This window comes from Cryptomeria japonica, chromosome 4, assembly GCF_030272615.1.
Source record: "Cryptomeria japonica chromosome 4, Sugi_1.0, whole genome shotgun sequence".
In the NCBI taxonomy this organism is placed as follows: domain Eukaryota; kingdom Viridiplantae; phylum Streptophyta; class Pinopsida; order Cupressales; family Cupressaceae; genus Cryptomeria; species Cryptomeria japonica.
The window spans coordinates 571,443,975-571,516,063 of record NC_081408.1 but is presented as its reverse complement, the minus strand read 5'-3'; positions in this window follow the sequence as shown (position 1 = coordinate 571,516,063).

Below are 72,089 nucleotides of genomic sequence, written 5' to 3'. Positions count from 1 at the left end.
CCTAGACCTCACTGCTCAATCACAAAATGAGAGGCACACTGACTACAATTGGATGGTTAAATCCAATGATAATGTACTACACAAAATAACATCTTTATATGCTAGATTCAGTACCGATGTAGTTCTAATTGCCTTCACAAAACCCTCCTTCAACCTTCAAATGATGTCTGTGTGTATAGATCTGCTTATTTTCACATATACTCTATTATAATTATTCTTCCCAATCACATATCGATCTTACAAATAAGATCTTACATATATACCATAACCTAAGACCAATTGAATAGGTCATCTCACTAAAAGATATTACAATAAAATCAATTAAAAAAAATCAATATCCGATGCATGATGTCGGCTCAATGCATCTACAATAATAATAAATCATCTCCATAACTTGTCGTGCTGATCTAGAGTAGATAAGTCTATCGATACTTATCCTGGACCTATTTGCCAGTAATAGCAAATATGCAAACCCGAATAAACAGTTAACCAAATCGCCAAAACAAAGTGATAGAATAATTTCTTTGACATAACCAAGTAGTTTCCAAGTCATTTCAAGTACCGGTGAACAATATAATCTGTCGGTGAACCAAATACCGGTGACTTGCATAAGTCTCTGACTTGCCGGTTAACATAGCCAAAATCTCCAAGTGTTGATAAGTGTTGACAAGTAATGACAGGTGTTGACATAAATGACAAAACCATATCAACATATCCAAAATACCAACATATAATAGTATCATCCATAAATAATGATTTAATCTAAGCTTAAGTATTTAATTCTATTTTTGCTAGAGTTTTATTTATGTATTGCATTGTAAATGAAAAGAGTGTATGCTTCATCATTTTTCCTTTATTTTGTGCTTATTTTGGTCTTGTTCTAAAATATGTCATCCTAGTAAGTAACCACACTACTTTTTGTGCATAACTTAATAAAATACTAAAATCATGCTTTATTTGTTTTATTTTTTTCTCCATTGAGTTGTTCAATGTGTCATCTCACACATTTCATCCTCTATTAAATCATAGGGATATATTATTCTTTTGAAATAATCATGAATTTGATTACATCTCATAAATTTATATATTTGTCCTACTTGTCCTAAGCCAACTCTTCCACCTAATTGAACCACTATTCATTGAGTTGTGAACCAAAGTATGAAAAATAAACATTTTTTTTTTTTATTATTGGTAATGGGCCGAAGCCGAAGCCGTTAAGTTGTACATACCCTACCCCCTTGTGGTATTCAAACTTGTGACCTCTCTTTAAAGAGAACAAGTTCTCCACCACTAGGCTAACTCGGGTTGTACATGAAAAATGAACATTTAGGATGATATATTTAAACGAAATAAATAGGTCATTAATAGAGGAACCATGCAGAAATGAAGATGAATCTCATTTTTTTTATTTAATAATAGAATCATTTAACTTTCAATATTATTCTCTTATCTATTTTTAATAGATATTTAATTTATGCAAATAAATCTTAATTTTACGCCCATATTTTATATTCACAAAATTAGAGAAATACCCATTTATTGAACTTTTAGCGAATAAAACTACACGCGATCCCAATGAAACATTTGGAAAGAACAATAAAATGAAAGAATATAAATAAGTTATTATATTACTAATACCAAATATTTCCACATAATTTACAACCTTTAGAAAATTTAATACATTAAAAAAACTAGCATTACAAAGTTACTACAAATAGTTGTTATTAGTTTTTAGCATTACAAAACCAAAAAATATTGTCCCACCTTATTAGCATAACAAAATATGAGAAAAAATAGAATTGAACTCCTAGTTTTGATTGCCAATCAAGAAATCCATTCAAGAATGAAAAATTAAACTTGAGATTATTTTCATGAGATAAAATACATGAAAAAAATAATAACTTGATAGTACTCATATAGAACTTCATTGTAGTTCTACAGTGATTAGTAAATATTCTAAGGATTTAGGGTTTAAAAAAAATCAGAAAGAATTTTGAAGGACAAGGTTGAAGAGAGTTGTTGGGGAAGATTTTGACACCTCATATTAGCATGTTATATCATTTCATTCAGAATAAGAATGGAAATACACAAAGAGTTATAAGTCTAGCAAGTCTTTCTTAATGAAAAAGTTGATGCATTCAACCCTATGCACGGTTCTTTGGAATAGAGAACCAAAAGAAACCCAATCAACTTTCATATTTTCAATGGCCAACATTGCAAGATACAAGATCAATTCCACAATAGCATAGGTTTTCCAAATCACTTCATTATCAAAAGAGGGCTCATTATTCTTTCCCACTATATCCTCAAAGCCACTATATTAGTGAAGAAATAGAGGAACAAATCCTTCCCTTGGGAACCAATAAACTAAGGGATGGGTGGAAGAAGGATTTATAGCTAAGGACCTAGAATAAATCAATTCGAAATGAAAAAAATCATAAAAGGGGCTTCTTGAGATCTAGATTATTTTCCTCAAGAGGAAGGCCCCATGTAGTGTTTTTTCCTACACCCATAGTGGATCTTTTAGAAGCACATCCATTTATCAAAGTTGAAGTTAAGAAAAATAGAGATATTATCCATAAGTTATGGAATACCAAAATCAACCTCTCTCATCTACAAGCTTGGGTTGGGGAAATTTGGTAATTTTTTTAATCCTTTCTTATCTCAAAAGGTTATTTCTTTGTAATATTTTCAAATAATATGGCTAGATATAGGAACCTATAATATCATATATTTTGGTGGATTAGCAACAATAAATTCATTCTTCAACCTTGGACTCCTCATTTTGATCCTTCTTTTGCCATTTTACCTAAAACCTTTAATTGGGTATCATTCCCAAATTTTTCATTTATGGTTTGGTACTTTACCATTCTAAATAAGATTGACAATATTAATGGCATCTTCTTAAAACTTGATCATGAGTCCTTTTTTATGACAAAGACACTCAAGTGAAAATGGAAATCATGATGAAGGCCTCTACCTGACCCCACTAGTTAATAAACATTATCACTCAAGTTGTGTTTTGGCACCATTCTATAGAGATTAGTGTTTCTCTACCAAAAGAAAATTTCATTATTACCAAATCCCTACAAGGGGGTGGAGGGGTTCCTCTAAAGTTGACCCACTAATTTTAGGGTTTGGTCATAAACAATATCTAACCCTAGCAAAGTTCCCCTTCCACAACATCTTGACTCTTTGGTAATTGATTCTTTTATGCGTAATTATTATTTTCCTTCGAGGCTCATTTCAATGATATTGACATGAAGCTAGTAAACAATGGTGTTGTAATTTTAGAGACCAGAAGATTGTGGAACTAGAAAACATAGAAACTATGATCTCAGAGTTAGAGTAGAGTAGAAAACATAGAAACCGGTATGTCTATGATAGGATGGGATTTAAGGTAGTGGATACCTTAGTAGTAGAAGAGTTGGTGAATAATTTAGGAAGGCTAATTCACATATCAAAAGGATAAATCCTAAAACTTGTAGAACATGTCCATCATACTATGAGTAATAATTTGGCTAATGATATTGTAGATTAGATTCAATCAAAGAGTGAAGAGTTTCCCCCCTCAACGCTCTTACCACATCAAAATTATAGATTGTTGTAAAGTACAATGACCCTATAAAGGGTAAGAGAGTTAGAAAACCAAATAGTGCTAAACCAAAATAGGAGATTATGACTGCCATATAGTCTACAATTGAGAAAAAATTGAGGTTAAGGAGAGTCTTCTCTTATCCTCAAGCATAATGAGATTCCTATCATAAAATGTTAGGGGATTAAATTCCCCTAACAAAATATACTTGATAAAGAATATCATAGCTAACTATAATTATGATATCATTCTTCTACATGAAACTATGCTCTTAAAGGAACAAAGTTCAATTTTTTTTTTTAAGCTGACCAAAATTGAAGTTTTCCATATGTGCCGACTAGAAGTACCTCGAGGGACCTTGTCACCATTTTGAATCATAATTTTTTCTTGGTGAAAATTATTTTTTGAATGTCATCTTGGATGCATTCATTTGTTTATGGGTCCTCTTCATTCCCTCTATTTTTGGTTTTTAATGCTTATGGCTCCACAATTGCAATTTCAGATAGAGCAGTTGTGAAAAAATTGAAGTAAATTTTTTTATCCAATTAATCAATAATTCGTTATCTTTGGGGTATTTTAATTCTCTCTCAAATACTTTATAAAAATAATTAGGAATAAATCCTCCTCAAAATTAATAGAGGAATTTGAGGAGTACATTATAGAAAATATTTTATTTGATTGTATACCTCATAATTGTACTTTCACATGGATAAACAAGCACAAATAGTTTCATCAAATAGATGAGAAACAAGATATATATATAGTCTTGAAGCTAAATGGATTACTCATTCACAAGGTTTTTTCCTCCATTCTTATTGAAGCTATGTCTAAGCTTTTTATAATTTCTCTAAAAATTTAGGAAACTAGATGTTAGACTAAATCACCTTTTATATTAGAATATATGTTGTTTAGGGATCCTTCATTTCTTCCTCTTATCAAAAAATAATCATGTGACCCCTTTATGGTAGGATCAAAATGTTTCAACTTTGTATTAAACAAAAATGAATAAAAAGAATTATCAAGAAATAGAATAGGGTTTTATTTAAAAATATTTTCACTAAGAAAGATTTAGTAGAAGACTAACTAGGAACCCTAAATAAAAAGTAATCAAATTTGGAATGGAGAAAGTTGCATTTAATGAGGAAAAAACTAAAAATATCATTGGAGGATCCTATGCATTGAGAACAGATCTACTAAAAACAATAATATGAAGAAGTTTGTATAAGAGAGATAGATATAAACACAAATTTATTCCTTGCATCTACCAAGAAAAATGAAGAATAAAAAAACCTATTAACATCATCTCCTTGGATGGAGAAAGATAAGATATAAGGGAAAGTTGTGCAATCCTTTATGGATGTTTTAACTAACAAGATTGATAATAATCAACCTCTAAATGATATCATATCCAATATGTACCACACTTGGTAACAAATTCAAACCACCATAGTAATGAGAAAAATTCACTATAGATGAGCTAAGAAAAGTAGTCTTCACTATGTGATGTAGGAGCATCCCCGGTCAATGAGAAATCTTGCATCAACCTGAAATCCTTTATGGATATTTTAACTAACAAGATTGATAATAATCAACCTCTAAATGATATCATATCCAATATGTACCACACTTGGTAACAAATTCAAACCACCATAGTAATGAAAAAAATTCACTATAGATGAGCTAAGAAAAGTAGTCTTCACTATGTGATGCAGGAGCATCCCCGGTCAATGAGAAATCTTGCATCAACCAAAAACATTTCCTTTCTTGTTTAGTTCTTTCAGTATTCTTACCGATATGTACTATGTTGGCATTATGGATGAATTGATTATGTGTTGTATTGATGTTTTGTCATTGATGTCAACACTAGTTGTTATGGTTGTTTACTGGCAGATAGGTTTTCGTTGCCGACAGATAGGTTTTCGTTACCTGTAGAAGATCTAGTGTTACCAGCAGAATACACTATCTGTTGGACACTTCTGGCATGTTTGGATCAATGGAGTATGTTTGATTTTATGGGCTACATGTTTTGGTCAGTTTGTACTGACTTGGTAATCGGATGCTATCACACACTCTTGTAAACCCATACCGGCATTAGTTTAAGGTTTAACAGGAAGAGCTTTCACTGAGGAATTTTTGATAGAATGCATAAGTTGTATTGGTGCAGCTTCTAGATGGATTTCAAGATGCTGAAGATGTTCTTTGATCATACCTCAACTGAGTGAAGGAATTGCTTTGGCATGGTGGACCCAGATTAGGTCCAGTGCCTATCTAGGTTATGGACCAGTATCATGTTAATGTGTTCTCTACATATTACTTGGATGATTTATGGATTGGTTATTGTTGTTTTGGTCTTAAGCCAACATGGCATATCATTGTAATATGAATGTATGTAATGATCTTATTGTAATATCTTTTAGGTGGCCGACCTAATTGGTTTAGGCCTTAGGGTTGGTATAAAATGATGCAAGATCTCATTATAGAAAATGAGTCCTGGTCTTGGAATGCAATATCATATGCAAAGGAGATTTGGTCAATCAAAGGTGATTGCATTGGGATTAAGGAAGAGGTCAAAGGCCTTGGGTATTGAGCTTAACCAGGACTGTAATCAGGCATGGTAGATGCTATCTCTGGAAGATCATTATTTTGGACTGTTGTCCATTTGTCTTGAGATGGTTATTACCTCTCTATAGTTAGTGAGACTCTTTTGTAATGAGAAGTATGCTCTAGGCAATGTATCTTAATCCTGCATGTGCAAGCCCCTCATTATATCACATACTTTCTGTAGAAGTATCATCTGACTATGGGTAGGCTTCCCACCGTGGTTTTTCCCTTTTTAGGTTTTCCACGTACAAATCATGGTGTTATGTGTTATGGATGCATTGTGTTGATTATCTATTTCATTGTTAAGTTTTATTGCTTACAGGTATCTGTTTTTGCTATTCCAGTACTTAATGTTTATGTGATCTAGTTAAAGGTTACTAAGTGGATTAATTGATATAATCTATTAAGAACTTATTCACTCCCCCTCCTCTTAGTTCTTCACTGGTTATCCTAACAATTGGTATCAAAGATTTGGTCCTCTTTTGCTAAAGCTTAACTGCTTGAGGTAGATCCTATGGCAGCTAACACTTTAAATCCAATGGCAACTATTTTCAAAAAAGAAATCCCTAAGCTTGATGGAACAAATTATGGGATATGAAAAATCTGAATGGAGACTCATCTTAGATGTCTTGGCAAGGATATTTGGGAGAACACTAAGAAAGGATACACACCTTATGATCTGGCATCTAGCAATCCTGCTCCTACAGACCTGGACAAGAATATTGAAAATGATTGCAGAGCTAGAGAAGCCCTCTTGTGTGCACTTACTGATAAGGAAATCATGGGATTGAATGATAAATCATCAGCAAAGGTTATGTGGGATAAATTGAAAAATCTGAATGAAGGTGATCCTACCATCAAAATTGCTAAACTTGATGGTTACCGAGTAAGGTATGAAAACTTAACGATGGAAGATAATGAAAGAATTGTTGTGTTTATGGAAAGAGTAAATGAGATTGTTATGGGAATTCAATGTAGTGGAGGATCTCTGATCAAAGATGAAATAGTTTCCAAAGTCTTGAGAGCCCTTGCATTGGCTTACAAGATGAAGGCAACTACAATTAATGAGTTGAGAACAATGGCAAACACTTCAGTTAACAGAGACATTCTGATTGGGAAATTATCTGCTTTTGAGCTTGAAGAATTTGGATCTTCTGGAGTTGTAAAGTCTGAACCTGCTTTTGATGCATCATCATCTACTAGCAAAAATGATTGGAAAGCCTTATATGCAAAAGAATTGGAAGATATGAGGAAAAAACATGAAGAATTTGAGCAACTTGAAGCCTTATTTGCTAGAAGAGTACCTAAAAGACTGATAGGAACCAAAGATGGAGCATGGTACTTGCAAGCAAACAACATATATAAAGAATAAAGACATGTTTGATTTCTCATATTGATGAGATTTGGTTATGGCATAAGAGGTTGTGTCATGTTAATTTGGATTGCATTGTTAAAATCAGTTCATATAAGGCAGTTAGAGATATACCTAAGATTATGAAGCCTCATAGTCTGGTATGTAAGGAATGTTAATTGGGAAAACAAGTTAGAACTTATTTTAAGAGCATACATGATAAATCTAATGATGTGCTTGATTTGATTCACACTGACTTATGTGTTCCTATAAGGACTAGAAACTTTCAAGGTGATAGGCATTTCATGCTGATAATTGGTGACTGATGCTCTGCAAAATGGGGCAAAGGTTAGACTAAAGCCTGTGGTCGTATAACACACAAAAACACAAAAAAATCATTCATGTTAATCAACCAAAAACTATTCTAAGCAGACATATCAAAATAGACATTAAAAACATGATATGATATTTAACTATGGAAGCAAATACAACAAAGCATCTCCAAATGCCTTCTACCATTCTCTTAGCTCCTTCTCCCTTGTTCCTCTCCTCTCCAAGTTCCAAATTAGTGTACCTCTCAACATCTTTTTGCACTATGGATGCTTATGGAGGTTCAAGATTAAAAAATGCTTATAAGTTATGTTATGCAAGTGTGAATAAAAGCTGAAATAAGAGATTTATCTAATTAACTAATTGATTTTAAACCAAAAGAGTGAATATGATGCTAAATGCTCTCTAGAAATGCTTATATATTAAATGCATACAAGTTTTTAGGATCTGGATTATGAAGAAATGGGCTCTATTTATAGGAAAAATGGAGCAATGGATGGTTGAGATTGAGTAATCTCAACAAGGGTCAGGATTGAATGATATCAAATCCATGTGAAGGATTTCAACCCAATCCGAGGATGACAAGTGTCAATATGATATAGGTTGAGAGGAGAGGGAATAAAAATTAAATGCTTGACATGACCTGAAGGTTAACTTGGGAGTTAAGGTCAAGGTTGGGTTGAGTGAATAAATTCTTTATTTAAAGAATAAAGCCTTTATCCAATGGATAAACTCTTGTGCAAGGGTTAAAGGGATAACCATGGTCAAAGCAATAAATGCTTGAGGAGACACATGAATCACATGAGGGTTGAGTTAGGGGTTAACCATAAATGGTCATGTAAGAGCCATAAGTGGTTCAGAAGACTTTAGAGGTTAAATTGTTGAACACACCAAGCATTTAATGGTTTTCAAAGACTTTGAAGTCTTTGAGAAGTGACTCCAAGTTTCTTAGGAATGTGACAATAATTAGGGGATGGATTAGGCTAATTAGGAAGGGGTTAGAAGAATCTAGAAGGGGGTTATAGGAGTGCAAGTGGATTTGGTGGGTGAGGGAAATAGGATTTTAGTTAAAATAAAATTAATTTATTTCAATTTGTGGTTGCAACTTGCATTTGTAGGAAAATGCAAGTGGGGGCGAATAATGATTTAAATAAATATTTTATTTAATTTATTTAAAAGAGAAAAGAGGATGAAATTGAATAAATAGTATTTATTCATTTAATTGAGTGTGAATTTGGTTAACTGAATTAATTAAAATAATTTGAATAATTTAGTTAATTAATAGGAGAATGTTTGAAGATGAATTAATTAAATATTAATTTAATTAACTGATGGCTAGTTGATATTTAATCAAATAAATGCGAAATATTCATTTAATTAAAATGGATAGATTTATGTGACTACTGTTTATGGTGAAAATGGATAACAATAATAACAATATTGAAAGGCTAAATGAATTCAACCACAAAACCCTAGCCTAACAATCAACAAAGATCCACCATAACATATGAAGATTACCTAAGACAATGCAAATCACATGAAATCACAAAGATTATACCATCACATGTCCAATAGGGTTCCGATCTCCATTCTTCCTATCTCCATTGATCTTGCTTGATATATTTGCTCTCAGATTTTATATGCACAAGAGCTCAACAAAGAACGGAATGTGGTTGCAAGTAGGATCGTAGTGTAGTCAATTGCATAAAAGATGATTAGCATGAATGATTAGGGTTTGATAATGAAGGAAGCATCTCCTTATATAGAAGACACTATATGAAATGGAGGGATAAGATTAAGAGGTGTAAAAGGAAGTCAGCTATGATTAGAGGGTAGGTAAAAGAAATAATAAAAAAATGAGAGGGGTAGGTAGTGTATGAATTAAGAGATGAATGACATGTGTCATGGGTAGAAAAGGCTAATGAATTAATTAAATAAATAAAGATTTATTTAATTAATAGAAGAAGTGGGATCAATTGAATAAATAAGATATTTATTTAATTTAGGAAAAGGATAATTTAAATAAATAAATGTATTTATTTAAATGAGAAATAAGGCTAGAAGAGGATAAACGAATTAATTAAATAAATAAAGATTTCTTTAATTAATAGAAGAATTAGGCTAAGATAAGTAAATAAATAAAATATTTATTTAATTAGACATGACAATTTTAGGTGTCTACATTTTGCCCCTCTTTGAGACAATGCGACTTGTCGCGTTGTTTCAAAGAAGATAAGATGAACTGATACAGAGTTGCCCCAGAATGGGAATGATATGCCCCCTCGAGAGATTGGATGAAAATGTCTAAAAAGATTGCAGACAATCTCTCGATAAGAAAGAAAGGCTAGAATGGATTGACCGGATAAAGTGACAAAGTCACGGGATAATGAAGACTGACTCAGAAAATGAAGGCGAGGGCTAGGGTAGGCTATAAGATAGACCACGGGGGAAAATACATCCTCATTGTCATCTACACATCCACGAGAGATTAGAGTGCAGAGAGAGAAAAGAGCAACAACAGTCAGCAGCAATGGCTTTTGCTCACAGATTCGACCGCGTTCACCGATTTCAGAGGCCAGCAGAGGCAGGAGAGCCAGCAGAGGCAGGAGAGCCGGTAAGTACCACCAAAACTCCTCATACTTTTGATGGATTTAATTTTGTCATTAATGCATGTCAAATAGGGTAATAAATGCACTTAGACTAGGGTGCAAAAAGTGTCAAAAAATGTCCAGGCGCGTCTGTACAGAGCATAGGCACGTCTGTGTCAAGAAGGCACGTCTATGTTTTCCAGGCGCGTCTATGCAGTCTTTGAGCGCGTTTATGTCATGTAAGCGCATTTGCATTTGAAAAGTATGAATTTGCATCTTCTAGGTCAAATCGGCAGTTCTATGATGAACATATGTTGTCGATTGGATAAGCTGCTGAGGGGATATACTCAAGCAGGTCCTTTAGGAAGACTAGGATAGATCAAGGCACTTTGTGATGAACAATGAGTACCAAGATAGAGTACTTTGTGATAAAAAAGGAGTACTGAAATATGAGCAGCACTTTGTGATGAACAGGGAGTGCAAATGTGAGTAACACTTTGTGATGAACAGGGAGTGTCACACACGTAGTACTTTGTGATGAACAGTGAGTACCACTAGGATAAATAGCAACACTTTGTGATGAACAGTGAGTGTCACTAGGGTAGATAGCCATATGCATTTAGATAGCGAGTAGCATTTTGTGATAAATAGTGAATGCCACTATAACTGACATGATTGAGTTGTTTGACTACAGGAGTATTTGTCGATGCTAGAGTCACGGGAGAGATTCCCATCGACGTAGAGGTTGCGACCTGAGTTGTCGCTTGAGGAAAGAGCTGCCATCGAGGAGATGGGTTTGAGACATGTGCTGTATGTGCCTGAGTTTTGGGCAAACATGGGTTTGCTGACTGCGTTGGCTGAGAGATGGCACTTTGAGACATGCACGTTTCATCTGCCGATGGGTGAGATGACAGTCACCCTGGAAGATGTATATAGGATTATGCAGATACCGATTGATGGGGAGCTGATTCCGTATGATCGAGACGGAGACAGGGATGCCCTTAGACGAGTGTTCTAGGATCCAAGACTAGAGATGAGGGTGGGACACGTGGCATGGGATACCATGACATGGATAGGATTAGCACTACCAATAGTGTTGGCAGGAGTGATCAGTGAGTTCCTCTGTATCAGTTTTGTACCATTTTGTATAATGATGTAGACACCTGTGGGTGATTGTAGCCATATGATTTTGACATCATTGTATCATGACACTTTATATATATATATGAGATGATGCATCTCTGTGGCAGCTATATGCATGTGTACCTATGTGATGAGATGTTCTTATGTGATGCTTATGATATGGATGCAAATATGTATATGATGTAATGCAATATTTTATTTTATTTTTGTTCGTTTATGTTTTATATGTGTATGCATGATGCAAATGTGAATGTAAGTAATGCAGATGAATATGATAATGCAAATGTAAATTGTGCTAACAGATGTTGTGTGCAGGACGTGATGCAGTTGTGATATCTATATGTATGTATGAAATGCTTATATGTGGTAATGTAGGTGCAACTACATGAAATGCAAATGTTTTTGGTGTGTCATTATACTCAGTCATGTGATAGCAGGCTATGCGGACTCAAGAAGGATGATGGAAGTCAATCAAGAAAGGGGGATGGAAGACAGAAGATATGAAAGTGAAAGAGCTTCTTGTGCATTATCATCATTGAGCTTTATTATGGCAAGTAGGTTATGACAATCGAGACATATGTTCGACCTAGAAAGTCATTGTACCTGTTTGCATGGAGATAAGACAGTCACAAACAAGGAATGCCCCAGTTCACACTAGACTCACAGTGTCCTCATATCCTTGGACAAGTCATAGCATTACTAAGAGACAATCCACAGACAACAAATACAAATAGGTGACGATACCCCATCCTCGCCTTTCTAGTCAAAGACATCCTGGAGATAGAATCTCTAGTCAAAGACATCCCGGAAAAGCTAAAAGACATGTCACCAAAAAAGATGAAATCAAAAGAAAACCAAGACTCGACACCAACATCCACTGTAGTCCTCAAGTTTAGTGTCTCTTGTCACTTGTATAAGTCTTATTTGATTGTGGTCACAATGTTTACTTTCACAGAAAGGATAGATAGCACTGAACCATAATGTTGTCTGAGTCTGTTGAAAGATTTGATTTGTTGAAGCCCATTGTTGTTGCTGTGTCTCATCTGAAACTGACTGAATCCATGAAACTGATACTTTATTGCGAAGAAGATAGAACTTTATTGCAGATCTGTGATGCAAATGTTTCTTTATTGCGGATTATGCGCGGATAGACTGAAGGAAGCTGGAAGAAACTATACTCCTCGAAACATGTGATGTTCTCAGTTCCACACCCATTACTAGACATAGGATTTTGCCTTAGCCACAGAAAGGATCTGATTTATTATGGATGGAAAGGGAGGTGAAAAGGGATGTTTATTATGAATGGCTAACCAATCTTGGGTAGATCAATTGACAAGCCATGATGGGAATGGGTAAGTTTGTTATGAACGAATAGGTTGTGAGTGTGTGCAAAGTGAAATGATGAAAGAGAATCCTAAAGGAGGGAGGAGCAATGTCTCTACGCATGGCACTGGTGACCCAGTTTTCACCATGGTACTTTCCCAGGGCGCCACCGAAGTGGTTTTCACCATTGGACGAAATTATTTCTCTTTACTTTTTTCGATTTTTCAATGTTTTTTGTGTCACAAGGTGCCTATTTGCCAGGTTTTCACCAAGTAACAATTTTTTTGTTTTATAATTTTTTTTTTGTATTTTTGAAATTTTTGAATTTTTTTTGTATTTTTGAATTAGGATATTCTGAAGAGCTATGTGTAGAACCTGCGAAGGTGCATGCTATTGATAGGATCCTCCAAAGGTTGACCTTCTGTAGTTGAGAGCTGATATGCCCCAGATCCATATGTTGTTTTAATGATGTAAGGACCAAGCCAATTTGGTTCGAACTTGCCCTTCTTCTCTCTGTCTTGTTGACTTTTAGGATTTTCTCTGAGAACCAAGTCACCTACCTCAAATGTACGAGGCTTGACCTTGTGATTGTAGCTGCATTGTTCCTTGATTGAATGATGTGTAGCTCGAGTGAATGTCTTCCTCGATGAAGGAATTGAGATAGAATTACTAGTGTGTGGACTACACAGGCCCGTATGCGTGTCACATGAAGAAGTTTAGGCATCCTTGATAACAAAGTCCTGCGAGGAAGCTCCATTAAAGGTCCATGATGTATCGCTAGAAGGGGATGGATGTGTGGAACAAGTGGAAGAGTTATGAAGGCTTATGATTGTGAAAAGAAGTGAAAGTAGGATAGCATGATGGAGACTTAGGATCAACAAGTATGCTTTTTGACTTGAAATTTTAGAACTTTTGCCCCCAGTTATTTTGATATTAGGGGAGATCATCTCTTGCTCTCTTTGCTTCATAGGATTTTTATCCTTGACCTTGTTTTTTTAAGAGTCCAATAGCTTTTGATTTTGATTTGGACTAAAGGACTTTTCTTTATTTTTGACTTTTAGATTTTTCTTTTCAAAGCTTGATTTTTGATCCCCAATGAGTAAGGGCTTTTGTAATTCTTGTTGATCCAAGTCTGGAAGTGGAGTGGATGAAATAGTAGAGCTATGTGAGTTCGCAAGAGGGCTGGTGATACACTCAATAGATTCTTTGTTGGAACCACTCTTAAGACTATTGATATCAAGAGTTGCTTGCACCACTAGAGGAAATTTGCATTCAGACTTAGTAGCCACAACACTAGGTGGTTCACACCCAATTCCTTGGTCTTGCATATTGCTTGTAGATTGTTCTTGTCTATTGAATGGCTTAGGAGACAGTGGGAGTTGATCAACATGAAAGATATACTCACCACATCCCATGTCTTTAATCTTGAACTTGTCTTTGAGCTCTACTTGTTTGGATGTAGAAGCTTTCAAGGATTGTGGATCCACATATGCCGATGAAGGAATAGCTTCTCGATTGATTGGTATTGTTATTTCTGATCTATGTCGCATATTGTTGCAATATATGAATGGATTTGGGTCAGCATTAACTATTATTTCAACTCCATTGTGAGGAAACTTAATGCATTGGTGATATGTAGACGGGACTGCCCTCATTTCATGAATCCAAGGACGTCCTAGCAATATGTTGTATGTGAGATCCAAATCAAGTACTTGACAAACCACATCCTTTGTAATTGGCCCAACTCTGAGAGGTAAGGTGACTGTGCCCTTGGATGAACGCTCTTCATCGTCATATGCCTTGATGGTGATTTTGTTTGTAGAATTCACAGCTTTATCAGAATATCCCAATTGTGTGATAGTGCTTAATGTGCAAATGTTTAGACCTGCTCCTCCATCTATCAGGACTCTTTTTATTCGATGCTTGTGTATGAAGGCTTCAATGTGTAATGGTGCATTATGTGGCTGACTTACGAAGGCATCGTCAGCTTCTATGAATGTAAGGGAGTGTGGAATGGAAAGGTATCCCACCATGGCTTGAAACTGGTCCACATTCAAATCAGTAGGAACAACAGTATCTCTCAAGATTTTGTCAAGAATAGCTTTATGTGCGGGAGATATGCATAATAGCTCAAGGATTGAAATGAGCGCGAGTGTCTTTCCTAACTGTTCTACAAGGTCATACTCAGGTTTGGTTGATGAAGAAGCGGTGTTTTTAGTTGGAGCACCTTGCAAAGTGAATTTACTTTGGTGAGTTGTAACATGACATTCATAGGTAGGTTCAGAAGAAGATCCAATACCTTTTAGGACAATCTTGGGTCTCTGAGTAGAATTCTCGGACGCTTTGTCCTTGATGATAATAGTAGAGATGTAATTGTCCATCAATATGTGATTGATAGTTGAATCATAGTTATAGGATGCTCTGGTATAGTTGGTTTGATCCTCTGTGGCTTTAGCTTTTCCCTTGTCATCTTTTGGGAATGGTTCCTTAAACATCTCATGTTCTTGATTGGATGAATGTCCCTCAATCTCAATATCACCTCTATCAATGAGATCTTGTATGATGTTCTTCAATCGATGACAATTTCCTGTCTTATGACCCTTGCTCTTATGAAATTCACAATACTCATCATCATTCCACCAATTTGGTTTGACCTTTGGTTCATATGGCGGGAAATCTAAAATTGTGATCACCTTGTTTGCCACTAACTTCTTGAAAACTGACTCAAGTGGTTCTCCCAATAGGGTATACTTCCTTCGTGATCTAGAAGTTGTTTGAGTATTCACTTGATTGTTTGTAGAACTTGATCCAGAAAAAATGAATTTGGGTCGCACTGTGTTGGCATCAATAACACCATCATTGACTGTGTTCTTATTTTTATTCCAAAATTTTGGCTTGTCTTTTCCTTTAAAGTCATCTTTGTTTTCCTTGAATATTTTAATGACTCCTTGTTCAATTAGGACCTTTTTTGTCGCTAAGCCTTTTTCAATGACGTCCTTGAAGGTGGACAAACAAGCTTTCCTTAAGTCATAACCAATCTCTTTGTTAACATTTTGGGTGAACATTTCTACCATTTGTTTTTGTGGAATTTCACAAGAGCATCTGCTGGCTAGATTTCTCCATCTTTGTAAAAATGATGCAAAAGATTCTCCCTCTTTTTGCTTAGTATTGCACAAAGTAGTGACTGATATGTCTGTCTCTATGTTGTAGGAGAAATGTTGAATAAATGCCTCTGCTAAGTCACCCCATGACTTAATTCCAGGTGGAAGTTGGGAGAACCATTCCATAGCTTGATCACCTAAGCTTTGTGGGAATAATCTCATCAAATATGTCTCCTCTGCTGCTACCTCAATGCAAGCTGTGAAAAATTGTCTTATGTGTGCCTTAGGATCCCCTTTTCCTCTATACTTATCAAATTTAGGCGTCACAAAGTGTGTAGGAAAAGGAGGCATTGGAATGCTCTTGTCAAATGGATAAGGACATATGTCTCTCATTGTGTATGTTGGCTTCGGTGTATTTATGTCCTCCATTTTCTTTTGTAAGTCCCTGATTTGTTGCTCCAAATTGCTCTTAGGTGGAGATTGACTTCTTGGACCATACCCCATGCTTGAGGCACCAATTGGAGGAGGAGCATGTTGCATATATGGATGATATTGATCATACACATGTTCATATGGAGGAGGTCTATAGTGATGCTACATATATGGAGCACTTGGTATAGATTCATGTTGAGGAACGAAATATCTATTTTGTCCATGTATACCATACTCTACAGGCATGTCATGTTCTAATGTGTTACCCCCAAATTTGACACGAGGTTTCCTTGTGTCCAAATTTTGAGCATGCCTTTGAATATCCAATTGCTTTGGTGGTTGATCCTTAGCATTGGTATGTGATTGAGAATATCTGTCTGCATAAGACTTCCATAATGGTCTGCGAAGGTGGGTATCATATGTTTGACCATGTGTATGTGGGACCTCTAGTTTTTGAAGCAAAGCTGATGGTGATTCAGGTACCATATGTGGTCCTCTATTTCCTCCACTATTAGGTCTCCTTTGATCCATATTGGAGTGAGGTTGTTGCAAAGGTCTATGTTCCACTATTTGAGACATGTCAAAATCATGAGGTATCTTGGCTCCACTTTGTGCCATCATTTGTAAGAAGTATTGTCTATCCCTCCTCATTATTTCCTCAACCAATCAATTGAAATGGGGATTCATAATGGATTCTTCCACATCTACTGAATGTACTGAAAAGTTGTCCACATTGTCATTGTGTGTAGCATTGTTGTTTATAGTGTCCATGTTCTCAACATTTGGAATGTTTCTATAGACATCTATGTCAGGTAATGTAGTATGATCATAATTGAAAAAGATATCATTGTCATACTCATAAGAACTCCTGTTTGCGGACTCTTGAGCTTCTTTAGTTTCTCTCCTAGATTTTTGAAGACGGGTTTCAACCATGAACTAGGTATTGACCAAGATGTGAGAGACTAGATGAAAAATGGAAAGAGTATGGAAGACCAAGAGTTGAATGGAATGTAAATGAGTCTGAAGTGTACTTGCAATGTCCAAAGTGTAAGACCAAGTATGTATGTAGTAGAGTAGGTGTGACTTCCAAAGAGAGGATAGTTTCTCTTGATGAGGTAAGTTGACCTTGACTCTAAGTAAAACCAAATGAGACCCAAAGGTAAGAAACCTTGATGAGGGACCACTTAGCAAAGTGTTGTTGTATGTAGTGTGTTGACAAAGTATGATGAGGACAAGCAAGTGACCATTTGACTCAATTTTAGACAAATGTGAATGTAATGTAAGGTGTAAAGCAATGATGGATTTTGTGAGACCCAAAGACAAGTTGAATGCTAGATGAAAACCTGGAGAAACAACCTAGGAAGCTCAAGAATTCCGAAACTGATTGCTCTTGTTTGCTGGACTATAAATTTTTTCTAATTTGTGAAGTTGTGACCAAATCTGAATGTTTCACTATTTTTTGTGACAAGAGGACACAATGTTGATGAGGACTCAATGTTTGCAAGTGTTTAGACTCTCCAAGAAAAGTGTGTTGTTTGATGTAAAAATGTTTTGCATACACTTGAAAACACAAAAGACACAATGTTTTGCTGTTTGGTTTTGAATGTTTTGAATGTTTAAAATAAGTCAAGCACAATTCTTATGGCTGGCCAAGACAATAGTTGTTGATCCCACATGAGGTTTTACCCTCGAGGCTACGCTATTCAGAGTGGATACTTAGATGCTTGACCTCACTGGCTCCACCCTCGGCACTCACTTCTAGGGTCAGCCAAGCATCAGTCCCCATGAAAACTCCCTGTGGTGAACTTTGTATCTCTACTAAGAACCGTATGTGTGTGGGCCACTACCAGAGGTCCGACCTCCTGCCCAAACAACTAGAAGGATTTGGGCTTCTAAAACAAAAAGGTGCTAGTAAGGGCATCCGCTCGTGTGGCCATACATGCGGAACTTTCAGCTCTGTAAATACAGAAGGCTCCCAGCCGGTAGGGGTTACGCCCTACAAATGATCAAATAAATTTGATCAAACGGGTTTATGGGGAGACATAGTGTCGGTATGAAGTAATCAACACACGTTATTCATAGTTTTCACCATGAATATAGTTGTTTATAGTGGTTCGGAAGAGGTGGGTTTTCCTCGCTACCACTTGGGTCGTTCTCTTCTCACTAGTAGTCCTAATGACCACACAAGAAGACAGGCCCTCTAAAGATTAAACAAAAAGAGCCTATTGCTCAAGACACAAAAGACAATGATTCAATTTTAGTGCACCAATTGAAGTGTTTGCTAGTCTATGAAAACAAGGCACACAATAAAAATCCAAAAACCCTTGCTAAGGACCTGCAACAAAGATTTATTAGTAGTTTGGATTTTTTGAAATACTCACCCCTTCCTGCAAGCACACAAGTTAGGTAAATTTTAGATCCAAAAGACTTTGTGAAATAGGGGCCTTCAATAATGCGTTTTGTTGACCAATTCAAACATCTGATTCATCATAAAAAAAAACCACTTGTAAAATTTCAAGAGATTTCTAGAAATGTAAGAAAATCCAAAAAAATTGTTAATGTGCTCCAAAAATTAATTTTTTATGAAAAATCATAAAAAATTCATATAAAATGCAAAAACGATCCAAAAAATCTGAAATTTTTATTGGAGAGGCTTGATGGTCTTCCAAACCCGCATAAAAAATTTTCTTCAACAAATCCAAGCAGTTTTTGAGATATGAGTAGAATAATGTAAAACCCTAATTTTCAAAGATCTAATTTTTGAGGAATGATTTTGCATCAAATTTAAAATCACAAATAAAATATCCTATGTATAATTCTAAGAGATTTCCACAAATGTAAAAAAATCCTAAAAATTCACTAATTTACTCTCAAAATTAATTTTGTATGAAAAATCATAAAAAATTCATATAAAATGAAAAATCAATTTAAAAAATCTTAAATTTTTATTGAATCTTTTTGATACGTTTCCTGATCTGCACAAAAAATTTGATGTCAAAAGCCAAATCGGTTTGTGAGATCTGATCAAAATAAGGAAAAACCCTAATTTCTAAAGATTCGATTTTGAGGAAAATATTTTGCATCAAAATTAAAATCAGAAAGAACAGATCTTATGTATAATTATGAGAGATTTCCAAAAATGTAAGAAAATCTGAAAAAGTCTCTCATTTTCTCTCAAAATTAATTTTTTATGAAAAATCATAAAAAATTCATAGAAAATGAAAATCTGCTCCAAAAATTTTGAATTTTGGATTGAGAGCTCTTGATACTTTTTTCAACTTGCAAAAAAAATTTGGTGCAAAATTTATTATCCATTTGTGAGATATGATTGAATCTCTCCAAGATCTTGATTTTGTGTCCAAAACCCTAGCTGCACAAGATTATTCTCCAAATTGTTTTACAAAACAGCAATATAGGGTTAAAAAAATCTGAAAAAAACATAGATCTAACAAAAATCCATGTCCCACCAGGTGTGCCAAAATGTATATGGTGAAAATGGATAACAATAATAATAATATTGAAAGGCTAAATGAATTCAACCACAAAACCCTAGCCTAACAATCAACAAAGATCCACCATAACATATGAAGATTACCTAAGACAATGCAAATCACATGAAATCACAAAGATTATACCATCACATGTCCAATAGGGTTTTGATCTCCATTCTTCCTATCTCCATTGATCTTGCTTGATATATTTGCTCTCAGATTTTATATGCACAAGAGCTCAACAAAGAACGGAATGTGGTTGCAAGTAGGATCGTAGTGTAGTCAATTGCATAAAAGATGATTAGCATGAATGATTAGGGTTTGATAATGAAGGAAGTATCTCCTTATATAGAAGACACTATATGAAATGGAGGGATAAGATTGAGAGGTGTAAAAGGAGGTCGGCTATGATTAGAGGGTAGGTAAAAGAAATAATAAAATAATGAGAGGGGTAGGTAGTGTATGAATTAAGAGATGAATGACATGTGTCATGGGTAGAAAAGGCTAATGAATTAATTAAATAAATAAAGATTTATTTAATTAATAGAAGAAGTGGGATCAATTAAATAAATAAGATATTTATTTAATTTAGGAAAAAGATAATTTAAATAAATAAATGTATTTATTTAAATGAGAAATAAGGCTAGAAGTGGATAAATGAATTAATTAAATAAATAAAGATTTCTTTAATTAATAGAAGAATTAGGCTAAGATAATTAAATAAATAAAATATTTATTTAATTAGACATGACAATTTTAGGTGTCTACAATTTTAAGAGAATGTTTGAAGATGAATTAATTAAATATTAATTTAATTAACTGATGGCTAGTTGATATTTAATCAAATAAATGCAAAATATTCATTTAATTAAAATGGATAGATTTATGTGACTACATTTGCCCCTCTTTGAGACGGTGCAGTTTATCGCGTCGTTTCAAAGAAAGAAACATAGGTGTGAAGAAATATGCCCCATAAAATTTTAATTTATTTGGTTGTATGCCCCCTCGAGAGATGGGCCAATTTGTTTTTTGAAGAATCGAGCGATCTCTCGAAAAAGAATGAGAAGTGGAGGGGAGGTAGAATAAAATAAATTAGCAATAATGGTGAAAGAATGGAAGAAAATAGAGTGAATACAGAGAAATGGCAAGCTAGTGAGTACCCATAGGTTATGCAGGAGATACGGTGCAAATGTGGTGTTGTGCTTTTGATTGATACTATACAATTGATCAAAATTGGTTGGACAATCTGGTGCAATTGGTTTAATTACCTCGGTCGAGTCAAAGCATGACAGTTGATGTCTGTTGTTAACTTGGATAGGATAAAGTATGAGCAAGTGAATCAAAGTGACCTGATGGTGACTTAGACAATTGATGTAATTGCCCAATGAAGTCAAGGTATTTGAAGCAAAATATTTGTTGAGACTTAGACAATTGATGTAATTTTCCATTGGATTGTGTTTGAGTGGTTGATCAATTGATAGTGTGTGCATGTGATGAATGGTTGCGGTTAATCATAGCAACCCCATTGAGACTAGGTCATTATGATAAATGCCTGTAGTAGTCTAGGTTTTCCATAATTGATTACCTATTGAGACCCGTAGATACTTGATCAGAGTATCTGTTGATAGTCTAGGTGTGTGTGAGTCGATCTACCTGTGTAGACAAAGTATCTGGCTTGATTGGGTTGATGGGAGATGATGTAGGGTATGTGATGCTGATTACCAAGATGAGGAGGGTGAGGGTGGGGTTCAATGTAAGATAGAAGAAATGGAGGACCTATAACGCATTCCTATGGAAGAAGAGGAAAATAGAGTATCCATTGTCATTACTATGTATGCATGATATGCATCTATTTATGAATGTATAGATGGATGGAATGCAACGGAATGCAATATATATAGATGAGATGGAATGACGATCCATAGTGCTTTATTTTTCATCATTGAGCTCTTAAAATGTTGTAAGAAAATATAAGAAACTTGACATAATGATTCAAGATGACTTGAGTATTCCTTACATGGATTTTGATATAGCAAGTTAATACAAGCAACTTGATATAATGGATCAAGTTGACCTGAGTATTGCTTGCGGAATAGACAAGGATTATTTCCTTTCATGCATGACTTGGAACGTCCTCCTTGATCTTTTGTCGATCATATCCTGAGACAAGTTCATACCATAGTAAGAGATAAACCAATATCAAGTTTGGATGAGGTAGTAGGAACCAAAGATGGAGCATGGTACCTACAAGCAAACAACATATATAAAGAATAAATAATATGGACCCTTGATAATGGTTCATGTTCATATGGTCGAGGTATACGTTGTAGTCAGCAAGCCGTAGTGATCTATGACTATATTTCGCATAAGATCATGTAGCTTAGTGAACTTCCCACATAGACACCATTAGTACATGTCCCAGAACATCATTGGAATAAATTACAGAAGACACAGAAACAATGTTGTAGGAACCTGATATATATAAATGAATGAATAACCTATAAATCAACCAAGTGCTTGATAGCTTTAAACAAAAAATTTTTGTCAAAGAAAATGTCATCTTGTCTTTGTTTTGGTAAGGAAGGATGCATCCTTGTTTAAGACAGTGGGTGTGTTGATATTGATTGTTTGGTTGATCAGATAAGTGGTCATCGTTGGAGTATTTCACAAGGTTTTGTTTGGTATCTACTTTGAAAAATGTATGTACTGTGCGTTGCCATGCTTTTGATTGATTTTTGATGTTTTATCATGTTTTTGGATTTTGTGATTGTTTTGAATGTTTTTGGATTTTGTGAGACAATTTTCCCATTTTTTTTTGGTATTTTGGGAGATAGTTTTGAATGAAGATCCAATGAATCACAAGTAATGCAGAATCCACTTCCATCAAATAGGTTAAGGGTATTGCCCCTAGGTTAGGCATGACTATGAAAAAGCAGGATGTGAGACACATGAAGTACTATCCTTGATTGCAGATCAATAACAAGCCATGGGGTGGATGGATGGATGTGTGCATGTAATGAATGTGATCGCAACAAGTATGAAAGACAATGGAGCCATAGCTTTTATGAGTGGTGCCTATTTGCTAGGTTTTCACCATCGCACTTACCCAAGGTGCCACCGGAGTGGTTGTTCACCATTTGGATGCATGATTTTTCTTTACTATTTTGAGTTTTTTGTATTTTCTTCAAGACATTTATCTGAATGTTTTTGGTGTTTTTCCCAAAATGCATGGGAGCCTAATGCTCTGTGCAGTTTATTTATAAAACCGTTTGAGGTGCATGCTGTTGATCGGATCTGCTAGTAGTTCTCCTTCGGAAGTAGCCAACTGGTATGCCTCGGACCCAAATACAACAGTGATAACATATGGACCTAGCCAGTTTGATTCAAACTTTCTCTTATGTTCTTTGTTGGGTTGGTTACAAGGATTTTCTTGGAGAACAAGATCACTTACCTCAAATGTGTGAGGTCTAACTCGATGATTATAGCTTCTGCTCATGTGTTGTTGATAGGCTTTGAGATGATTATATGCAGCTTGTCGCTTCTCATCAAGTAGCTCTAAATCTTAGAGATGGGATACTATGTATGCTTCATCATCTATGAGATTGTGCAAGGAAACCTATAGAGATGGTATCTCAACCTCGATAGGTAAGATAGCTTTTGCGCCATAGACTAGTGAGTAGGGAGTTGTGCCTGTAGGGGTTCGAATGCTAGTTTGATATGCCCATAGTGCTGGATTCAATTGAACATGCCAATTATGACCAACATCATTGACTGTCTTCTTAAGGATTCTTAATATGTTCTTGTTTGATGCTTTGGCCTGACCATTGCCTTGTGGGTAATAGGGAGTGGAAAAGCGGTGCTGGATGTGAAATGTCTCATAGAGCTCACGAACATCCTGATTTTTGAATGGAAGTCCATTATCTGTGATGATGGACATGGGTACACCATACTGAAAAATGATGTAATTAAGGATAAATGAGGCCATCTTCTTGCCGATGATTTGGGTAAGTGGAACAACTTCAATCCACTTTGTGAAGTATTCGGTGGCGGTAATAATAAATTTGTGGCCGTTGGATGAAGATGGATGGATTTTACCCACAAGGTCAAGTCCCCATTAGCAAAAGGGCCATGGTGTTGTGATTGGTTGCAATTCCTATGCTGGCGCAGGCATCAAATCTCCATGAACTTGGCATTTCTTGCATTTTCTGACAAAATAGTAGGAGTCTTTTTCCATGGATGGCCAATAGTATCCAGTGCACAGGAGTTTCCTGGCTAGTGATGGACCGCTTGCATGAGTTCCACAAATTCCTTCATGTACCTCTTCCAAGGCCTTTGTTATCTCATCCTATTCAAGACATCGAAGGAGATTACCATCAAGACTGCATCGGTATAGGGTTTCATCAATAATGGTATATCGAGCGGTTTGGCAAATGAAGGTTTTATGTTGGTTATTCAATTGGTCAGAAGGAAGTGTGTGATCGTGGAGGTAGGTGTAGAACTCATCGTACCATGCAGATTCAGAACCGATAAGGTGACATATCATCTCAGATTCAAGGATGTCATAAGTAGGAATTCAAAGCTATTCTACAAAGAACTCATAGCATGTTGAATTATGTGGAAGATCTAGGAGAGATTCAAGGGTACCAATAGCGTCAGCAGCTCGATTTTGATCTCTGGGTATCTCCTCAAAGGTGATAGTAGTAAATGATGCTTTTAATTTGTCCACCATTTGTTTGTATGACATTAGTTTGTCATCCTTGGTCTAATATTCATATGTTGCTTGTTGAATGACCAGTTGGGAGTTGCCATATACTTGTAGTTCTTGTAACTTCCATTGTATGGCTAGCCTGAGTCCTATGATTAAGGCCTCATATTCGGCTATGTTGTTTATACACAAAAATGTGAGCCTATAAGACTTTGGGATGCTATCACCTTGAGGTGTGATAAACAGAATGCCTACCCCCAAGCCATGCCTAGTGTATGAACCATCAAAGTATAGTTTCCATGGCTGTGCTGCTGTGATCATGAATATCTCTTCATCTGGAAAATTGGAAATGAGAGGATGATCACCTATGAGGGGAGCATCAGCCAACTAGTCTGCAATAACTTGAACCTTAATAGCCTTACAGTCCACATACTTGATGTCAAATTCACTTCGAATCATCACCCATTTGGCCAAGCGGCCTGTCAATGCTTCTTTGTTGAGTAAGTACTTGAGTGGATCAATATTTGCAATGAGTTTTACTTTATGTGTCAACAGATAGTGCCTCAGTTTAGTGGCTACCAAGATTACTACTAGGCAAGCTCACTCAATAGGTGTGTACTTGAGTTCATAGCCAACCAGTGTGCAAGAGATGTAGTAAACAACACACTCTTTCCCTTCTGCATTGTTTTGTGCCAATAGTACACCCAATGTTGTACTTGTTTCTGATATATAGAGTAATAAAGGCCTACTTGGATCTGGTGGAATCAACAATGGTGTATTCATGAGATAGTCTTTAAGCATCTAGAATGCTTGCTGGCATTTGGTATCCCATTGAAAACAAATGTTCTTGTGTAACAGGTGTGTAAAGGGGTGACACTTATCTGCCAATTGTGTAATGAATCTTCGAATGGATTGTAGCCGCCCTTGTAGTGTCCTTAGCTGATTGATGTTCTTCAGAGGTGGCATGTCCATGATTGCTTTGATTTTGGTAGGATCAACTTCACTGCCTTTGCTTGAGACAATGTATCCTAGAAGCTTCCCTGAGGTTACTCCAAAGACACATTTCTTTGGGTTGAGTCAAACATGATATTGATCCAGTCTGTTAAAGATTTTCTCTAGTATGTCTAGATGACCTTCTCTTGTTAGTGATTTTTCCCGGAAGTCATCAACATAATCTTCCATTATGGTATGCATCATGTCATGAAAAATGGTGGTCATTGCTCTTTGATAGGTTGCTCCTGCATTCTTTAGACGGAAAGGCATTACATTCCAGCAGTATGTTTCCCATGGACATGTGAAGGCTATCTTGTGTTGATCCTTTGGTGCGATCTTTATCTGATTGTACCCTGAAAAGCCATCCATGAGAGAAAGCATGGCATGTCCTATTGTTAGGTCCACTATTATGTCGATGTTGGGTAGGGGGAAGTCATCTTTAGGACATGCTTTGTTCATATCTCTAAAGCTAGTATAGATACGAATGCCCCCATTTGGTTTGCTGACAGACACAACATTGGATATCCAATCTGCATAATCAATTGGTCTGATAAAACCAACATCTAGGAGTTTCTTAAGCTCTGCTTTGACTAGTACTGCAATGTGAGGATGCATCTTGTGAAGCTTCTGCTTGGTAGGTTTGGCTCCTTCTACTATGGTGAGGTGATGCATGACTAAATCAGGATCAAGCCCAGGGATCTCTGCATATGACCATGTGAAGTTGATCTGACGCTTCTGGAAGAACTCTACAAACTTAGGTTGTTCCTCTGGAGTTAGAAGAGATGCTAGATGTATGTGGTGAGGAGTTTCAGGAGTCCCCACATTGTATTCTTTTGTTTCCTCAATGAGAATTGTCGATCATTCCTGTTGTGTACTAGAAGGGAGAATGTCAAACCCTTCATCCTCCAGCACTTCAGAGAGGTTTACACCATTGGATATGCTCTTTCTTTTTACTTTTGTGGGATCAAACAGTGCCACAATGTGATTTTCACTGGAAGATCTCTGTTTTATTGTTATATTTTTGCAGTTGAAAGGTTTGGCATCCGCCCCAAAGTATGTTGCACTATTAAGTTCAATGGCAAATCCATCTTTGTGATCCCTGCTTGGTATGTTATCCTATAGTTCCAAAAAGACAATGATTGCCTGTTCATTTTGGAAATGGTCAAGACATGGGGGATTAGGTTGGTTCCATTTGATGAGTTTAGGATGGATAATGGGCATTACCTCATCGATTAGGTTTAGTTCAGAGGATGTTTTAGTGAGGGTTAAGATATTGTGGTGAAGGTCGTTGATGGTACTCTCCCTGTCAGAATTGGGCATAGGATGTGACGTAGGGTCTGTGGAAGATGTTTCCAATTCAGGAACCCAAGAGGTCATTATCTATGCTTCTCCGTAAATAGGAATGTCCTTACAAGGTGGAAGTGGTGATGCGTCTTCCTCATCTAAAGTATTAAGCTGTATGGAATCAAATTCCCACTCATGTGAGTTAGTCTCTGAGTCACTTTCTAGTAGCCAATTAATGTACCATACTAGGATGTCCTTTGAGTTAAACACTATAGGTGTGATCGGTTGATGTACCTTTGTAGATGAAATGATTAGTGTTGCAAGAAGGATTATGGGGATCAACGAATCTGATATGGGGAGTATCGGTAGTGTTGACTTTGCTTCTTCTATTGGAACTGTCAGTGTTGTTGATATTGTTGTGGGTTATGATATAGTTGCTGCTGCTAATGGTGCTATTGATGTTATTGTTGCGGTTGATGGGGTTATTGGTTTGATTGGTGGGATGATGGGTGTTATAGATGGTTTTGCTGGGATTTTTAGCCTCAATGGGATAGTTGCTATGGTGCATGGTGTTGCTGATATAATCAAAGGTGACCTCCTTAGAGTTTTAGGTTGATATATAGGTTTGCTGGGTTTTCCTTTGAATTTGAGCTTATGAAGAATCTCCTTTTGAAAGCCTAAGCCAGTGTTATCTTTGGGTTTTAATTTTGGCTGTAGCGGTTCATGTCATCCTTGCTTGCAAGGTCCCAAAGTACTCTGACCATCGTAACCCATTCTTTACATAATGAGAAGGCCTTTGCCATACTGATTTGTGGGAAGCTTAGCTTGTGGGATTTCTGTGGTGATAGGATCTTTATAGATCCATTCTGCTAAGTCCTCATCTCTGGTCTCTTCTTATTGACTCTTTCCAAGGATGAATGATGTCAAAGTACATGCTAGCTTGACCAGTGGCATTTGAAGTAACCGTTGAGGTTTGCCACGTGTTCTAGGAGAAGTGGGCATTTGTCCAACACAAAAGAGTTGGCTGAGATTGTATTCCCCAAGACCTTCCTCTACTATTTTCAACTTGAGCTTCTCTTGCTTGGGTATAGTGGTGCTTGAACTGGAAAGAGAGGCTGTACTTACGTATGATGTGGATGAGATAGCTTCTCTATTGTTGGGAATGGTAATCTCTAGTTGATGACTTATATTATGACAATGTGCAAAGGGGTTTGCATCGCCCAAGATTGTAATTTCTACACTATTATGTGGGAACTTGATACACTGATTGTAGGTGGATGGAATGGCTTGCATGGCATGTATCCAAGGTCTTCCTAACAATAAATTGTATGGTAGAGGAAGGTCTAGAACTTGACAGATGATGTGTTTCACCACAAGGCCCACTCAGATTGGTAGCACCACAACTCCTTTGGATGAACGCTCTGCATCATCATAGGCTTTGATTGTGATCTTCTTGTGGGGATCTATTGATTCAATTGCATATCCCAAAGCTGTGACTAATTATAGTGTACAGATATTCAAGCTTGCTCCATTATCGATCAAGACTTGCTTGATCCTATGCTGGTTGATAAACCCTTCAATGTGGAGTGAGGCATTGTGAGGTTGCTAGAAGGATGAGTTGTCACTTTCAGAGAAAGTGAGACAAGGTGATGACCTTAGGTTTCCAACCATGGCTTGGAATTGATCTGTATTTAGGTTTGCAGGGACTGATGCCTCTTGGAGAGCTTGATCCAAGATTGTTTTATGGGATGGAGATAGGCACAATAGCTCTAAGATAGATATTAGTGCGAGCATTTTGTCTAACTATTCCACAAGGTTATATTGCTTTGGGATAGATCGGGTGCCTTATGGAGCTACTTTTATGGTAATCATGTTGCGATGTGTAACAACATTGCAAGTGGAGCTGGGATTTTTTATGGTAATAGTTGCAATCTGTTCACTGGCATCATATAGGTGATTCATAGTGTAATTATATGCGACTTGCGTATAATTGGTGGTATTTGTGTTTCTCCCTAAAGTGGAAGGACCCCTTTGATCTTGTGATGGAAGTGGATTTTTAAACATGAGATGATCATTGTTGGTTGTCTTTCGGTCATGTCCTTCGATTCCAATTTCACCTCGGTCAATAAGATCCCGAATAAAATCTTTTAATCTATGACAATCACTTGTTTTATGTCCTTTCCCTTGATGGAAGTCGCAATGCTCAGTATTCCTCCACCATGAAGGTTTGACTTGAGGTTCATAATTTGATGTTTTGGGTAAGGTTACCAGATTTTGAGAAACCAACTGACGTAACACTGTTTCGATGGGTTCCCCTAAGGGAGTGTATGTTCATTTTGGTTTAAAATTTTGTTGATGTTGTCTGGGTTCCTCTTGAGATGTATTGCATCCTTGACTTGGAGGAGCAACTATGTTATTCTTGGGTGGGGGGTTCTGTTCTACAAATCGAACCATAGGTTGTGCACTTTTGATAGTTCTTGCATCCACAACCCCGTCATTGATGACGTTTTTGTTTTTGTTTTAGAAGTTAGGCTTTTCACTATTGAAGTGTGGGTGAGGGCCATCCTTTGGTTCATTATATATTTTGATAAGCCCTTTTTTGATGAGAGCCCGCTCACATTTTAAGCCTTTTGTGATCATGTCGTTGAAAGTGTCTATGTCTTTTACGTCTAGGTGAAATTCCATTTCGTCATTTAAGTTGGAAATAAATATTTCCACTAGTTCTTGTTCAGGTAACTAAAGAGAATGTCTACTAGACATTTGATGCCATCATTGTAGAAATACTGAAAATAGCTCACCTGGTTTTTGTTTAGTGTTACATAGAACAGCCATTGTGATATCATGTTTAATGTTGTGTGAGTAATGTGCCAGGAACTTCTAGAATAGCTCTTCAAAGGTCCTAATGCCACCTAGTAATCGTGAAAACCACAATGTGGTTGTTCCTCCCAATCTTTGGGGGAAAAGTCACATTAGGTAAGTAATCTCATATGCCACTTTGAGGCAAGTTGAATGGAATTCTCTAATATGATCATGAGGATCTCCTTTTCCTCTATACTTTTCAAACTTGGGTGTTTCAAACCCTCATGGAAAAGGTGGCATATGAAGATTCCTATCAAAGGGATAGGGACAAATTTCATTGAGTGAAAATTGACTAGTTTTTACACCACTATGAAGCCGTTGGGCGAGATTTTCGACTTGTTGTCGTAACGTGTCTATTTCATTTGGAGGAGGAGGTGGTGGGGGATTATCTTAATGAAAGTTATATCTAATGTGATCTTGACCTCATTCATACTCATTATGACTTTGGCATTCTGATGCTTGTCTTAGTTGTACAATGTCAAAGTCAGAGGGTAGTTTAACCCCTTCTTGAGCAAGTCTTAAAAAGTGAGCATCAACATTGCTCCTGAGTACTTTGTCAAAAAGTCTATTAAAGAGAGGGTTGTGTTGTGCCCTTTCTATTGTTGCAGGAGTAGGAGTACTTGGATTTTCATCATTTGTATTTCCTCCAAGGGCTTCTTGGAATTCATTAAGATTTTCCTCCTCTTCCTCTTCAATTTCTTGTTGTCTAGACCAAGATCTAGTATGAGCCATTTTGTTTACAATTTTTTGTTGAAGTTTGATGAAAATGATGATGAGTTGGTGATGGAATGAAAGATTGATGTTTGGTGAAGTGTTTTGTATGTGGATCCCTAGCACTAAAGGTAGATGTTACCAAAATTCTTTCTTGAATTGCTTGTTGTGTTGGATTGACAAAGTTTGATGTGATAAGGCGTAGAGGAATCTGAGATGTATTACAAACTCAACTACCTAGTAATGAGAGGATGCACTCATAGACTAGTTTTAACCTACATAGAAATGTCTCTTAGGATGATTTTATCCTAGATGTAGAGACAGTCTAAAAGTGATGTATTGTGTTTGATTCAAGCAATATTGAAATAGAACTTAGAACAAAAACCTTTTGATGTTTTGGGAGTTGAAATGGATTTGATGAGATGTGAATGTGATAATGAATGAAATTTGAACTTCAATAAAAGCTTTGTGTCACATATGGGACAAATTCTTCCTCTTCTCTTTTGGGAGTTGGTGGTTCTTCCTGAACTACGTTATATGTGATGTAAATATCGGGAAAGAAGTTAGGATTGATTTTACCTCCTTTGTTCTTGTAATAACTCAAAGCTCAATATTGCATAAAAGCTTTGCGGTTTAATGACTCTTGATCAAATTCGTTTGATTTCCCTTGAAGGTATAGACGCATGTGACGTAGGAAGGTTCTATGAGAGACAAAGATTTGTCTATTAAGATAGAAGAATTTCCTCTTTTTGATAAGAGCCTTTGAGCTCAATGGTCTTTTCTTCAGGTTTATGTTTTGATGAAGATTCTTTTTTCTCAAGATGTGAAGAATGGTCATATAGTTTGATACTTTTGTTGTTGCTCTTTGTTTTGGATCTTTTGTTTTTGAAAATGTTTGTGTTGGATGAATACTTGTTTTGGAATTGGATTTTCTGATTTTTCTTTGACAAGAAAACAAAGCAAGCACACAAACACAAGAATATTGCCTCAAAAGGCACAAGTAAGTATGGGTCTAGATCAATGCAATATTTTGAACTTTTAATGACCCTTTCCTTCAAATGTATTTTAGGTGCTTTTCCAAAGCCTGAAGTTGGCTCAATTTGCACTGGTCTTGACTCAAAAATGAAAACACTTCAAACACTTTTTATCCCTAAGGTAAAATGGCCAGTTGCAATAATTTCATCCCACATCTTGATATTTCTTTGACTTTGGTACTACATACCTTATGAATCCCGTTGTGGTAGGTAAGGATGTGATATACTAGGTCTTGCGCGAGTATAACAAATAGATGATCCCTATGATGGGGGATTCACCACTTTCATCAAGCCACAAGTGACTTTTCAAAAAGCTATGTTTCTACTCAAGGAAATATGTATGGTGAGTATCTTGGGAGAAAAACCATCTATTCTCTTGCACTGAATTTATCACAAATATCCTCACTCAATAGAATGGGTGGGCTACTACTTAAAGGTGTTTAGTAATTTTTTATGTTTTTGGGCATAAGTTCATTCTGTAGTGACTCACTTAAGAGCCTTTTAACTTGTGGTGGGGCCCATTTGTCCTTTCGGCAAGTTACACTATAGGAACAACTATACCCAAGGCTACAACTTTCGCTCTCACCTGATTTCTATAGCGGCTTGAATGATTTACCGCACGAGGTCATTCCCAAGAGTGATGTGTCTCTTGGCAGGCCTCTCTTAAAATGATAAAACTTGAGTGTTACTAACACTTTTCTCTTGCACCTAGGACCGTGAAAGCCAAGGGAGACGATAGTGTGTGTTAGAAGTATGACCACTCGACCAACTCTTTTGCACAAGTGTGCCAAACACAAAATGCACTTGTTCTTTTTAACATGTCATTGCAATGATGTTCTATCTAATTGGAGATGTTGCTCCAACAACCATGACGTTCTTTTTAACTTCAAAGGAAAAATGTTGAGTAAACTAGAATTTGAAATCCTGGTCAACTTAATGAAAAACACGTTTTGCATGAAATAAATTCATTTTTTTGCAAAATTGAGACAAGGTAATTGTTCTTTTTACTTGCACAATAAGTTTGAAGTGTTGATTGTGAAATTTTAGTTTGATGCAAGAAATAACTTTTGCCTTGTTGATTTTAAGCACCAAAAGAAAAATGAAGCCTAACTTGCAAGAAATAAAGTTTGATTGTAAGTTTTAGAGCACCAAAATGAAGTGAACCTAACTTGCAAAGAAATAAATTTGATTGTAAGTTTCAGTGCACCAAAAATAAAGTGAACCTAACTTGCAAAGAAATAAAATTTGATTGTAAGTTTTAGAGCACCAAAATGAAGTGTTTTTGATTTTTAAGCCAAAAAAAGAGTTAGTTTAAAACCTGCACATGAAGCAAACAGTTAGTAAAATTTGACCATATGGTGGGCTTCCACAAGCCTAAAAAAATGATTTTATCAGTTACAAGGCCTTTTTTACAACGTTTTGCTACAATAGTGCTACTCTATGTGAAAATAGAAGCGCTACTTAACACAAACGTGCTACAATAAAGACAAAAGTGCTAAAGGAAATGAATTTTACAACAATATAAAAGCGCTAAGATAGAAACACAAGTGCTAACTGATGAACCAAAGTAACATACTACTAGCAAAAGCACTAATTCTTGGACAATAGCGCTATTGTAAGAACAAAAGTGCTATAATACAAAAAATAATAACACTAAAGCGTGAACAAAAGTGCCAAAGCACGACCTGTGTGTCAAGCTAAACAATCAAAAAGCTAGTTTTGTAAACAAAAAAAGTTATTGGGTGCTTGATTCATGTTGGGTTCACCAAATGATGCTTTGCAAAATAGGGAAAAGGTTAGACTAAAGCCTATGGTCATATAACACACAAAAACACAAAAAACCGTTAGTGTTAATCAACCAAAAACTATTCTAAGTAGGCATATCAAAAGAGACACTAAAAACATGATAAGATATTTAACTACGGAAGCAAATACTGTTAGTTTTGATACTTAATGTAAAGTAAAGATGCCAATAGCTAACAAGATGAGAGGGGGAGGGTGAATCATACAAACTTAAACTTCCATAAAATCAACAGATTCTACCTCGGTAACTTATACTTCAGCAACTTAACCAAAAAAATTGTTAAGCATGCAAACTTATGAACACATACTCATAATAACACTCATAACACCAGATTTAACGTGGAAACCCAAATAGGGAAAAACGACTATGGGATTTCAGACCCACTAAGAAATATACTCTTCTAGAGTATGCTCGGTTAAAAGCAAATCCTATTAAAGATTACAAACACATTGCTAGATGTGACCCGGTTAAGGGATTTCCCTCAGATCTGTTAGGATCTTCACTTTGTTAGAAGTGACCTTGTCAAAGGATTTCAAACACTCATTTAGAATGTTACCTTGCTAGAGGGTTTACATATAAGACTATTAAGTCCACTCGGTTAAGAGATTTTATGTCACTTACAAAATAACAGTAATAAAAATCTATCGGCAACTTCACATCTAAAATACTAAAGTAGATTCTTATTTGCTCAAAACAATCTAGTCATAGGACTTATCTTGTCCCTCTGCTGGCCTTTCTACTCTCTTATTCAAACAGGTCTTCAAGCTTTTGTGCTTGGTAATCACTATGTAGCATCCTTGTGCATACACTTGCCCACATACATTGTTTATTAACAATTCCTTATTTATAAACAATTGCTAACCGCTAAATCTCCTTGATCACATTTCCCACAATCAATCTTAACCATCAGATCTTCAAACTTCACTAGGTTCAATGTATCCTTCCGATCTGAAAACGTTTTACCTTACCTTGGGAATTGCATTCCTATCTTGGAACTTGCATAAGGTTATTGCGGTTCAATCTGCATTGTAGATCTTCCTGCCGATTTTCCTTTGCCATAGATCCTTAACAAACTTCATGCACAGCATACCAATCATTTATACATTTCTAGTTAATCATTGTCCTTCATTAAATAATGCTTTTATCCATCCCATGCGCACTGTCATAACTTGGTTGCAACTTGGTCAATACTAAACTTTTTCTCGGTAGACAGGTCGCCTTCATTAACCGATATTGATAACCTTAAGGTTTACTGACTAGGTTCCTTAGGGTTTACCGACTAGGTTCTTTGCTCGATTGCATAGTATAGTATTAACCTTACAATCAACAACATATGTAGGATATCAAAACAATCTAAACATCATGATCTCATCATTGTCCTACTCGGTAATAGTTGCCCACTAAATAACTTATTCCTCCCTTTATTCATCACATTCTTTTTGTGTCTTTTATTGACATCTTAATTCTCTTCTAATCAATCATCTCAAGATATGGAAACATCATACTAAATCAGATAATCAATTTCTTGACATCAATGACAAAATAATGTTATAAAGATAGTTATCATCCTTCTTCAGTTATATCAATAATCTTCAACAACCTTCCCAATATCCTTATTGAATATCAACAATCTTTCTTACTGTAACGCCAACAATCTCCCCCTTTGGCATTCATGGAAAACCAATAATTAAATGGTAATACCAACAAGATATTCAAATTGATTCAGATTTAGATTGCTATTAGACTTCTCCTGTTATCCTTGATTTGTTGTCTTCTGAAGTCTTCTCCATTTTTCATTAGGCTTCTGAGCTATTGACTTGCATTTAGTCTTCTCCATTTTTGCAATCTACTCCCCCTGTCATTAGTCTTTTGTTATTTTCATCATTCAAGGCTTTACCATATAGTCAACCATTTAGTCTTTCAACCATTTAGTCTTCTCCCCCTTTGACAACAATGCCAAAAAGTAAAAGAACTAAATCATTATTTCTTCCTTTGTGAAGTGATTTGCCTTGTTGTGTAACATCTCAGTCTCGGTCAGATCAACTTGTCTCTATTCACTTTTTCCTGTACACCTTTAGAAAACCTTCTAAAGTGCGTAAATCAGCATCAATCAACACATAATATTCTGTAGATTCATTGAATTGATGCTTTCACCGAACTCAGTCAGTGAGTAGAAGATAGGGGTAGGACCCCTAACTTGTTTCTAAGATACTCAAAAGTTTCCCTTGGCAGTGGCTTTGTGAAGATGTCTGCTAATTGCTCCTTTGACCTGATATATTCCAGCACAACTTTCTTCTCTTGAACTTCTTCTCTGAGATAGTGATACTTTATAGATATATGTTTTGTCTTAGAGTGCATCAATGGATTCTTTGAAATGTTAATGGCACTAGTATTATCACAGAATATAGTTAATGGCTCGGTAACTTTCTCATTTATACCTTCCAACAGTTGTTTGATCCATGCTATATTGGTACAATTCAATGCTGCAGCAACATATTTAGCTTCTGCTATAGATTGAGAAATACATCCTTGTTTCTTGCTAAGCCAACTTACTAGTCTTTCTCCCAAAAAGAAAGCTCCACCACTTGTGCTTTTCCTATCATCTATGTTGCCTGCACAATCAACATCAGTATAAACTTTTAATCAAAATTATTCCTCTTTTCATATACTAAGCCATAATCTTTAGTGCCTCTCAGGTATCTGAAAATTCTCTTGATTGCTGTCATATGGGTTTCCTTGGGATCTACAGAGAATCTTGCTACACTACCTACTGCATGTGCTATATCTGGTCTACTATGCACAACATATTGCAATTTTCCAATCATAGATCGGTAAAGTGTCTCATCAACAGATGCAGATTCATCATTCTTTGATAATTTACAGTTAGTAGTCATAGGAGTAATTACTGGTTTAGAATGCTCCATTCCAAATTTCTTCAAGATTTCCTTTATGTACTTGGATTGAATAATGAAAATCTCATCTTTCATTTGCAATATTTTTAAACCTATAAAATACTTTATCTCACCGATTAGTGACATCTCAAATTCTTTGCACATTTCATTTCCAAAGTTCTTGCATAAGGAGTCAGTACCACAAAATATAATGTCATCAACAAATATGGCTGAGATCAGTATTCCATTGTCCTCATCTTTCTTCATGTACATATTGTTGTTTTCACTTGTCCTTATAAAACCAATCTTGATTAAATAAGAGTGCAATCTTTCATACCATGCGCTAGGTGCTTGTTTCAGACCATATAAGGCTTTGTTCAGTTTGCATACCTAATCTTTACTCCTGTCTTCAACAAATCCTTCAGGTTGTTCAAAAATCAAGATTTAACATCCATTTGATATACCTTGAAATTTTTGAAAGCAGCATATGCCAACAATGTTCTTACTCCCTCAAGTCTTGTCACAGGTGCAAAAGTCTCACCATAATCTATTCCTTCTTCTTGAGCATAACCTTTGCAAACTAGTCTTGCTTTGTTGTGAATGACCTCACTTTTTTCATTTAGCTTGTTTCTTAAAATCCACTTAGTACCGATGACATTTTTGTCCTTTGGTCATGGGATTAGTGTCCATGTGTCATTCTCCTTGATTTGATCAATTTCTTCTATCATAGCATTTACCCAATCTTCACTGTTGAATGCCTCTTTCACTATTCTTGGTTCAAATTTAGAAGTCAGACATGTGTTCTGTCTCAGTTTGTTTCTTGTCATCACTGGATCATGTTTATCTCCTATAATCTAACTTGATGCATGATGTCTTCTGACATATTTGGCTAATATAGGCTCGGTAGGTTCTGTATGATCTTCTTCATCACTTAGTAACTGGACATTATCTTCATTTTCTTCAGCAGCTTTCTCGGTAGGACTTCTCGGTTGAACATAAACAAATTCTTCATAATCTTTTGGTTCTTTGGAATGTCCTTCATCAATTCTTACTGCAAATTCATCAACTTTCACATTTGCACTTTCCACTATTTTTTTAGATGATTTGATCAGACATTTAAATGTTTTACTTCTAGAAGAATAACCAAGAAATGTTCCTTCTTCACTTTTCTGATCAAACTTTCCATTTCTGTCATCTTTGTGAACATAGCATCTACTTCCAAAGATTTAAAGGTAACTTACATTAGGTTTCTTGTCATACCAGATCTCATATGGTGTCTTCATAGTTCCTTTCTTCAGTTGAACTCAGTTCAGGGTGTAAACTGCAGTGTTGATTGCTTCTCTCCAAAATGTTTAAGGTACCCTCTTTTCTATCATCAGGGTTCTTGCACAATCCACAATTGATCTATTTCTTCTCTCAGCTATCCCATTTTGCTGAGGTGTTCTCGGTGCAGTTACTTGCTTCTTTATACCATGATCATTGCAGTATAAGTTAAATTCATCAGAAGTGAATTCTCCTCCTCTATCAGATCTAAGACATTTCAGTTGTCTTCCTGTTTCACTTTCAACTCTTTCTTTGTACCATTTGAACATTTGAAAAGATTCTGATTTTTCTTTTAAAAACATGTCTGACATCATCCTTGAGTAATCATCCAAAAATAATATTAAATATTTATCACCATAATAACTTTGAACTTTCATAAGACCACAAAGATCAGTGTGTACTAGATCTAAAATTCCTTTAGAAGTGTAGGACTTACTTGTAAAGCTTGAATTTGTCATCTTACCCATCTGGTATCCTTAGCACATAGAATTCTTAGGTTTTTCAAGACTCAGTAGACCTGTTACTCGGTGCTTCTTACTTATTTTGATCAAATTATCAAAATTTACATGACAAAACCTTTTATGCCATAACCAGGGGAGGGGTGAATCATTTTTATTTATGTGTGATATTAAGGCTTTTTCTACATACCTTCTTCATCAGATCCATCTTTAATAGCCACATAAACAACTTCCTTAGTATCAGTTTCATCAGATTTGTCATCGTTGGATTCCTCATCTGTTACTAGACATGTCTTTCTATCTCTACTTCTGAAGTCTCGGTGTCCTCTATATTGGTTATCTTTTTGCCTGTTATCTCAGTATTCTCTCTTTTCACTAGATTCTTTTTCAGGGAAGTTAGAAGCCATATGTCCTATTTTATCACAATTGAAACATTTTAAAGGTAGCTTTCCTTTATTCTTACCTTTTCCTCTCAGTAACCTTCTGGCTAATAATGCTTCAAATTCTTCCTGCTTCTTGATTTCCTCATACAGTTTGTGCACTTTTTCCATGTTCATGAGAAATATTTCACTTGCTCCACTGTGATCCCCTTCAGAGTACTTACTCATTCTATCATTGTAATCATCAGATTCACCAATATGAAAAGAACTGAATGCAGATTCTACTTTATTTACTAAAGACCCACTGTTATCAAAATTACTTAACTCAAATGCATGTAGCTTACCAATAGTAGCATCCAAAGAAATTGGCATGTTAGGTACAAACCTCAATTCATTGATTGTAGAGACTCGAATAGCATAATCTGGTAGAAGGGTTCTCAACAACTTACTTGTTATATCCTTTTCTTCAATAGTTCTTCCTGCTCCTTTAATTTGATTGACAATGTCCTTTAGTCTTGTACTGTATTGGGTTATGTTCTCACCTTCATTCATCCTCATGGATTAAAGTTGTCCTCTTAGACTATCTACTTTTGCTTTTTGAACATGTTCATCACCTCCATACATAGATATGAGCTTAGTCCACATTGCTTTTGCATCATTACAGCCTTCTAGATCATTAAACTCTAAGTCGATCAATGCTGATGTTATTTCAATCATAGCTTGAATATGTTCTTGCTTTGCCTTAATCTCTTCCAAGGTCATAGGGTTGGTGCTCGGTGCAATGTAATCATTCTCTAGATAATATGTTGCATATTCTCCAATTCCTAATAAATGTAGCTTCATCCTTTTCTGCCATGTGGAGAAACTTGACTTGTTCAGCTTCAGTGCATCCCTTTTATACATCTTCAGATCTTTGCCTCAAGTACCTTTAAACTTTTTCTTCCGAAGTCCAAAGCTCTAATACCAATTGTTAGTTCTAATACTTAATGTAAAGTAAAGATTCCAATAGCTAACAAGATGAGAGGGTGAATTATATAGACTTAAACTTCTATAAAATCAATAGATTCAACCTCGGTAACTTAAACTTCAACAACTTAACCAAAAAAACTGCGAAACATGCAAACTTATGAACACATAATCATAATAACACTCATAACACCAGATTTAACATGGAAACCCAAATAGGGAAAAAACACTGTGTAATTTTAGACCCACTAATAAATATACTCTTCTAGAGTATGCTCGGTTAAAAGAAAATCCTATTAAAGATTACAAACACATTGCTAGATGTGACCCGGTTAAGGGATTTCCCTCAAATCTATTAGGATCTTCACTTTGTTAGAAGTGACCTTGTCAAAGGATTTCAAACACTCATTTAGAATGTTACCTTGCTAGAGGGTTTACATATAAGACTGTTAAGTCCACTCGGTTAAGAGATTTTCTGTCACTTACAAAATAACAGTAATAAAAATCTATCTACAGCTTCACATCTAAAATGCTAAAGCAGATTCTTATTTGCTCAAAAGAATCTAGTTATAGGACTTATCTTGTCCCTCTGCTAGGCTTTCTACTTTGTTATTCAAATAGGTCTTCAAGCTTTTGTGCTCGGTAATCACTATGTATCATCCCCGTGCATACACTTGCCCGCATACATTGTTTATTAAAAATTCCTTATTTATAAACAATTTTTAACCGCTAAATCTCCTTGATCACATTTCCCATGATCAATCTTAGCCATCAGATCTTCAAGCTTGACTAGGTTCAATGTATCCTTCTGATCTGAAAATGTTTTACGTTACCTCGGGACTTGCATTCCTATCTTGGAACTTGCATAAGGTTATTGCAGTTCAATCTGTGCTGTAGATCTTCTTGCCAATTTTCCTTTGCCATACATCCTTAACAAACTTCATGCATGACATACCAATCATTTATACATTCCTAACTAATCATTGTCCTTCATTAAATAATGCTTTTATCCATCCCATGCGCATTGTCATAACTCAGTTGCAACTCGGTAAATACTAAACTTTTTCTCAGTAGACATTTCGCCTTCATTAACCAATATCAATAACCTTAGGGTTTACCGACTAGGTTCTTTGCTCGGTTGCATAGTATAGTATTAACCTTACAATCAACAACATATGTAGGATATCAAAATAATCTAAATATCATGATCTCATCATTGTCTAGCTCGGTAATAGTTGCCCATTGAATAACTTATTCCTCCCTTTATTCATCACATTCTTTCTATGTCTTTTACCGACATCTTAATTCTCTTCTAATCAATCTTCACAAGATATGACAACATCATACTGAATCTGATAATCAATTTCTTGACATCAATGACAAAATAATGTTATAAAGATAGTTATCATCCTTCTTCAGTTATATCAATAATCTTCTCAATATCCTTATTGAATATCAACAATCTTTCTTACTATAATGCCAACAAATACAACAAAGCATCTCCAAATGCCTTCTACCATGATCTTAGCTCCTTCTCCCTTGTTCCTCTCCTCTCCAAGTTCCAAATTAGTGTAGCTCTCAACATCTTTTTGCACTATGGATGCTTATGGAGGTTCAAAATTGAAAAATGCTTATAACTTATGTTATGCAAGTGTCAATAAAAGCTGAAATTAGAGATTTATCTAATTAACTAATTGATTTTAAACCAAAAGAGTGAGTATGATGCTAAATGCTCTCTAGAAATGCCTATAGACTAAATGCATACAAGTTTTTAGGATCTAGATTATGAAGAAATGGGCTCTATTTATAGGAAAAATGGAGCAATGTATGGTTGAGATTGAGTAATCTCAACACGAGTTAGGATTGAATGATATCAAATCCATGTGAAGGTTTTCAACCCAATACCAGGATGACAAGTGTCAATATGAGATAGGTTGAGAGGAAAGGGAATAAACATTAAATGCTTGACATGACCTGAAGGTTAACTTGGGAGTTAAGGTCAATGTTGGGTTGACTGAATAAATTATTTATTTAAAGAATAAAGTCTTTATCCAATGGATAAACTCTTGTGCAAGGGTTAAAGGGATAACCATGGTCAAAGCAATAAATGCTTGAGGAGACACATGAGTCAGATGAGGGTTGAGTTAGGGGTTAACCATAAATGGTCATGTAAGAGCCATAAGTGGTTTGGAAGACTTTAGAGGTTAAATTGTTGAACACACCAAGCATAAGCATTTAATGCTTTTCAAAGACTTTGAGGTCTTTGAGAAGTGACTCCAAGTTTCTTAGGAATGTGACAATAGTTAGGGGATGGATTAGGCTAATTAGGAAGGCGTTAGAAGAATCTAGAAGGGGGTTTTAGGAGTGCAAGTGGATTTGGTGGGTGAGGGAAAATAGGATTTTAGTTAAAATAAAATTAATTTATTTCAATTTGTGGTTGCAACTTGCATTTGTAGGAAAATGCAAGTGGGGGGGAATAATGATTTAAATAAACGTTTTATTTAATTTATTTAAAAGAGGAAAGAGGATTAAATTGAATAAATAGTATTTATTCATTTAATTGAGTGTGAATTTGGTTGAATGAATTAATTAAAATAATTTGAATAATTTATTTAATTAATAGGAGAATGTTTGAAGATGAATTAATTAAATATTCATTTAATTAAAATGGATAGATTTATGTGACTATAGTGACTATTCTAGAATGATGTGGGTGACTTTTCTTAGGGAGAAGTCTAGAGCCTTTGAGAAATTCAGGATCTTTAAAGCAAAGGTTGAAACAGAAACTAGGTTGAAAATCAAATGTCTAAGATCAGATCAAGGCAGTGAGTCCACTTCTCATGAATTTAACAGTTATTGTGAGACTAATGGAATTAGGAGATAGTTATCTCCATCGTGGACTCCTTAGAAAAATGGATTAGTAGAAAGAAAGAACATAACCATTTTGGATGCAGCAAGATCTATGATGATGGAAGCCAAATTGCCTCACATCTATTGGAGAGAAGTAGTGAGTACAACAATCTACACATTCAACAGAGTTCACATCAAAGGTGAAACTAGTAAGACCCCTTATGAATTATGGTTTGGACATACACCTACTATTAAATATATCAAAAGAGATGATTCAATTGGGAAGTTTGATCCTAGAAGTGATGAAGGGATATTTCTTGGTTATTCAATTCAAAGCAAAGCATGTAGATGTTATAACAAAAGATTGCAAAAAATTGTGGAGAGCGCTAATGTGAAAGTGGATGAGCAATACATAAATCAATCTATATCATATGATAGGGAACCGACAGTGGAAATGATCATAACTGAACTTAGAATGCCTCAACCTATACATAAAACTGAGACAGTTACACCGACACAATCATAAAATTCAACTGTGACTGATGATCAGAGCAGTGAACCTAAAGTTCAGAAGACACCAAGGTATGTAAGATTAAATCATTCTGAAGATCAAATCATTGGAGATAGGAACAAGGGAGTTATGACAATAAGAAGACTGACAAATGAATAGGTATGTCTTATTTCTCAAATTGAATGGACATTTGTTATTGAAGCTTGTAAAGATAAACATTGGTTAAAGGATATGGAAGATGAATTAGATCAGATAGAGAAAAACAAAACTTGGACTTGAGTTCCCCAACCTAAAAATAAAATTTTATTGGAACTAAATGGGTTTTTAGGAATAAACTGAATGAGGATGGTCAAGTTGTAAGAAACAAGGCTTGATTGGTTTGTAAAGGATATTCCCAAATGGAAGGAATTGATTATAGTGAGACATTTGCACCTGTAGCTAGAATTGAAGCTGTTAGACTATTTCTTGCCTATGGAGCTTATAAGAACTATAAGGTTTATCAAACGGATGTTAAATGTGCATTTTTGAATGGTGAACTTGAGGAAGAAATATACATTGAGAAAACTGATGGATTTTCACTGAAAGATGATAAAGATATGGTTTGCAGATTGAGGAAAGATTTATATGGATTGAAACAAGCTCCTAGAGCTTGGTATGCAAGATTGGATAAATATATTTTGAAGCTTGGTTTTACTAAAGGTAGTGTTGATAGTAATTTATATTATAAGATTACTGATGATGATATTCTGATTATTGAAGTATTTGTTGATGATATCATTTTTAGAGGAGAAGATAAATTGTGCATGGAATTTTCTAATAATATGAAGAATGAATTTGAAATATCCATGATTGGTGAGATGAGATTTTTCTTAGGTTTGCAGATTACTCAGACTAACAAAGGCATTTTTATCTGTCAAACTAAGTATCTAAGGGAATTTTTGAAGAAGTTTGGTATGGATAATTCCAAACCAGTAAGTACTCCTATGATGACAAGTGATAAATTATCTATCAAGAATACTTCTACACTGGTAAATACAACAAGGTATAAGTCTATGATTGGTGGCTTTCTATATCTAACTCAGACTAGACCGGATATTATGAATGCAATAAGTATTGTTTCAAGATATCAAAGTAATCCTAAAGAAAATCATGAATGTGCAGTAAAGAGGATATTCTAGTATTTGAAAGGAACAACAGAATATGGCTTATGGTATTCTAGAGATAATGATTTCATTTTATGTGCATATATTGACTCATGTTGGGCAGGAGATAGTGATGACAGGAAGAGCACTTTTGGTGGAGCTTTCTTTCTTGGAAAGAAACTGGTTTCATGAATCAGCTAAAAAAAGTCATGCATTTCTTTATCTACTGCAGAAGTTGAATACGTTGCAGCAACAACTAATTGCACTCAAGTCTTGTGGATGAAGCAAATGTTGAAGGATATCAAGGTAAATTGTAGTGAACCGGTAGTTATCTACTGTGATAACTCTGCAACTATTCACATAACTAAGAATCTGGTATTTCATTCTAAGACTAAGCATATATCAATAAAGTATAACTTTCTGATGGATAAGGTAGAAGGAAAGGAAGTCAAATTGGTTTATGTGAACACTAAAGAACAAATTTCAGATATATTCACTAAACCACTATCTAAGGAATCATTAAAGTATTTGAGAGACGGGCTAGGGGTTTCTATCCCTCTGGCTAAGACTTGATTGATGTAGTTTGTCATCAGTCTGAAATGCATTATCAGAGATATTATTCATTAAGGCACTGATGACTGGTGCTACTACTCAGGGGGAGTAGTCAGCTTTGAGATTCAGAGGTTTATATTTTGCTTTGATATTTGTGTCATATTTTTGGCATTGATGTCAAAGGGGGAGAGATAGTGATGTGAAAAATAAATTTAGAACTTTACAGAGATATCATTCACAGGGGGAGATTTATTGATATTTAGGAGATTGTTGGTCATCTTTCATAGGGGGAGCATTGTTTGGCATTTCTTGGTACTTAGATGTCTTTCACATCTAGTGTTGCCATCAATGCCAAAGGGGGAGATTGTTGGCATTATGGATGAATTGATTATGTGTTGCATTGATGTTTTGTCATTGATGTCAACACTATCTTTTCTATGGTTTATTATCGAAAGATAGGTTTTGGTTACCGGTAGAAGAGACTATCTGTTGGACACTTCCGACATGTTTGGATCAATGGAGTATGTTTGATTTTATGTGGTACATGTTCCTGGAGCATGTTTTGGTCAGTTGGTATTGACTTGGTAATTGGATGCTATCACACACTCTTGTAAATGCATACCGACATTGATCATGCCTCAACTGAGTGAAGACATTGCTTTGGCACGGTGGACCCAGATTATGTCTAGTGCCTATCTAGGTTATGAACTGATATCATGTTAATGTGTTCTTTACACATTACCGGGGTGATTTATGGATTGGTTATTGTTGTTTTGGTATTAAGTTGACATGGCATATCATTGTAATATCTTTTAGGTGGCTGACCTAATTGGTTTAGGCCTTAGGATTGGTATAAAATGATGTAAGATCTCATTATAGAAAATGAGTTGTGGTCTTGGAATACAATATTATATGTGAAGGAGATTTGGTCGATCATAGGTGATCTAATTGGGATTAAGGAAGTGGTCAAAGGCCTCTGGTATTGAGCTTAACCAAGACATTAATTAGGCATGGTAGATGTTATCTCTGGCAGTTCATTATTCTGGATTGTTGTCCATTTATCTTGAGATAGTTATTACCTCTTTGTAGTCAGTGAGACTTTTTTTAATGAGCAGTACGCTCTAGGCAGTGTACCTTCCTGCATATGCAGGCCCCTTATTGTATCACATACTTTCTACAGAAGTATCATCTGGCTGTGGGTAGGCTTCCCACCATGGTTTTTCCCTTTTCTAGGTTTTTCACATACAAATCATGGTGTTATGTGGTATGGTTGCATTGTGTTGATTATCTATTTCATTGTTAAGTTTTATTGTTTACTGGTATCTGTTTCTACTATTCTGGTTCTTAATATTTATGTGATTTGGTTAAAGGTTATTAAGTGGATTAATTGATATAATTTGTGAATAGTTGATTCACCCCCCTGCTTAGTTGTTCACTAGTTATCCTAACATATTGGTAGTTTCTTGTTCTTCATGGCAGATCTTGTTGCAATTTCTTGGTGGTTTCATGTGGTTGATTCTAGATTTCTAACTCATTTGGGTTCTTCTCTGGTAAGTTATCACTTCTGGTTGGCTATTTATGGGTTTCCGAGACAGTTCTTGTGCTTACCAATTGGTTTTCCTTCATTAGCGGTGTTATTCTTGGTGTGTGGATCCATCTTGGGTCTTGTACAATGTTTCTTGGCATGTGGCCGACCTTCCTATTGATTCGCATCACTTGGTTCTTATTTTCTGAAAAGATTTCTTAGATCTTAAGGCCGACCTAATTACACATTTCATTTTCCTACATTGGTGAATGTAATCTTTTGAGGCTGACCTGGATATGTTCTGATGGGTATAAATATGATGCTATGTAATCATTTGTAGGGGTAGAGGAAGTAGAACTAAGAATAAGGATTAAGATTCGCATGTTATGATTTGGTTGATCTTTAGATTCTCGATTGGGTTGTTTCTGGCTTGAAGCCTGCATGTAACCAATTAATTACTGGGTGCTCTTTGATGATAATCTGATGATTACCAGATGATTGTTGGAAGTTATATGGCTTGAATGTGATCTATTTATATTAATTTTTTATTTTTTCTTATTTCTTCCGTTGTGACACTCTTGTTCCATAAGTTGCTTTACTCTTTTTCAGGGTTCTTACCGGTTATGGCTACATCAATTGGTATCACAGCTGGTAATGGACCAACTGGTGGAAGAACTATTTGCAAGCATTGAGGCATTCCTTGAGGTGGACAGATTGCCTATTGGAGGTAGGTTGTGTGGGTGTTCAATAGATCATCAAGGAGAGGAAATTGAAACTGGTAGTTAGATCGCTAAGTTGAGGTAGTTCACTGGAGTGGAAGGAGAGATGTCATTGAGGAGAACAAACCCTCGGAGGGTAGAAAAAATGATGAAAGACTTCAAGAATAAAGTGAGGAATGAAATCGAGAATGCTTTGTCTAGTTTGTGAAGAAACCTTGACTCTAAGGATGAGTATGAGGAATCTGGTGAAGAGCTTTAGGAAGCTAAAGAACCAAAAGATGAGAGAGAGGAAAGATTCCTAAGAGTAGTAGCACAAGCAATTAAAGTGCATAAAGTTGACGTTTCTAAATTTTATGGAACGCTGAACCCGGAAGATTTGATTGATTGGATCAAAGAGTTGGAAGACTACTTTGAGTTTGTGGATGTCAAGGACCTACAGAGAGTCTAGTTGGCACAAACTAAGTTGAAAGGGCATAGCCTTTGATGAATAATGATGAATAGTTAGTACCAAACCGGTACTGAGAAGGGGGGGTGAATCAGTATAGACAAAACAACTTTCCTTGAACCAGTTTGACTACAAAGACTGCACTTAACTGGTAAATAGTAACACTGGTCTAAATTAGGACACTACTGGTAACAACACAGTGAGACTGTGAGACACACAAACTGGTAACACCTAGATCAATTCAAGACCTAATACCTTATCACAACTTCACCCAAAAGCTTAAGCAAGTAATACAACAGAAATACTTATGACCATTGAATCAACTTGCATTATCACTTAACATAAAACATTAAACCATCACATGAAAAGAATCACACATGACACACTGATTTTTCACGTGGAAACCCAATTGGGAAAAACCACGGTGGGGATGAATAACCCCAAGCTGTTCTTTGAACTCTTCTGAAGCCTGCTCTATTAAGAGCCTAGTCTGGTTAAAGACTTTTACAATAGGTTCTACTAGGAACTGATCCTGCTAGGGATCACTCGGTTAAGGGATGGCTAAATACCCGGTTAATTGTTAGAACCCTGTTAAATGTTACCTTGCAAGAGGATTTGAAGAACTCATTGAATTAAGTCTCCCTATTAAAGGATTTATGCAAAATACTATTAAAGCTACCTGGATAAGGGATTTTACAACTGCTAAAATGGTTAGAAGTCAATAGGTAATACACTAATCTGATAATAGTACACAATGCCAAGGCAAATCCTCTTTAGCTCCTTTCCTTCTACAATCACACTCTGCATGTATCCACACACTTCTCTGGTATGGCAAGAATTAAGTATCTCTTCACTTGGATACACACATAACATTTGCCAACAACTTCAAAATGAAAAACATCATCGACCTTATAGGAAACAGATAGGCTGGTAGCATAAACCCTAAACCCTAAATATTTAGGTTTAACAATTCAATCAGTTCAATCCTAACCGTTAATCATACTGCATTGAATACAACAGTCTTGAATAGATCTCAAGATGTTCTCCAATGTTCATTCTTTGCCACTTCAGGAAGTTGATAACCTATCACGTGCTCTCCATTGTTTAGAGAGACTTTGCACATTCTTGAGGTAGATAGGATCAAGCTTCATGCAAGATCCTCAAGGAAATCCTTCACACGCATAAGGCTGATGTGGCAACATGATCTAATCTTAATTAAAATGCTAAATTCATCACAAGATGTTATCAATTGAATCACGCAGGCTTGGAATGCATCAACCGGAAACCCTGAAGTTGAGACTACCAACCGGTAGTCATGCCAAATGAAACCCCAATACAAAACTTCCCATATATATACTGGTTCTCATTCCAACATACCGCTTCACTTTTTCACATATACTGGTTCACAATATCATACTGGTTCTCACATATACCAGTTCATAATATCATACCAGTTCTCTTGTCAGTTTGCTTACTTTAATATACCAGTTCATACTTCAGGATATTGACATCAATGAGAACATATAATATCATCATGTCATCAAGCTCTGCACATATGGCAATAATCTCCCCCTTTGGCATTGATGGCAATATACAAAGATATCTCTCTGCTTCACATCTTCTCCCTAATACTGCAGATATCTTCTCTGATTCACATTTTCTCCCACTTTGACAACAATGCCAAAGTGGTGGCACAAACAACTATGTTCCACTATGTTGCTTCCCCTAAGGAGTAGCATCCTTCAATGCACCAATCCTAAAAAAGATTTATCAATGCACTACCTAACTGATGTGGAGCACACACTTTTAGTTCACCTCTTGAAGGGGCAATACCCCTAATTCACCTCTTAAATAGTTAAATGTATCCTTCAGTAGAGGCTTGGTGAATATGTCTGCTAACTGCTCCTTACTGGAAACATGTTCCAATACGACCTCTTTGTTCTGAACCTTCTCCCTCAAGAAATGATACTTGAGCTTGAAGTTCTTGTTTCTAGCATGCAAAACCGGATTCTTGAAAATATTAATTACACTTGTGTTGTCAAAGAATATACTCATCGATTTAGATACAGAAACTTTGAAACCACTCAATACATGCTTCATCCAAATTTTTTGGGTGCAGTTCATAATGTTAGGCCCAATATAGAAAGCTAATGTACTGAGAGGGGAGGGGTGAATCAGTACTCCAAAAATTTTCTTTTGTAATAACCTTACTGTTATGCATAAACAGAATAGTGCAGTAACATAAAACAAAACTATAATCAACAGATAACATTCATACATGATTCACTCCTGTGTAGGGGAAAAAGCGAGACTAGGTTAATCATGCCCTAATCCTACCTTTTGACACACATTACGAAATATGAAAGAGCCTAGAGATATCGCATGATTGGCTACTTCTTTTGGTGAAAAAGAGAGCCACGGGATATCTATTAGGATTTCTATTCCCTTGTTGAAATTGTAAAATCAAGTAATGCAAGTTCAAACCCTAATCCCAAAATGCAAGTATGAACTAATAACCAGATTGCAGAATTGAGATTAAACAATGAACAGCTGTAAATACAAGGATGAAATAAGAATGCAGATGTGTACCCAGAGTTAAAATCGGACTGAAAATGTTCAGGACGGGAGCGCGGGCGCCACTGTCCTGAAAACTGCACCGGAAACCACTGTTCTGCACCCTGAAACACTGTCTGGAAACTGTCTAAAAGCTGTCTGTCCGGAGGACCAGGGCACCCAGCGCCTCTGTCCCAGGGACCAGGGCGCCCAGCACCCCTGTCCCAGTCTTCTGCTCTGCAACTTCACACAGAGTGTTGTCTCGACCTTCTCTCTCCGGATCTGTATCCTGCAGCGTCGTCCGAATCCCGAAACCTGCAATAATATCTGAAAAGGGGGAGGGGCGGCTATATAGGGTTTTGCCTTAGTCAAACCCCCGCTTCAGTGATTTCCACCTCCACGAATAGCCAAGTTGTTTTGTAAAATGTATTGTGTGTGCAGACCTAGTGTGTGTGCAAGGTCCAAAAATGCAAGAAAGCAAACTAGAGCAACCTAGAAAGTAAACCCTAATTGCTTGTAAATGATAATGCAAATGCTCTAAATCAAGATGCAATGTGATCTAAAGCATGAATAAATGATGTATCAAAGCTTATGCAAAGACATGAAAACAATACGAAATCATACCCAACCCTCAAGGGAGGAGTACAAGCCAATCTTCAGTCGGTAATCTCCTATTGTTCTTCAATGTCTTCCAAGCCCTAAGTGGATGAATGAATTTGATAGATGCTTGATAGAATGATGTTGAATGTTGTTGAAGTCCTCAAAGATCTGCTCTTTCGCTGCATATGAAGTTCCTGGAAACAAAAATCCGATCCCTTCAAATGAGGAAAGAGAGCTTTTATGTATGAAACCCTAGGTCGTAAATTCGTATTTTGGCCGACCTAGAGATTGAATATCCCGCCAATTTCTTGGGGTTAAGCTTTATTTTATGATTGGATCGCGCTCCTAAAATTTTGGGAAAAATGTCCGGGACCATGTTGCACTCCGGGCGCCACGGTCCCGACAACTTTTCACCAAATTTTCAGGGCCGTCGGATATGATGATTTTAGAGAGAATCCCAAAGTTACAGGTGATTTCGAGATGTTTTGACCCCGAAACCAAGCCCCCAAGTTCAAAATAGGACTTAATTAGGGTTTTTGATTAAGTGGTGTATTGGAGGAATAAAATGCGAAGGGCGCGCTTTAGTGAAAAGGGCCCAATTTTATGATGTAGAGAATGATGAAATAGGACCTTAGACCTAATTAATTTGATTAATTAAGTGCTTAAGGAGAAATGCAATGCAGAATGTAAAATGCACTAAGGCGGGTGCTAAACTAGGTGTGAAATTGTACCACCCTAGCAAGTGCGTACAATTTACGACGCTACAACTCCATAACACATATATTTTGGTCATGCAAAAACTCTTGGTTAGAGAGAAAATTTGTGGTGGGGATGGCACCCACAACTTCACTACTGCAATAATAAAGAATGCTCGGTTAGAGCTACATTTAGCTATTTCTAATACCTTACCCTGTTAGGAGTATAAGATCAGTTAGATCTACCTTACTAAAGGATTTAAACAACACTATATAAGTGTAGCACCTGGTTAAAGGATTTACAATTTATAGACTTGGTTAGAGTCTTTTACCCTATTAAAGGTTTCTCTTACAACTTCAAAATATTACAATAAAATCATTACAAATATCTGCAACTTTACATCTGAAATGCTAAAGCAGATTCTATGTGCTCTGAATAAGATTACCTAGCTTGTAGCATACCTCGATAACCCATAATGAAACTCGGTAAACCCTTTTGTTTACTCTGTTCTTCGACTGTTCACTGATAACCTTCTCGATGACCTCTCTGTGTCTCTATAACAGTCTTCCTTCATGCATACACATTGCTATCTCATTGCATCTCTTATCACATCGTATCGTGTTATATATCTAACCCTAGAATCATGTTGTATATATAGATCTCTTACAGTGGTGATCTGATTTATTGCTTCGATCTTACAAAAAGATTCTTTGATTAAACAAAATATCTCATAGGTTAGATTGATCTTGTAATCATACACAATCTCCTAGTGCAATTTCCAATACAAAAATGGTTAGATGTGCCTCGATCTTGTAACACATTTTCATGTGCATGTCCAAGTTCAATGTATCTGGTAAAATTTTTCGCTTGGTGAATATCAACTCGATGAGTTAACTTTATCACTTGGTAGCCATGATACTTTACTCGATAAACAGCTCGGTGAATACTGTGTTCTGTGACTACTTTCTTTAGTAACCAGCTAGACTGTTCATACTGACTTCTTTGTGTGTACTGACTGCATGATTTGGTAATACTAACAAACTAGAATATAGTATGACTTTGGATATGAAACTAATGGCAATTTGATAAGTAGTAACACATAAATGTTGCAACATATTCTGATTCTGATGTAGACTGAGAGATACAACTCTGCTTCTTACTCATCCATGAGACTAGTCTACCACCAAGAAAGAATGCACGACCAGTTGTACTCTTCCAGTCATCCACATTACCAGCCCAATCAGCATCTGTAAACACTTTGAGGTTGAAATCATTACTGTAGGGATACCATAATCCATGGTCAATAGTTCCCTTCACATATCTAAGAATCCGCTTGACTGCTACCAAGTGGGATTCTCTTGGACTTTTCTGGAACCATGTAGTAATGCCCACTGCATGTGCAATGTTTGGTTTGCTATGTACTACATAGTGTAACTTACCAATCATTTATTGGTATTCCTTCTCATTTACCAACGCTAAGTCGTCCTCTTTTGACAATTTACAATCTGTCACCATCAATGTACCAATCTGTTTGTTGTCTTCCATGCCAAAGGTCTTCAACACCTCTTTGACATACTTGGACTAAGTAATAAAGATACCATCTTTCATTTGTTGAATCTATAGTCCATTGAAGAACTTAATCTCCCCTATAAGTGACATCTCAAATTCCTTCTTCATCTCATCTACAAAATCATGACTCATCTTGTCATCTCCACCAAAAATTACATCATCAACAAATACTTCACAGATCAGAATCTGTTCTTCTTCTGAGTTCAAATAGATATTGCTATCTTCACTTAATATTTCAAATCCAATATTCACAAGATGGGAGTGTAAGCATTCATACCATGCTCTAGGTGCCTGCTTCAATCCATACAAGGCTTTATGTAGCCTACACACCATGTCACTATCTTTTGATAGGGAGATCCATTTGGTTGCTCTATATACACCTCCTCTTCAAGTATTCCATTCAAAAAAGCAGATTTTACATCCATTTGATATACTTTGAATCCCTTGAAGGCTGCATATACAAGAAGCATAAGAACTCCTTCCAATCTAGCTACTAAAGCAAAGGTTTCTCCACAGTCTTCTCCTTCTTCTTGAGCATATCCTTTACACACCAATCTGGCTTTGTTTCTTACCACTATACCATCTTCATTCAACTTGTTTTTCACCAAAAGTGATAACCCAAGAACACCTACAAATCTATCTATGAGATAGCCAATCTCAATCAATGAAACACTTCAGGGCTTGGACAACATAACATAGGATCCTAATGATCCTCTTGCACTTCAGGTTCTTCTAGACCTAGGGGGGGACACCCTTTTGATGCATTGAATACAACAATCACAAACATAAGACTGCATCAACAATGAGAAGACAAACCATTCTACAAGCTCACCAAATTAGGTAACACATATAGATGGGCTGGATCTTATACAAATAATAGGTGAAATAGAGCTTTGGAAGGATAGAATATTAACCACTAAACATAAAGGGAAATAGATTTTCTTTTAAAATGTATATCTAATACCATCCCCAAATCTGTCAAAGACCAGTGCCTTGTTCATTGAGAAACAGAGTCACACACAAAACTACAAAATGCCAATCACAACTGCAAATTTGTTCTCCTTACAAAATATCCTTGCACTAATACCTTATACTAATGCATTACTCAATCCATTCACAAAAATATCATATCTGGGACACATTCCATTGTTTATGACTGATTATAGAATTTAAACTCTTCATTGAAGAATGCCTACAAACAATCATACAATCTCCTTGAGATGACAAATTATAAGCCTCCTTGAGGATTCAATTCATAACAATGAAATATATGCATAGAGACAATATCATGGGAAATTTACTCATGCCTGACACAAGTAAGACCTGCAACTTAGAAAACAATCTATCATCCTGTAATGTAGCCTCTATACCTTGAACAGATCCATAGAAATTTACAAGTTTGGGTCAAGAAATTCAGAAAATCGAAGCCATGAACACTGGAGCACTTCTCACAGAATTCTGGAACCCTTACAAAATGAGAAGAATTGGGAATAAGAAGGAGAGGGAAGAAAAACAAATCTGCAACTGAATTTGCCAAGTATCTCCTCTCTAACTAAATTTCACTCCCGTGGAAACTGCTCTAGAGGTATCCCACATTTGTCAAAATTAACTACCTGACTAGATTCCTCATTCTAAGAGCTTTCCGACGATATATAAGACTTCATATTTTGAGCAAAAATGAGACCTTGAGCGAATTAATTCCTCATGTGTGCACATCATTTAAATTTTTAAAGTATTCAATATAGTTGAAACTATATCTTTAACTAATTTTAAATTTTATTTTTGCTCCCATTTTGTCCTGATGCTTTTCCATGTGGCAGGATCTAATTTGTCGATGGGGTTCACTGGATGCCACCTGGGATGGCACCTCGTCACCACCATGTCATCTGCTTTGTCACTGCCACTTGCCCGCCACATGTACACCACCTAGGCACCACCTCTGTGCCACATCATCGCCACCGGCATGGGACCTACCTACTGGACCTCTGACTGTACCTGCCACCTAAGCACCACCTGGCTTTCGCCATTTCATAGCTGGTATGTTTCATGCATCTTCGCCTCATGAAACCATGCAAGCCATCGATCTGCTCCAAACTTGCTCGACCTTTAGCATGCTGCATTTTCACCAAACCATTTTGCCATTTCACAGGGTTTAACTCGCATGCAACTTCCTTCGCGAAGCAGCGCGGATTGTCCGATCTCCCGAAACATGCACGATCTTTACCTCTTTTTGCTATTTCACAGGGTTTAACTCGCGTGCATCTTCGGCCCGCGAATCAACACGCTTCGTCGGATCATCTCGGACCTGCTCACCGGTTAAGCTAACCTTTCTCTGCAAAATTTGCCTATTTGCCTAGGGAAGAGTGCCTATGTGGGGTCCACCTGGTAGCTGCTCATTCACCTCCTCCATCGCCTCGGGATCCACACCCGTGCGTGGGCCCACCTTGGGCACCCATAAGCACCGTCCGTCAAAAGCCTAGAGGCTTTGACATATTAGATGTGTTTCTTTTTTTGTATAAATACCAAAAAACTCCAATGCCCAAGCAATGTGGGATTAAAGCCTTTTCCTGTAACTGCATTTTTTGAAGCTTTCCTCCTAGGTTTTAATGCTGATTTTTGTGGGCTATTCACCTTGCTACAGCATAGAGGGAGGAGATGATAGTTGCACACCTACCTATTGCATTTGCTTGAAGGTTTCTATTACTTTTTCACAAGCCACGTGAAACCTGGAGTCTTCTGCAATTTTCAACGCCATGTCTAGGGAGGTCTTCTACTGGTATTTACTTGAGTTTCTCATGTTTTTCATGCCACATGAAGGGGATTTGCTTGATGGTCAATGCATAAGGTAAAGATCAATACCTTCCTTCCTCCTCAGAACATTTTCATTCACACAGCCCTCAGCAATTTCATGTGCCTCGATCTTGTAACATGTTTTCATGTGCATGTCCAGGTTCAATGTATCTGGTAAAACATTTCACTCGGTGAATATCAACTCGGTGAGTTAACTTTACTATTCGGTAGCCATGAAACATTACTCGGTAAATAGCTCGGTGAATACTACGTTCTGTGACTGCTTTCTACTGTAACCGACTAGACTATTCATACCGACTTCTCTGTGTGTACCGACTACATGATTTGGTAATACTAATTGACTAGAATATATAGTATGACTTTGGATATGAAACTAATGGAAATTTGATAAGTAGTAACAATCTCCCCTTTTGACATTAATTGAGATGTTTGACAAAAACTACTTACAAAGTCATAACAAAAAAAAATATACTTGACAAAATGACTATACTTGACAATATGTACAATAGTCAATAGTATATACAGATATACTCCCCTTATCATTATCCTGTAAATAACTCTGAATTTCCATGTTCGGTTCGGTTTTGTACTATACTTGTGTACTCTGAATGCTCTGTATATTTTGCTCGGTAGACTCCCCTTGTATATAATACTCAAAATTATGTTATCAAAACTATACTAGTCTCCAAGTGTAGAATTACTCCCCCTTTGCTGGGCTTTCCTCTCCTGTGTAGTAACATAATAGTACTCCCCCTTTTTGAAAAACATTAAAAACTTAATTTGCATCCGGAGGTGGTAACTGATCAAAAATAGTTTTATACTTGGTCTAGGTGTCAGTGAGGGCGACTGAGAGTGAGTCCTTGAGACTTTCCATTAAGGAGTTATGTGCTTGAATATCAGATAAGAGTGATATCAAGCCATCAAGAGTGCTTCCCTCTTGGGTAGTTGATAAGCTTGTAGCTCGGTTAAGCTACTCTTGGACTGATGAGAGATGAGGAAGGAATAATGTTTGAAGGGTCATTATATCCATCCTAATTTTATGCTCTTCATTCCTCAGTTCTAACTATTGAGCCATGAGCTATTGTAGCTTTTTGAAAAAGGTATGAACTGAATTAGGCTCAGTGGTCAAATTGGAGGAGAGATCGGTGATCTCTTTCTCAATTGCATCAATTTTATTTTTGATGTCTTTAATAAATAAAGAAAATGTACACAATTTCTGGAATAAATAAAGAATGTGCTTGAGTTGAGGGGTCAACTCAGCAATGAATTTGACAAGCTTTACCTTGCCAACATCAAGTGATTTTTGGACTTCCTCTATCATCTTTGTTGTGAGCTCTTTATCCTTGAGTTTGCTTAGGTATTTGGATGCATCAACTCTAGATGTTTCAATCTGATTAAGGATTTCATCCAACTGAATATGGATGGTTTCATCGGTTGACACTGTTGCTGATGGTAGCATTTCTATGAGTAGTGTTCTAACCTTTTGAAGTACCTTGTTCTTTTTCTGTATTGCCTGTTGTTTCTCCTATTTGGCCTTTGCTTTGCATAGTTCACCAAATTTAGTGAGTGCTTGCCCTTTTAATTTGGAGATGTCGACATTGGGCAACACGATCGAGTTAGATAAGTCAAATTTAAAACCATGCTTTCTCACCTTTTTCTCTTTTCCTTTTTTCTGGGGCACTAAGACAAGTTCTTGTGAGGCTTGCTATCCCTCGGTAGGTTTCTCAGTAGATGCAACACTTTGCACTATTCCTATAGCAGTTGTAGTGTCTTTGGATGGCTCGGTGCTAGGGGTCTCTGCTGTAATATTTGTTGTGCTTGTTTGTCCCTAAGACGATTGATGTTTTGTTGTGTCTACTGCAGCTTCAGACTTGTTACCTGTATCTTCTGCAGCTTCATATTTGTTACCTTTGGTAACTTGTTCAGTGTCCTTGGGGGCTTTGGTTGGTACTGTTGGCTTCACCGACAGATAAGGTTGAACTTGTTCTAGGACCAATTCACTAGACACAAGTTTTGCATAAGTGGTGCCTTCAATCATTTCTTGCTCTGGTGCGGCTTCATCCATTACATCTTCATCAATTTGTATTGTGTCAACTGGGTCTGGACCTTGCTCGGTGACATCTAGATCTTACTTGGTGACATCAACAATTTCAATTTGAGATTGTTCACTGACATCCTTTTGTTTGAAGATCTCCTGCCACTTGGCCTTAGTCTCATTCTCCACGTCAATATATAGCCCATTCATCAATTTTAAGGCTCTCTGTTTCACAAGAAATTTTGAATTGTATGTGGACAAATGCTCTTTGATTTCAGCTACGGACATGTCTGGAAATAAGTGGACAAGACTTCTTTCTCTTATTTGTCTCTTTGAATCCATTGCATATTTCCATCTGTTATCAATATGTGAGTAGAGTTCACTTGGAAGTGACTTTGCTAGTTCCAATGGTGCTAACTGAAACTTCAGAAGTGTACATATGATAGCTTCTTCAATCTGTCATTTCTCATCATTGTTCCTAGACTCATACTTAACATACTTGAATCCTGCAAATCCATCGTATTCCTTGAGATTGGCACAAAAGTTTTCAACACTGTGAATGTTTTCCTTTTTGCTCTTCACAATTTGGAATTTGTTAGCATCATCAGACTCTGTATCACTCGACTCTTTTGCCAAAATGAGTCTCCGAGTAGATTTCTTGTAAGTCTTTGTTACCTTAGGAGTGGCAACAGTCTTTTGTTTCTTGTTCGGTGATGCAGCTGATGCTCTGGTGTTTGGTCTCTTTGTTGGTGGAGTCGGTAGGGCCTTTGTAATGTCCTGTTTCTTTCTTTTTAGAACTTTTCCCTTTGGCAACTCTATGCTCAATGTTATTGCAGCCTCCTGTGCTTTTGATTCTTCCTCAGTAATGGCAAGATTGCCTTTGACATGTGTAGATGAAGATTCTTCTCCGAATTTCTCAGACAAAGCTTTTATCATCTTTGTTTCTTTCCTTGTAGCCTTAGGAACTACAATGCTCATTTTTACTTTCTCCTTTACCTCTTCATAGGTTCCATACCTTAGTTCAGTTGTATGCCTTGGCAATGATAGGTAGGCATCAATTTGTTGCTATGTGATGTCATAATCAATTTCATAACCCATTGGTTGCAACGACTGAATCCTTGGTTCAATAGCATTTTCTTAGCAGTAATCAATGTCGACTTCAAAACAAATGTTGTCCTTGTATTTTTCAACCAGTTGTGGTGGGATCCTGTACCTGTTGTACATTTTCTCTTGGAATTTGCTAAAGTAATCATCCATGACATCATTAAAGTTATCTCCTAACTTCTTGATGTAATCATTGATCTGATGGGTGATAGGTCGGTGTAGCTCCCATACTATTTTACCGACTGAGGGAAAGAACTTTTCAAAATAGAAAAACATACAAACAAGTAGTGAACCGAACTTGAGTGTGTTTGCTGAGTTGTTCTTCTTTGGCTTCCTTATGGTGTTCAAGTTCTCAAATAAGTTCTTTAGTAGTACTTCACACAAGTCTACTTTCATTCCCTTCTTTACTATTTTGTAGGCCAGGTCCACTGCAGTACATGGTACACTGTTTTCCCTTATAGATTAGAAGAAACAGTAACCAATGACTCTGATTGCAAATTTCAGTTCAGCATCAATGACATTATTCAATTTTAGTCCTCGATAATCAGATTCTTCTCTGGTTAGACTAATTAGCTCCTTTTGTGATATCATTTTCTGTGCATGAGCATGATCATAGATGGGATATCCAATGATTAGGTGAATGACTTCCTTCATGATCTTGAACGGTTGCTCTTGTAGCCACATGAAATCATCATGTACTCTGCTCAATACAAACTTAACCCATTGGGGTTTGAACACACGAGGATAGACTAGGGCTTCAGTTAATCCCTTGATTCTGATATGTTCAAATTTACTATCCAGTTTGCCATCAGTGCACAGTTCATCATATGTGTTACTAATCTCTACATGACCGAGTTCCTCAACACGACACTTGGTAAAGAATCTGACATCTTCTACCAATAAGACTCGATCCGGGAAGAGTGAAAATGTCATTTTATCATCCGGTTCTGAGGCGACTTTAGGAGTTAGGGAATACTTCAAAGATGGCTTCTCCACATTTTGGACAACTACAGGGTCTTGGATCTTGGGCGCCATGGTAGATCTCGAGTAAAAATTTAACAGGTTATCCTTAGGGTTTACAAGTAGCTTACTCTTCACACTCGGTAGACACTAGCAATTTGACTAGATTAGAAACCAGCTAAACAGTGTGAATAGATTGATGTAAATACCTTGAAAATTCTCTCTAAATGAAATTTGGTCGCTTTGATTTGCTCTGCTCTGCTTCTCGAAAACTTGGGTGAATGAAAATGACCGCGAAAATACTTTTAAGTACTCAAAAATACCTTGTCGGGCTCCGTGCAGGTTAGGTCATGGTATTCAATGCACTCGGTTCACCTTTTACCGATTTACTTCATTTTTTGTTTTCACCGAGTATACAATTTTGCTTTGATAACCGACTTGACAGGTTTCCTGTATAGTATACTAACTGACTAATTGCATCTTAACTATGCTGATATTGAATTCTTGTTCATGATAAAATAGGAACTGTTATGATTTAACTTTTAAAGAATGCAGTCCCTTCATACCTTTTCTTGGCTAATTTGAAATAGGTGCACCTAACTCGGTAGGTAAGGTGCTTTCTTCATCAGACATAATTTCTTTCTTTTTCCAAATCATCTTGATTTTTTCCTTTATCTCCTCATTGTCTCTTCTCGGTTGATCTCTGCAATCTCCAACTAAATGTCTAGTTTTGTGACAATGAAAACATGCCATACCGAGATTTCTCCATGATCTACGGTTGTTCATTCCAAACCTTATAAAATAGTTGGCACTTATATGTCCATATCTTCCACAACATTCACACCATATCCTCGTATTGTAATCCCATGGTACTACTGCATATTGTTGTTGAGAATCTATGTGAATTCGGTAATCTCTAGTGTTTGCTTGGTGTGGATACTTCATGTAGTTCTTTTGCTTAAACCAGCATCTCTTGGTACTATGTCCATATCTATTGCAGTTTTTACAAAACCCTTTGAATTTTGCCTTCTGATGGTTGTTAACAGACTTTGTTCTACATTGATTAGGTATGTGACCATATTTATTGCAATTATAACAATATCCATTGGACTTAGGGATATTCAGTTTCTTACCTTTTCTGATCTGGCATATGTTGGCAGTATGACCTTAATTTCCATAGTAGTAGCAAATAGGCTTCTTCCTTTTGATGTTATTTCTTTTTTTCAGCTTGTTTTGATGATTCTCCTCTCTCGGTAGTATTATTTCCTTTCTCGGAAGAGTCTTTTCCTTTATAACCGAGTCCTCCATCTTTGTAGAGTCTTCTTGTATTCATTTGCTCATCCAACATCTTTTATGCTTCATAACTCTTCTTCAATGATTCTTTGGATTTCTTTTCTGTTTCAAGTTCACCAGTCAGCCTTGATACTTCAAGTTTCAAAGATTGATTTTCATCATTCTTTAGAATTGCTTCATGATGTGCATAACCTAGTTGATCTGTCATATTTTGTTGAATACCAGTTAACCTTATGATTTCATCATCCTTATCAGATACTAGTGCTTCAAGTTATTGTTTCTCTCTTTGTAGATCTCTTTCTTTATCCTTAGCTCTCCTTAATGCATCTAGATTTTCAATCATTTGTGTACTGAAATGTTCATGTTCTCTTTTCATTGCTTTTAGTTGATCAGCCAATGCTTTGTTCTTTTCTTTCAACATTCCAATCATTTCTTTAGTTTCTTCAAATATACTATTCTCAGATGATGTCTCGATTTGTTCCACTAGCTCTTGAGAATCCTACAAGTCATCAGATAATCTTCTCCTTACTTTCAAAGATTTTTGCATTTGCCTCTGCATGTCTGCAATCACTTGATTTTCATTATCTAGCTCTTCTTGAAGATGCATAATCCTCTGAGATTGTTTGTAGCCATCCATTGCTAAGATCTTTCTCTTCAGGTGGTTAAACCCTTTTCCAAGATTCAACCTCTGATACCAATTGTTAGGCCCACTATAGAAAGCTAATGTACTGAGAGGGGAGGGGTGAATCAGTACTCCAAAACTTTTCTTTTGTAATAACCTTACTATTATGCATAAACAGAATAGCGCAGTAACATAAAACAAAACTATAATCAACAAATAACATTCATACATGATTCACTCCATAACACATATATTTTGGTCACGCAGAAAATCTTGGTTAGAGAGAAAAACTGCGGTGGGGATGGCACCCACAACTTCACTATTGCAATAATAAAGAATGCTTGGTTAGAGCTACATTTAGCTATTTCTGATAGCTTACCCTGTTAGGAGTATTAAGATCAGTTAGGTCTACCTTACTAAAGGATTTATACAACACTATATAAGTGTAGCACCTGGTTAAAGGATTTACAATTTATAGACTTGGTTAGAGTCTTTTACCCTATTAAAGGTTTCTCTTACAACTTCAAAATATTACAATAAAATCATTACAAATATCTGCAACTTTACATCTAAAATGCTAAAGAAGATTCTATGTGCTTTGAATAAGATTACCTAGCTTGTAGCATACCTCAGTAACCCATAATGAAACTCGGTAAACCCTTCTATTTACTCCGTTCTTTGACTGTTCACTAATAACCTTCTCGGTGACCTCTCTGTGTCTCTATAATAGTCTTCCTTCATGCATACACACTGCTATCTCATTGCATCTCATATCACATCATATCGTGTCATATATCTAACCCTAGAATCATGTTGTATATATAGATCTCTTACAGCGATGATCTGATTTATTGCTTCGATCTTACAAAAAGATTCTTCAATTACACAAAATATCTCATAGGTTAGATTGATCTTGTAATCATACACAATATCCTAGTGCAATTTCCAATACAAAAATGGTTAGATGTGCCTCAATCTTGTAGCACATTTTCATGTGCATGTCCAAGTTCAATGTATTTGGTAAAACGTTTCACTCGATGAATATCAACTCAGTGAGTGAACTTTATCACTCGGTAGCCATGAAACTTTACTCGATAAACAGCTTGGTGAATACTATGTTCTGTGACTGCTTTCTTTAGTAATCGACTAGACTGTTCATACTGACTTCTCTGTGTGTACCAATTGCATGATTTGGTAATACTAACTGACTAGAATATAGTATGACTTTGGATATGAAACTAATGGCAATTTGATAAGTAGTAACACATAAATGCTGCAACATATTCCGCTTCTGATGTAGACTGAGAGATACAACTCTGCTTCTTACTCATCCATGAGACTAGTCTACCACCAAGAAAGAATGCACCACCGGTTGTACTCTTCCACTCATCCACATTACCAGCCCAATCAGCATCTGTAAACACTTTGAGGTTGAAATCATTACTGTATGGATACCATAATCCATGCTCAATAGTTCCCTTCACATATCTAAGAATCTGCTTGACTACTACCAAGTGGGATTCTCTTGGACTTTTCTGGAACTGTGTAGTAATGCCCACTGCATGTGCAATGTCTGGTCTGCTATGTACTACATAGTGCAACTTACCAATCATTGATCGGTATTCCTTCTCATTTACAAACGCCGAGTCATCCTCTTTTGACAATTTACAATCGATCACCATCAATGTACCAACCAGTTTGTTGTCTTCCATGCCAAAGGTCTTCAACACCTCTTTGACATACTTGGACGAATTAATAAAGATACCATCTTTCATTTGTTGAATCTATAGTCCAATGAAGAACTTAATCTCCCCTATAAGTGACATCGCAAATTCCTTCTTCATCTCATCTACAAAATCATGACTCATCTTGACATCTCCACCAAAAATTATGTCATCAACAAATACTTCACAGATCAGAATCGGATCTTCTTCTGAGTTCAAATAGATATTGCTATCTTCACTTATTCTTCCAAATCCAATCTTCACAAGATGGGAGTGTAAGCATTCATACCATGCTCTAGGTGCCTGCTTCAATCCATACAAGGCTTTATGTAGCCTACATACCATGTCACTATCTTTTGATAGGGAAAACCCATTTGATTTCTCTATATACACCTCCTCTTAAAGTATTCCATTCAGAAATGTAGATTTTACATCCATTTGATATACTTTGAATCCCTTGAAGGCTGCATATACAAGAAGCATACGAACTCCTTCCAATCTAGCTACTAGAGCAAAGGTTTCTCCATAGTCTTGTCCTTCTTCTTGAGCATATCCTTTACACACCAATCTGGCTTTGTTTCTTACCACTATGCCATCTTCATTCAACTTGTTGTTCACCAAAAGTGATAACCCAAGAACACCTACAAATCTATCTATGAGATAGCCAATCTCAATCAATGAAACACTTCAGGGCTTGGACAACATAACATAGGATCCTAATGATCCTCCTGCACTTCAGGTTCTGCTAGACCTAGGGGGGGACACCCTTTTGATGCATTGAATACAATAATCACAAACATAAGACTGCATCAGCAATGAGCAAGCATACCATTCCACAAGCTCACCAACTTAGGTAACAAATATAGATGGGCTAGATATTATACAAATAATAGGTGAAATAGAGCTTTGGAAGGATAGAACATTAACCGCTAAACATAAAGGGAAATAGATTTTCTTTTAAAATGTATATCTAATACCATCCCTAAATCTATCAAAGACTAGTGCCTTGTTCATTGAGCAATAGAGTCACACATAGAACTACAAAATGCCAATCACAACTGCGAATTTGTTCTCCTTACAAAATATCCCTGCACTAATACCTTATACTAATGCATTACTCAATCCATTCACAAAATTATCAGATCTGGGACACATTCCATTGTTTATGACTGATTATAGAATTTAAACTCTTCATTAAAGAATGCCTACAAACAATCATACAATCTCCTTGAGATGACAAATTATAAGCCTCCTTGAGGATTCAATTCATAACAATGAAATATATGCCTAGAGACAATATCATGGGAAATTTACTCATGCCTGACACAAGTAAGACCTGCAACTTAGAAAACAATCTATCATCCTATAATGTAGCCTCTATAACCTGAACAGATCCATAGAAATTTACAAGTTTGGGTCAAGAAATTCAGAAAATGGAAGCCATGAACACTGGAGCACTTCTCATAGAATTCTGGAACCCTTACAAAATGAGAAGAATTGGGAATAAGAAGGAGAGGGAAGAAAAACAAATCTGCAACTGAATTTGCCAAGTATCTCCTCTCTAACTAAATTTCACTCCCGTGGAAACTGCTCTCGAAATATCCCACATTTGTCAAAATTAACTACCTGATCGGATTCCTCATTCTGAGAGCTTTCCGGTGATATATAACACTTCATAATTTGAGCAAAAATGAGACCCTGAGCGAATTAATTCCTCATGTGTGCACATCATTTAAATTTTTGAATTATTCAATATAGTTGAAACTATATCTTTAACTGATTTTAAATTTGTTTTTTGCTCCCGTTTGGTCCTGACGCTTTTCCATGTTGCAGGATTTGATTTGTCGATGGAGTTGACTGGATGCCACATGGGATGACACTTCATCACCACCATGTCATCTACTTTGTCACTGCCACTTGGCCGCCATGTGTACACCACCTAGGTGCCACCTCTGCATCACATCATCACCACCGGGATGGGACCTACCCACTGGACCTCTAACTGTACCTGCCACCTGAGCACCACATGGCTTTCGCCATTTCGTAGCTAGTATGTTTCATGCATCTTCACCTCATGAAACCACGCAAGCCGTCGATCTGCTCCAAACTTGCTCGACCTTTACCATGCTGCATTTTTGCCAAACCATTTCGACATTTCACAAGGTTTAACTCGCATGCAACTTTCCTTCGCGAAGCAACGCGGATCATCTGATCTCCTGAAACATGCATGATCTTTACCTCTTTTTGCTATTTCACATTGTTTAACTCACGTGCATCTTTGGCCTGTGAATCAACATGCTTCATCAAATCATCTCGGACCTGCTCACCGGTTATGCTAACCTTTCTCTACAAAATTTGCCTATTTGCCTCAGGAAGAGTGCCTGCGTGGGGTCCACCTAGTCGCTGCTCAGTCACCTCCTCCATCGCCTCAAGATCCACGCCCGTGTGTGGGCCCACCTTGGGTGCCCATAGGCACCGTTCGTCAAAAGCCTAGAGGCTTTGACATATTAGATGTGTTTGTTTTTTCTTATAAATACCAAAAAACTCCGATGCCCAGGCAATATGGGATTAAAGCCTTTTCCTGTAACTGCATTTTTTGAAGCTTTCCTCCTAGGTTTTAATGGCAATTTTTGTGGGCTATTCACCTTGCTACGACATAGAGGGAGGAGATGATAGTTGCACACCTACCTATTGCATTTTCTTGAAGGTTTCTATTACTTTTTCACAAGCCACATGAAACCTAGAGTCTTCTGCAATTTTCAATGCCATGTCCAGGGAGGTCTTCTACTGGCATTTACTTGAGTTTCTCATGTTTTTCATGCCACATAAAGGGGATTTGCTTGATGGTAAATGCATAAGGTAAATATCAATACCTTCCTTCCTCCTCAGAACATTATCATTCACGCAGGCCTCAGCAATTTCATTTGCTAATTTTCTGTTGCAGCCAACTTCAACGCCTATGTCTAGGTTGGAGGGACATGGGGGCACGTGAGGGAGAATTAACTAGTTTCAATCACCTACTGGAGCTTCGTATGGGAGGAGGAAGATGTTGCAGTTTCAATGCATCAATGGTTTTTGATTGCTGTTGTTGTCTCTAATTTCCCCTTTCCAGCTACCACGTGCCATAAACAGAGAGGAGTTGTTTCATTTGTTTGATGGTTTTGATATCTTAATGTATAATTCCCAGTCTTTATTTTTCGTGCAAATATGCCAACCCACGTGCAACTCCAAGGAAAATGTTGTATCGTTCAGGCCACTTAAGCTTGACTATGAAATCTTTAGGACCAAATAAACTACGGGCTAGACTGTCATTCTCCATGTATTCATAGACCAAGAGTAGTTGTTTTCCCTCTATGCACCATCCATACAATTCAACAAGATTGGGATGTTGCACTGCAGATATTGTACCCACTTCATTAAGGAACTCCTGATTGCCTTTCTTGGGAAACATCTGCTTCACTGCAATCATTTTCCATCTAGAAGTATACCCTTGAAAACAACACCAAATCCGCCTTCTCCTATTTTACTTTCAGGGTTGAAGTCATCTATGGCTTTTTTTTATCACCTCTAGACTGAACGTATTGGAAATTGTGTCTATATCTATCAATTTTGTATTATCTTTGGCTTCAAAGGATCTGCTCTTCGTTTTATTTCCTTTTCTAAAAAGGATGAATGCCAAGCACACTGCCAAGCCTAGAGCAATTACCGCCCTAGAAACTATACCGATAATCTTACCTTTGTTGCTTTTATTTGTCCTGTTGGTTTTGAAGTTTGGACTAATTACGATAGTTGACACCAAAGGTCCATATGTTCCCTTCACTGGTACTTCATAGGTTCCCTTTCCAGCCCAAAAGAAGTGAATCTCCAGATAGTTCTCAGTCACATTTACAGTGAAATTCTTTATTACTACCTTATATGAGCCTCCAGCAACATCCTTGATGTTAAAATTCTCTAATTCGCCACATTCAAATGTGCCTTTGGTATTGGAGTCTCTCTACTCTTTCATGGTCGAACTGGCAAATTGCAATCAAACTAGTTGATATGCCTCGCCATGAAATAAAAACATTTCATCATAAAATTAATTTCACGGGCATGAGCCAGGTCGGGCTCCAAAGTGGGTCCGACTAAAATTTTTTTTGTTTTCATGCAACTGACCTCTAAAATGCTTCAAGAACCTTACCCATACCTCTAGAAATGATCAGCATCATTTTCGGATCATTAATCCGCATTTTACAACCTTCAGGCAATTACGCCACTTTTTCGCATTTAATCACGAAGACTTAATTTTCAAAGTGGTCAAAACACCTTTCTGGGCCATGCCATCTGACAGGCATGTACTCTGATATGCAAGCATGAAATCTACTAAACAGTTTCTCAAGACAAGTCCCGAGCGAAGAGATATTAATCGACGAACATGACAAACTGGTTTTGTTGACATTGCGGACCTGACGAAGTCAACGTTCTGGCAACACATGACGCCTTTCTCAAAAATACCAAATGACCTCCGTGGACCCTCAAATTTGGAACACAGGTACCTTGAAGTAGATACTAAAACTTAGAAATCTCAGTTTGACCAAAATTCTGACAAGATGCAAACGGTGCGCTCATGAAAATGGTTACTTTAATTGATATAGCACTAAAAGTATGGATAACTGAAAACAATGGCTAAATGAACCCTTTTGAAAACCGACCAAACAGATTGGCAGAGGCTTTAAATTTGAAACGTAGCTCATCATTTATACTATTAATAACTCAGAGCAAATATTATGTCATGACACTCAATGAGGCAAATCTTACACTTATGTGAAACAGGGACTAGCCAAAACACACGAACTGCAAACGAATTTGGCTTTGAAAACTAAGCAAATGGATTCGTTAGGACTTGAAATTTTGCAGACTGACTCACATTTATGCATATAATTTAATCCATTTTGAATTTCTCCATGATGATCAATAGGGAAAAAGATATAATCACTCAAAGTAGGCTACTCAATAAAGTCTGCATTTGTGCCTAAAATGCACTTTCAGCTCACCCCTCAAAATGGGTACCTCATAAACTTATCCAAATTGAATTCTGAAAGTTGCACAATACTAAATAGGGCAAATGAAAGGTGTAGGACATGAATCCCGAGCCTTACCCTCTGAAAATCAACTGGCTCCATTTACCCCCTCTCTAACTAGGCCATTCAAACTGACTCATTTAGGTGCCTTTCTGACATACAGAGCAAAATTTTGAAATGGGCCTATAAACTTTGACTCAAATTTAACGAGTCCCAACACAACTTATTTCTGAAAACCCATTTGGTGCCAATGAAATTTTTATGCTCAAGTCTGGGCACCAAACACCATGTACCATTATTTTCTATCTGGTCAAGTTCCTCTTCCATAGCCTTGATCCAGTCTTCATCTTTATGTGCCTCTATAAATGTTTTAGGCTCAAATTCAGAGGTCATGCAAGAGTTTTCTCTGACCTTTCATCTTGTAAGAATTCCTGCATCCTTGTCTCCTATGATCTGCATTGGATCATGATTCAATTTTACATACCTAGGAATGATCTTAGCTATTTCCTCTTGCTTTTCTTCTTCATCTTCACCTTCATCAGCATCAACATCTACTGGTGTATGAGCACTATTACTAGTACTAGGTTGTTTTGCAACCAGTTCCTAGAAGATTACAACCGGTTCATTTTGCCACTCGCTCATTGTCGGTTTCCTCAAGTTTCTCAAAGGTTTCATCAACTCTAACATTGATACTTTGAACAATTCTCTAAGTCCTATTGTTGAAACATTTGAGAGCTTTTCTCTTGGTAGAGTACCCTAGGAATATTCCCTCATCACATTTTGCATCAAACTTGCTCTAGTGTTCACTCCTCTTGATATAACATTTGCTACCAAACACTCTAAAGTAGCTTACCACTGGTGTCTTCCCGGTCCAATACTCATAAGGAGTTTTATCCTTACCTTTCTTGATGAGTACCTAGTTCATAGTGTAGACTGTAGTGCTCACCACTTCTCTCCAGAAGGTGTGAGCAACCTTTCCTTGAATTAGTATCATTCTCACTGCTTCAACTATAGCCTGGTAGTTCCTCTCTGCTAGGCCATTCTACTATGGAGTTTGGGGGGCAGACAGTTGCCTCTTGATGCCATTTTCTTCACGGTACTTATTGAACTCACTAGAAGTGAACTCACCTCCTTGGTCAGTTCTAAGGCATTTGATTCTCTTACCACTTTCTTTTTCAACCAGTGCTCTAAAGGCTTTGAACTTTCCAAAAGCTTCAGACTTATCTTTCAAGAATGTGACCCACATCATTCTTGAGTAGTCATCAGTGAGAATCATAAAGGACCTATCTCCCTGCACACTCCTAGTTTTCATAGGACCACACAAATCAGTATGCACAAGATCAAGTAAATTATCTGTAGTGAAAGATTTGCCTTTGAAGGTTGAGGAAGATATTTTCCCTAGTTGACACTCTCTGTACAAAGGGATTCTCCAGTTTTCTTAGCATAGGCAATCCTTTAACTGCCTTGATCTTACTAGCCTTCACAATATTATCAAAGTTTACATGGCAAAGTCTCCTATGCCATATCCAGCTATCATCAAACTTAGCCATTAGACATGTACTGATATTTGCATTCAGTTGAAATAAGTTACCTCTGGTCTGCATACTGGTGGCCATCAGTTCACCACTCTTTCCTTTTATTTTGCACACTCCATCTTTGAATTCCAGAGTGAGTCCATTATCATTCTGCTGGGCAACACTAAAAAGGTTGTGTTTGAAACCTTCTACCCAATACACATTATCAGTGCTACTTTTTCCATTTAGAGAGATGGACCCTTTACCTTTTACCTTACATGGTTCATCATTACCAAATCGGACCACACCACCATCATACTCTTCTAGAGACAAAAACTTACTCCAATAACCAGCCATATGGTGAGAACAACCACTATAAATAATCCACTCATTAGAGTTATCAAAGCAGGAGACAAGAGCCTTCTTGTCTGACACATCTTCCTTAACTGCCACAAACACAATGTCTTCACTTTATTCATCTTCTGATTCCTCATCAGTGACACCTTCATTAACTGCTACAAAATAGTTACTCTTGTTTCCTCCTTTGAACTTCTTGAACTTCTCTAGTTTGTCCTTATTTTCACCATTAGGATAGTTTACAACAATGTGTCCTATCCTATTGCAAGAAAATCATTTCAAAGGGAGCTTACCTATGTATTTACTAGTTCCCTTAGGAAGTCTCTTATCAAGAAGAGCTTCAAATTCCATCAGGATCTCCTCATCATCCATTTCTCTGTTTTGTCTTGGTTCACAACTAGTACTAGCTTCTTTTCCCTTTCTAGATGGTGCAACAGATGCTCTAAAGGATGATTCAGTCTTCTGAACACTACCATCATAACTGTTTAGCTCATAAGCGGTCAACTTAGCAATGATAGAATCAAGGGACAGCTTTCTCTTGTCAATATATCTCAACTCCTGAATAGCGGCAACCCTTATTGCATAGACCGGTAATAAGGTTCTCAAAACTTTGCTGACAATGGTGGAATCATCCATTGTGCCTCCTACACTCTTGATGTCTCCAACAACAGTTTTAATCCTTATCCCATATTGTTGAATGGTCTCTCCTTCAACCATTCACATATCTTCAAACTTTCCTCTAAGGCTTTCTTCCTTAGCCTGCTTTACATGCTCATCACCACCATAGATAGACTCCAGAGTATCCCATACATCTTTGGGATTGTCTTTATCTTGACCATCAATAAGCTCAACATCAAAAAGGTTGTTGATAAGAGCCTCCATGACTTGTCCATTCTCCTGAATTTCTCTTCTTTGATCATCAGTGAGAGTACCGGTAGGGACAACATAAGTATTCTCAACATACCTCCAGTGTTGAGAACCCATCCTTTTGATGTATATCTTCATTTTGTCCTTCCATATCTTGAAGTTGTCTTTGTTGAACTTAGAACCTTCCCTCTTCATCATTATAATATGATCTTTTCCTCAAGCGGTTAAGCTTACAACACAGAGGAACAAACTAGTACTAAGAGGGGGGGGTGAATCAGTACAGACAAACAAACTTTCCCTGAACCAGTTTGACTGCAAAGACTGCACTTAATTGGTAAATAGTAACACCGGTCTAAATCAGGGCACTACCAGTAACAACACAGTGAGACTGTGAAACACACAAACTGGTAGCACCTAGATCAATTCAAGACCCAATACCTTATCACAACTTCACCCAAAAGATTAAGCAAGTAATACATCAGAAATACTTATGACCATTGAATCAACTTGCATTATCACTTAACATAAAACACTAAACCATCACATGAAAAGCATCACACATGACACACTGATTTTTCATGTGGAAACCCAACTAGGAAAAACCACGGTGGGGATGAATACCCACAAGCTATTCTTTGAACTCTTCTGAAGTCCACTCTGTTAGGAGCCTAGTCCAGTTAAAGACTTTTACAATAGGTTCTGCTAGGAACCGATCCTGCTAGGGATCACCCAGTTAAGGGATGGCTAAATACCCAGTTAAAGGTTACCTCACAAGAGGATTTGAAGAACTCATTGAATTGAGTCATGCTGTTAAAGGATTTACACAAAAGCCTGTTAAAGCTACCCGGTTAAGGGATTTTCCAACTGCTGAAATGGTTAGAAGTCAACAAGTAATACACTGATCTGATAACATCACACAATGCCAAGGAAGATCCACTTTAGGTCCTTTGCTTCTGCAATCACACTCTACAGGTATCCATGCACTTCTCCAGTCTGGCAAGAATCAAGTATCTCTTCACTTGGATACACACATAGCATTTTCCAACAACTTCAAAATGAAAAACATCATCGACCTTATAGGAAACAAATAGGTCGGTAGCATAAACCCTAAACCCTAAACATTTAGGTTTAACAATTCAATTGGTTCAATCTTGATCGTTAATCATACTGCATTGAATACAATAGTCTTGAATAGATCTCAAGATGTTCTCCAATGT